General features: G+C 43.4%; 1 protein-coding gene across 2 annotated transcripts; it reads left to right on the forward strand.

Moving 5' to 3' along the window:
- Positions 1-8,501: 8,501 nt before the first annotated feature.
- PRKCQ (protein kinase C theta) lies at positions 8,502-53,564 on the forward strand. 2 transcript variants are annotated; one of them, XM_074144546.1, is made up of 17 exons: positions 8,502-8,896; positions 14,807-15,006; positions 16,822-16,882; positions 18,611-18,773; positions 19,248-19,279; positions 19,373-19,458; positions 20,506-20,635; positions 21,315-21,424; positions 23,367-23,490; positions 25,483-25,658; positions 28,110-28,283; positions 38,085-38,176; positions 40,586-40,648; positions 44,520-44,658; positions 48,916-49,104; positions 50,346-50,474; positions 51,782-53,564. In XM_074144546.1, the coding sequence occupies exons 1-17, from the start codon at positions 8,779-8,781 to the stop codon at positions 51,935-51,937; spliced, it is 2,142 nt and encodes a 713-aa protein (XP_074000647.1). In that variant the 5' UTR covers positions 8,502-8,778; the 3' UTR covers positions 51,938-53,564. The 2 variants fall into 2 exon arrangements, with proteins under 2 accessions (XP_074000647.1, XP_074000648.1); XM_074144547.1 differs by lacking the exon at positions 48,916-49,104 and having other exon boundaries at positions 8,779-8,896; positions 51,782-53,558.
- Positions 53,565-71,878: the final 18,314 nt, after the last annotated feature.

Below are 71,878 nucleotides of genomic sequence, written 5' to 3' on the forward strand. Positions count from 1 at the left end.
AAGGAAGGGGGACTCCAGTGTGTCAGGATCAATCGATGGACCCATATCTCTCTGGGAGAAGTTGCCATAGAGTGGTTCCTGGGGACTGTGGTCCCTTTCTGGGCAGAGGACCCCAGCAGTAGAAGCAGCACCAGCTGCTCATGTGCTCATGGACATCTCTTGCTAATCACACAGAGGAGAGGTGGTGGTGGTGGATGAGGAGCGAGCAGAGGGCATGGTAAACCAGGAGGATGTGGCATTAATTGAATAAGCTTCAGGGCATGGTAAACCAGGAGGATGTGGCATTAATTGAATAAGCTTCAGACCATGGTACTGATGTGAGCCTCTGAATTCAATCCTTTCAGGGAATACCATATGTGCTTGCTGAAGTTCTAGTAGCCACCAATCTGTCTCTTCATGGTACAGCTCCCACTTGCACAGCCCCTCTGGCTCCTCAGTCCTATGTCAGACAGCAGCTATGCTATCACCTCAGAAAGAGGGACTTTCTTGCTTTTGGGGGTGGTGAGGAAGGGGTGGTAGCTGATTACAACCTTTGTCATCTCTAGAGCAAAGCACTGCCTTGATTTCTTTGGTCAAGTCATTCCTTTTCTGATCAAAGTAAAAGGGATCTCATTTGTCTAAAACAAACAATCATCTGTTGCCTCTTGGCAAATGCTGCTACGCCTGTAACTCATACCCTTGTACAGAGGGGACACAGCTTTTAAGCTGGTCCCTGTTTGGGATTTTGTGAGTGCACCAGGACTAGCTGTACTGTTGCACCTGAATATCTGAGTGGGTAACTGAGATTTTCTCTGGCAAGTGGTGTGTGCAGGAGGGACAGGAATCTTCCTTGCACCTTGTGTTGCTTAGCTGAGCTAGGAGAGTGATGCTGAGGTGAACCCTTCATGTCTCCTGGGGATCGTGAGCCACAGTGCTACCGAGATAGCTAGTGTAGGGTGGACTGAACAGTTGTTTGCTTTATGCAAGGCTCTGCACTACCTCCTCAGCTCAGGGGACAGCATGAGCTAATTAGTAGGGTAAACAGTGTGAGTTTTGGGGAAAAGGGAGGCAGATATTGTCTGCATGATCATGACTTAGCACTTCACACAGTGTGAAGGTTTGCTTAAGCAGCCAGAAGGTGATGTAAAAAAAACAAACAAACAAACAAAAAAACAAACAAACGAACAAAAAACTAAAAAAACCCCCAGCCCCCCCCCAAAAATGGGTTCTCAGCACTTTGGGCTAAAATGAATTTTGACTATGTTTTGTATTTCATTCTTCCACCCACTCTGTGTCCTATATCCCCCCAGTCAGGGAGATAACTGAGGGCATAGCACAGAGAGAAGCTGGTTGACAAATGACCTCTCAGGGAGTTGGTGTGAGCTAAGTGGTAAATGGAGTGGAAAGATATGAAGAGGTAGAGATGGAAGGTCTTTCAGGAACCCACCTGAGGCTCTGATGCTGAGAACGGGACACCAAACTACAAGTGGGAAGAGGGCTTTCAGCCTAATTGGAGCCAGAGCTTCCTTATTTGAGTAGAAATGTGGTTTTAAAAAAGCTCTGGTCTGACTGAGGAAGAGGGAATGATATGTCACAGTTTATTTAAGGAGATGGCTGGAGTCCAGAGGCATTGGGAGTGGGAAAGACATAGATGTTGGTGTTGCAGTGGTGTTGGCAAGAGAGGGCACAGATGTGGCATCTGCAGAAGGGAGCCCTGAGATGGATGGAAACAAACAAACAAAAAAAAACCTCTGCTGGGGGTGATTTTGGTGAAGCCATGGCAGCAAAGACTGATGGAGCAGAGAATGAAGGCAGAAGCTACAGGTCTGCCAGCCTCTGCTGTGCAAAAGAAGTATTTCTGCTCTTAAGGTATTTTGCAGGATAAACATGAAACTGAAAGAGAAAGCTGTGTGGAGAAGGCTGAATTATCTGAAATATCTGTGGTGGTGTTCATTGTAAAGTGTGAGCTGGGCCTGTTACGGTGGTGGAGATTCCTGCCGACTTACTGGGAGGTCTGCAGGGCAGGGAGAAGGCAGCTGAGGGCTGTGGACCAGAGCTGGCTCATGCTGTTGGTGTGCCTGAAATGAAGTTATCGGGCAGTCAGAAAGCTATTTGCAGTTCCTATATGCTGTGCCTTATAGGAAATGTACAGTGCTGGAGAGGAGTGAGAGAAAACACTAATTCTCCTTCAATAGGGCAAGTTCTGGAGAAACACGGGATAATCCTAGACCAAAATTGGTTTCGTAAAATACGTCTCCAAAGTCCTTTGTTGTCACACAGAAGTAAGGTGTGGGTGTCCAGTTGGACTCCACTTACAATCCCAGGCTCCTCTGTGACAAATTCGTCCATGTTGTTGAGGAGTACATGGTAACACCGAGCACACAAGAAGCTTCTTTCCTGACAGATGGCTAGACAGACACGTCAAGGATGATGTAGACATGTCTGCTAGTAGCAGAGGGATGAGAAAAACGCTCTTTTCCTGCCCAACATTTCCGTGATTCTGAGACCAAATACCTTTAGAAGATTTCCAGATTAAATTTAGACATAAAATACCTCTACTGCTGAACAAAGTTAATCATAGGCATGAAACTGTGCCTCTAGAAGGAAGGATGTTAATATGTCCCATTATGGTCCTGCCCCTCTCCTTGGGACTTTTTTTTTTAAGGGAGAGAAAGTAAGAAATAGATGCAGATGCTGGCACTGGCAGGAAGGTCAGTGCATCAACGACCACCATGATACAAGGTGGTGAAGTATTTGAGGCACCTGTGCCTCAAATTTTAGAAAAAAAAAAACAACACCAAAACAAAAAATATAGCAAGAAGTTTTGAACCAGTGCCAAAATGGCACCTACAAAAACCCCTACAATCCCTGCCACCAGAGCATGCCCTGAAGTGCCACATCTACACGTTTCTTAAATACCTCCAGGTATGGTGACTCAACCACCTCCCTGGGCAGGCTGTTCCAGTGCCTGACCACTCTTTCAGTAAAGTCATTCTTCCTAATATCCAATCCAAACCTCCCCTGCCTCAACTTTTAAAGAGAATTGTCCATTCCCATGCCTGCCATTGGCCCCAGAAAAGTCTGCAATCTTCATTTCCACATGGCAGAAGAAACACTTTGCCTGGGTCCTGTGTGTCTGCAAGGATTGGGGAAAGGTTTGTGTGGAGAGCGTCACCTATGCTTTGAAATTAAATCATTCCGTGAAGTTTTGGGAGGCTCTTTAGTTGCCTGGAGTCTGGTATTATACCAATCCCATCAGAGACTGCTGATCTCTCTTTTCCTCGCCCTCTCCCTCCACCGCCTTTGTGAGATTGTGTGGATGGGTTGGCTGACTATGGAGAGAGGGGAAATTAAATAGCTGTGCAGACTCCCCTCCTTTTCCACCCCCTCCCCTGATCCACACCCTTGTAAAAGAAAAGTGTGAGGAATGTTGGATGGCACTCTAAGGGCTTCTGAACTTCCTCCTTTATGAGGAGGCTGGTTTGATCTCCGTTGAATCATTGAATGGTTTAGGTTGGAAGGGACCTTAAAGATCATCTAGTTCCAACCCCCCTGCCATGGGTAGGGACACCTCCCCACTGGACCAGTTTGCTCAAAGCCTCGTCCAACCTGGCCTTGAAATAACAAGTGGTACTGGCACCCAAAATGAAAGTCACTCAAGGGAGCTATTTAGGTCCCTGTTTCCTACTGTATGGTCTGTGGGATGTGAGGAGTAAGGGGACAGAGACAGGGACCCCAGCCTTCGCTGTTGACATTCACTGTCACTCTTGAAATCTACAAGAAGAGCCTGAGGTGTGTTGAACTATGCTCACGTGCAGGTCTTCACCAGCTATCTAAACAGATGTTTGCAGGGTCAGGACCTGCCTTTTTGGCTGGAAGATGCCTTTCAGGGGGTGAAGGAAAGCTCATACCCTTTAGCTATAACTCCTGGTTCCTTTCCCTCTTGGTGATGCTGATCCTCAGATTATGAACTCATTTTGCATGCAGTTTTGCCTTGAAAAGGGGAGAGAGCTGGAAATATTCCCTCTGCCCTCTAGAAAATGAGAGTTTGGTGCCATTAAGAAAGCAGCATCTCAAATCCAGAAGTACTTCCCCTCCCCTCTCAAGTTGGCCCTCATTCAGTAAGTTGCCATTGTGCGTGCATTTATTTTCATTCAGCGAAAGACAAAAGCATAAATCCCACTAAAGGCAGCTGTCCTCAACCCAGTTCTTCCGCTGACTAGGAGCAGGAGCTCATTTCTTCCCCTCTCCTTAACTGCAATTGATTAAGGATATTAAGGAGTTTATTACTTCCTAATATAACCTGGGAATGATTTCCATATGTTGCATTATTCTCCGGAGTGGGCAAAGCTCCCCTGTGCCTGCAAAGCGGGGTGCAGTATTGCTGAACCCCAATTACACTGTATTTGGTGCCTTACTGGAGAAGAGGTTGCAAGTGGCCCTTTAACAGGAAGATGCATTTCATCCTTAGTTTTCAGATACCTTACGGTATCCTTTCCACTGGGAAATTAAGCAGACATTCTCCATATCCAATGCAGCTGCTTCTAGTGTTAAATTAAACTGCTGCTATTACAGTGATCTGTTGCTGGAGCTGAGTTGTGTTGTTCCTTAATTGTTTATAGCTGTGGATGCGAGCCAAGTAGCAGTCCTGTACTGGCAAATGCTGGAGATAGGACCTGGAAAACAGATGTTTGGGCCAGAGCCAAAGTGGTTTCAGGAAAGACAGTGAGAGAGGAGCAGGAAACCAGTTATCGGTCTGATTTATTGGACAGGGTGAAGAAATTCACCCCTGGGCAGAGTGCTCACACGAGGCTGGTACAACAGTAAACTCTCTTTAGCTAGCTTTTAGCCAGACTTTGCAAGGCTTATATGGGCAGCTGTTGATTTGCTAGTGCTAACACTAGATGTGCCAAACCTACGTGCTTTGCAGCTGGGTAGAAAATTCTCTCCTGTTTGCTGGTGGCTGCAGAACATCTCACGCAATGGTTTATGTGAAGTCCCAGCATTAGTCTTTTCGATCTGATACAATGCAAGGGTTTTTTTGAAACGTAGTGGCTTGAGGAGTCTGATCAAAGCCAGATCTCTACAGGGGAGGTGCTCTGCATGAACAGATCATCCCCAGACATTCCCCTTTTCTCTCAAAGGAGAGAAGCAGTTTCATCGCATGCTAATGGAGGCGTCTAAAATGTGTTCCGCTCATGATCTGAGGGTGCCATTTTCTCTCTGTTCCTCTTTCAGGAGCCCAGATAACTGCTTCCCACGGAGATGCAGATGCTGTAGACATATAGGATTAGGTGAGATCTGCCCCACCCATGTTTTCACAGAAACACAGGCTGGTTGATCTTGGAAGGGACCTTTGGAGGTCATCTTGTCCAACTCTCCTGCTCAAACAGGGCCACCTAGAGCCAGTTGCCCAGGACCATATCCAGATGGCTTTTGAGTATCTCCAAGGACGGAGACTCCACAACCTCACTGGGAAACGTGTTCATGAAGTGCTTGATTGCACAGAGCCAAAATGAAGCATCACTCTGGAGGGAAGGGAGGGAGTGTCCAGCATTTAAGACTAAGAAAAGTTTTAAATGTCACTGTTTAGGGAGCAGACCCACAGATCTGAACATGTACCTTGTAGCACATCCAACCAGTGATTTTTGGAGCTGTGGTGTGAGTATTTAGCAGTACAAGATGTTTTCACAATTTTAACTATGTTGTTGCTACACTGATTCCATTGAAATGCAATGAATGCCAGGCTCAAATTTTAAGCCCTAATTGTGTTTCTTTAGTACTTGAGCCAATAGTGTTACTACATTTTAGTGCTGAGGTGTCATCAAAAAGTCTGTGGCTTCCTTTAGCCACACTTACATTCTTAGATGCCCAACATATTGACTAATAATTCTGATTAGCACCCTGAGTTTTTAAAGGTGATTTTTGAAAGTCCTGGCGAGGGACTGCTGAAGGGAAGAGCTCTCCCTGCTCTTCCTCCTGTTCCTGTCCATGGAACAATATGCTCTTAAAGCCAAGGGTGTGGGAACTGGGGATTTGGAAGAGGATACATGATCTTCTCTTGCCCAGCAGTCAACAGAAGTATTAGTGGAGTATGGTAGAGGCAGAGAGAATACATCTCTGATCACACACAAAGGCATGATGCAGATGTTTTGACTGCTGGCCTTAGGCTTTGGTTCTTGTTAGCTTTCCACACTGATGCTACATTGCACAGACAGAACATGAAACTACTTGGATTTCCGTTTTTGCTGCCAGAGGCCCTTTGATTTGTTTTCCGTTTTGCCTTTAGACTGAGAAGGCTTCTTATTTTTGAAACAAAGGAAACGACTAAACAGTTGGATCAAACAGAGGGGGGAAATATATATACATATATTTCTTCCTGTTAAAGAGATTTTTTTCCTCCTTAATTTGATCAGATTTCTTTGCTTCTGTCAGTCCAGGCAGATATTTTAGCCTTTTTGTGCCATGGACCACTCATAAACTATTCACTGTACTATTGTGCAGTGCCACAAATGCCTCTCCTTACAGAGCTGCCTGTGCTGGAATATATAAATGCAAGTGGCTTTCCAGAGCAAGTTCATCATGCACTTGGCTAATGTATTTCTGAAACACCCTCCAGAGAGGTGCTGCTCTCATCCAGAGGAGAACAGGATTGTCCTAATCTCCTACATGCATGTGCTTTGCTTTTCCCAGTAGCTTCTGGAGAATTGCAAAAGTACTTATGTTTTCCCAGTTGAGGGCAATGCCAAATGCAGAAGTCCTTGGACAGTCTTCAGAGGAGGTCTGATACCTGCTGGTGGGCCATGATCTGTCCATTGCCAGGGATACTCACACAGTAGATGTGAGTCACAGTGGTTTTTTCTCTCTGTCCTGTCCTGTCCTGTCCTGTCCTCCCCAGAAGATTTTCTTTTAAGTGCAGTATCCAAGAGGGTTTATGGGTCTTTGCTGTTTTCCTGGAAACTCAGCCCGGTGGTTAGCTACTCAAATGGGAAGGGGAGTCTTCCTATGCTGTCCATTGTATAGATTGGCCTTAAGTAGGCTAACAAATTTAGGGAAACCTCCTGGGAAGCCTCCCCTGCTGAAATCTCTATCAGAGAATAGCTGCTATTGGCTGCACGGACCATCTGTTTGCCAAAGCATCAGAAAACGTCACAGTGTGAACGCTCAGTATTTGTGAATATTGGTCCAGAATAGTCGGTGTTTCAGTCTCTGTGCTAACTGTAGCTGTTTGTCTTCATTTTATTAAACAGGAAGAAGGAAAAGATCTCACCATATCCAGGACACAAGCAAAACAACAACCTGCTGACACCTGGCCACGCACTAACAAAAAGTTATTCTGACATTTATGGTCGCCCCAGACTTTGGCACAGAAGGCTGATGGAAACTCATCACTCCACACTGCTGTGGAGGAGACACTCAAGCAAGGAGCTACGTCTTGGTTTCTCAAGTTCCCCTCTCTCCTTGATGGTCTTGCCTTCTGTCTCCTTGATCAGGGAGACCAAGTTTTAAAGTCAACCCAGCCAGAGGAGCAGTTATCCTCGTTCTTTCAGCTGAGAAAATCCTTTCCATGTTGTCCACAACTGTGATGAAAAAAGAAGCCCCTCCATCCAGAGACTGAACTTGTCTATCAGCAAAATACCATTTACAGGTAAGAAAATGCCATTCCCAGCAGTGAATCTGGATCTTCTTCTGTGTGAGTCTAGAGAAGCTGCCCTTGGGATAAAGCATTTTATTTGTAAAAAGGAGAAGAGACTTGGGCTGCATCCCACACCACAAGTCATTCAAATTTTTGCCATTTTAGTTAAACAATATATTATTGTCAATATACTTGACAGGTAACAGCTGGTGATAGGACTTGTGTCTTTTAACTTTGGTGGTCCAAGACATAGGCATCTGCAGCTGAATTCAAAGTGCCTCTTGCTGCCTGTTGTCTAAAGGGGGAGCCAGGAATGACAAGCTCAGAAGTTGACGCAAAAGGTGTGTGGTAAATCCCAGTCCTTGGGCCCAGATGGCACAATGATGGGCACCACCTACAGCAGTTAATAATTTCAAGTTTCACTAAATCTTCTCTCTGGAAGCTGTGAAAGAGCCTACAGAGAAGACCAACCCAAAGGCTTTGTTGTGTTTCCTGGCACCTTGATTTCATATGTTTCTATTTTCAGCTGCTTAAAATTATCCTGAGATCCCTTTTTTTTTTTTTGCTCCACTCTCTACACAGTGCGGTTCATATGAGCTGCATTTTCTCTTTATAGCTCCACTTATGAATATGGGTCAGCACCCAGGCAGTTGAATGCCCGAGATCATTTCCATGCTGTATATAAATAGTGCACAGTTATTTCACAGTTTCATGTTCAGCTTGCAGGCTTCCAGCAGCCTTATATTCCCGAAACCCTTTCTATTCTCACAGCGTTCGGGTTCTTGAAACGCGTGACTCAACATAAATTACAGCAGAGGGTATCCCAGCCAAGAAAGTCCCGATTTGGCTTCTGTGTATTGTTGTTCTCGTTCCTGACGGCTGGTGTCCAGTCACTAGTAGTCAAAGCTGTTGTTGCGGGTCTTTCCAGCTCTGCGATGAGTTCAACTACGTGGTTGAGTTACGCTACCTTATGCACGTTAAGCGGCGCTGGGTCAGTCCATCATCTTGCTAGACAGTGGAGGAAGCCAGAGAGTCTCCAGTTGGATGGATAACTAACGGCCGGCGTACCCCTGTCCGACGGAGATAAGAGGCTGGTTAAAACCAAGGGAATTTTTAGACTCTTCCCAAATATCGCCTGTCTTTTGTTTGACACAGGACTTGTCATGTCTCCCTTTCTGCGTATTGGTTTGTCCAACTATGACAGTGGCCCTTACCTGCCATCCCAGGGGGAGGTGATTAACCCTTACTGCGCGGTGATGGTTAAAGAAGCTGTGGAGTCAGGTAAGTGGGGAGGTGTTCAATACGCATGTGAGCTTTTATAAGACATCTGTGCGCCTTTCTGTGTCATTTCTGGTGTGTAGGAAGCACTCCGGTAAATCTTTATAAGGGTCTGTGAAGTGTTTCTTGTGTCTCAGCACAGTGCAAGTTTGGGTTTGGTATGGTCTGCACAACAACCTGGTTTTCAGGTAATGCCCGACAAATCTATGTCTTCAGTTTGAGGTTATTATCAGCTGAATTACAGGTCCCAGCATGTGACAGAGCAGATGAGCTGAGCTGTATTCGGTTTCACTTTTGTATGAGCAGTTGTTATTTTGTCAGTGGGACTCCAGATAGATAAAATCTGGGTGTTCTAGAAATATCCTGGGAGGGCTGTCTTTGTTTATCACATTTTTATTTTTTTTTGAGGAACTGACCGATCCAGCAACTTCCACTGTTTTTAAAAAAAAATAGCTCTCAAACAGCCCCAGTCTTTGCAGATAAAGTTAATTTCTCTGTGTAATTGCTGTAGTATGTAAATTGTTTGAAAGCGAAACCTACTGCTTAGCTGTTTTCTGTGTCTGGATATATGGATTGTTGCACACTTTTTCTGATTGAACAACACTGATGAGTCTTCATTGGGAAAACATTTCTTATATGTCTTATTTCTTATATGTCCCGGTGAGAGGATAAAAAGTTCTTCAGTTCTGCTTTTCAAGATTCATGAAGATCAAGACCTTCAGCGTTAGTGAATTCCTCATATTGGCTGTTATTTATCTTAAATCTTTGATAAATTCCTCACTTGACTGCTGTGATTCTTTTAAAAATCAATTCAACTCAAAAATCCCTTTTTATACCTTGAGAAACTCTGTTACTCTAACCTCTAGAGGATGTTAAAGTAGTTTAAAACCCCCAAATTTTAGAATTTTAAAACAATTAATTACTTCACTTTTTGTTTGCCTATTTATTTGTTTGGTTTTTTAGAAAGAGTCAGCATTTATCACATTGAACTTTGTTTTGGCTTAAATTACACTTTAAAAGATTCTGGAAGATGTGGTGACTGACAAATTCAAAAGGAAAGAAAATAGTACATGACAAGATATCCCTAAGATCTCACTTTTTACTGCAAATATGTCCTATTTCAGCTCTGCACAGGGCTTGGCTGTTTGCTTTAATGAAGCCTTTCAAAGCCATAACTCGAATTGAAGTCTCTTGTCAGTTCCAAAGTGAATAAAATACATTTGGTCAGCACAGACCTATATTTATTTGTCTTACACAGAGCTGAAAGCATTTTCTGGCATCTTACAAAGAAAAATGTACTAATTAAGGGATATAATTTTTGTGCTCCTCAGAGTTAATAATAATAATAATAATACCTCTACCAACACGAAATAAAAAAATGTGCTTGAGGGAACTTTTCTGCATAGTGGGATTGAGTATAGGAAAAATGACATACTTCTGCTGGAAGATTTCTGTTCCCTGGGGTGTAATTGCATTCGTCTAGCCATTTCTCAAAGCATGGTGGGGCAGACAGAGGGACTCCTCGTCATGTCAGTGATAGGAGCAGGAAACTCCCGAGACCGATTAATCTCAGGCTCCCTTCTTAGGGTAGTTTGAACCACCCTTGGGAGCTGTTAATCTGCTGCTTATAGAGGGTGTCTAAATGTGTAGATGGCTAACCTTAATTTAGGGTGACTAAGCCAAGGTGAGACCATGGTGGGTTCCATCTCCCCTATATTCTGCAAGGATATTGATATCTGAGCAAGTCAGCTACCTTGCATTACAGCCCAGAGGAACAAACAGGGGTTTCCATAGTGGAATTCATCTCATCTTGAGGAAGACATCCATAATAGGTCTGATGTATCACAGTGTAGAGAAGCCCAGGACTCTCCACTGACTCCGAGGGCACTTTAGACAGTCCTCTCAGAGCTACACGTCTGATGTTCAGTGAGATAAGCCCAACTCTAAATGTCAGAAATGCTCTGACATTGGTCATGCTCAAACATGACCATCCCGAGGAGCTATCATGCTCAAGCACACTCAGAGAAGGAAAAAGGCAATGAAGGTCTCGGGACATAGGACGAGGGGTAATGGCTTCAAACTGAAAGAGGGTAGATTGAGATGAGATCTCAGGAAGAAATTCTTTCCTGTGAGGGTGGTGAGACACTGGAACAGGTTGCCCAGAGAAATTGTGGATGCCCCATCCCTGGAAGTGTTCAAGGCCAGGCTGGATGGGGCTTTGAGCAACCTGGTATAGTGCAAGGAGGTTGGAATTAGATGATCTTTAAGGTCCTTTCTAACTTAAACCATTCTATGATTCTATGACAAACATTAGCTGAGTATATTTTAAATAGCTGCTTCCCTGCTTTGTGATTTTTTTGATCATGGTTTGCTTTCCTGCTCCCTGGTTTCACAAAGCACTTGCTACTCAATGGCAATGGGATTAAAAAAATAAAATTATGTTGATGTTCTGATATGCAAATTTTGGTTAAAGTGGCATGGCCAAGGAGCAGGAGTGAATCAGCTTCAAAACTGGTAAGAGATGGAAACAGTCCTGACTCCCGCTCCCTGACATGTGGCTTTTAAGATTTCTTCAGGGCAAATGGTTATTATATAGCAGTGAGTGCAGAATGCAGGGCAGGACATGCCTAAACCCAGAGCTGAATCCAGGATAGATCCAGTCCCAAATTCCTGCAGGCTCTGTGCTGGAACCAGTTTGGTAGATGACTCTGCTCCAACTTTTGCAGTGTCCTGTTATGGATTGGACATATACCATATTTAGCATTAGCAAAGTGAAGTGTGAGAGGGAGGGGGGGTTGTTTGGGGTTTTTTTGCAAACAGGGCTGTGGTAGGTGATAAATGTGTTTAGTTCCCAAAAAAAGAGAGTTTGACTCTGACTTTGGGTTCATGCCAAAGGCTGTCCCTTGTTGGCCAGTCGTGACGAATAAGTCATTGGGACAGAAGTCCCCAAGGGTCTGGGATGGGAGTAATGCACATCATCCGTGGACACAGAGGTGTCACAGCAGGGCCACCCTAAAGAATTTCAGAAGCTCAGGAAAGATCTTGGGCAGCCTTGTTGTTTTTTCTGTTTACTTATTTTGTGAAAGGGACCCTGGTGTTTTATGATGTAATCTTTAAAAAATAAAAAAAAAAAACCAAACCACACCTTCGTACAGGTAGAAGTGTCATAGCAATTTATTACTGGTGACAAAACATTTCAGAGTTCATAGGCACCCCTGAGGTATAAAAAAATCTGCCCTTTAAAAATGGCTTCAGCCATCACAACTCACCTGGCCCGGTGCCATTTCACCACCTGTCTTGGTGACATTTGCTTCGTGAAAGATCCTGCTCCGCATTTGAACTCAGCCAGCCACCAGGAAAAGTGCTCCCAGCTACAGTGGGAGCTGCTGCCCGGGAAAGACAGATGCTATTTTATTTTTCAGGAACCCAGGGTTAGATTAATCCCTGGCGGAATTCCACAGACGTCAGCGGGGATGCGCTGGGGGTGACTGCCTGATCCCGTATATTGGCCAGTTCGTTCACATTCCGGAGTTTGTTTATTTAAGCCGTATGTTTTGGAGCAAAACACAAGCCAAAGCACTTGTTTTGCAAGTGCTGTTTCACATCTGTGGAGTTTCACAGATGTAGCAAAGAAATGATGGTCCTTACTGGGATTTCTGCTTTCCGTGATGCTGGGAAGTTTATGTCTCATTTTTATGTCTGCTTTTGTTGAAAGAGTGCATTGAGTATATATTTGCAAGCTTGATGGGAATGAATGAAGCCTGCAAACAATGAGCTCAGTATATGATTGCCTAAATCCCTGTATGTGAAAAGTCAGTCCCACTTAACTGATAGACAGATTCGCCTTAGTTTGAGGTGCTCTGAACTTTGGGGAAACTGAATTTGAACTTAAGATTTAGCTCCACAACCCCTTGTCATACAGAGTGAGGGTGAGAAGTGATTTTACAGGGATGACCTCTGCTCAGTTAGAATAATAGAATCATAGAATTGTCTAGGTTGGAAGGGACCTTTAAGATCATCTAGTCCAACCATCAGCCTAACTCTGATAAAAAAACATCACTAAAGCATGTCACTAAGCACTATCTCAGCTCATCTTTTGAATACCTCCAGGGATGGTGCCTCAAGCACTTCCCTGGGCAGCCCATTCCAATGCTTAATAACCCTTTCAGCATAAAAATTTTTCCTAATATCCAATCTGAACCTCCCCTGTTGCAACTTGAGGCCATTTCCTCTTGTCGTATTGCCCGTGACTTAGTTCTGCGATGCAGACCAGCAGTGATGGTCAGAGGGGACCAGAGCTCGAATAGATTTTATGTGATTGACCCAAGTGCAAAACCACTTCCCACGAGCCAGGTGTTGGCTCGTGGAGTGAAATTTCAACAAGTTGAAATTGGTTGCAGGATCCTGCATGTCACTCCTCAGGAAGCTACTTTCTCAACCTAAATTTATCTAGTGAGCATAGTTTACATCAGTGGCTCTGACATTTTTTTCTCCTTTCATAGGAAACCAGTGTACATCATGATGAAGGGAGATTTTTGTTATATCTCACAGCCCTGATATTTTTTCTCTCCCCAATAAACATTCTCTCATTTCCTGAGATGAATATTACACAGTCAGGAATCACTGTTTCCTTTTTTCTCCTTCTCACCTGCCTGCAATAACTTTGAAGCTTGTTTACCAATTTTAATCCATCCTGGAGGTGTGGTACAAGCCTCAGAAATCCCTGAGTTCCTGCTTGTGTAAATCAAAGCCAAGCAGAGGACAGAAACCTGAATTAGTCCTCCTATCTAGGGCAAGATTTTCTCCAGCACGTGTCACATTCCAGGCTATCAGCTGCATGGGCTTTTCCAGCTGAGTGGGATGAGGGAAAGGCTGGGATTATTGGAAATAAGATCAGGGTCTTTAGGAGACAGGAGTCGCAGGTCTACTGCTCACACAACTGCTTTTTATTCTCTTATTCCTCCAGCTTCAGCATTTGATGGTTTGAAAAGTTGCAGAGGGTAACTGTGAAATAGAATTTACCTTGAGTAAGCATCCAAGCCTTTTACAGGGCTGTATGAAATAAAATGGGTTGTATGAAATAAAATAAAGCTGGATATAACACTTTTCAGAGAGAACTAACTAGAGATGACTCTCTGCAAGCTAATGGTAGGCCTCAGAGATACCCATTTTTTACCCATCACCACTTTAAGATGTGTCTGCTATGGAGGAAGAGGAATTAATGCATGAGGAAGAAGTGCAGGAAAAATTTATTAGGTTGAAATCTCTGCATTGCTGTGGATGTGGTTGCAGGTCTGCAAGACAGTTCATATATAAACATCCCTGATTTAGCTGAGATGGAGCAACTGGCTGGACGTGTCCTTCAGCTGAACCTTCATCACAAAGTGCCCCCAGTTTTTGGGGGGATTGAAGCAAACCTGTTTCATTTTGTGTTTCCCTGGGACACTTGATACATGTAGCTGCTTATCTGGGATGGGATTCACCTGATTAGATATGAGTATCTATGGTGTCAGAGTCTACATTTTAGATCTACTCAATAGAGTTAATGGAGTCAAGGGTGGAAATTATCTTCTCTAAGTCAGATGTCTGTATTTGGTCAAATGAACACACCCTAACTCCATTGATTTATATTGAGTATGTCCTCTTCACTGGCTCTGAATGGAGCCAATGTTCAGACAGCTAAGGTATGGACGTACACGTTGTAGATGCCTAAAGTGAGATAAATCCCATCCTAAGTTTCACTTCACATAGTAGCTTCCTAAGACACTCTTAACATGGTCCATTACACACCATGCCAGGAGAGAGACCTTAAAATGGGTAAATAACACAGATCTGTCTTAGGAACTGGAGAGTGGTGGCCTTAGTGCAGATGAGAAGCAAGTCCAATCAACCCAAACCACTTCTTGTTGACAGAAAATGGCCAAGTGTACGTGCAGAAGAAGCCCACCATGTACCCACCCTGGAACAGCACTTTTGATGCCCATATCAACAACGGCAGGGTCATGCATATTGTTGTCAAGGACAAAAGTGCCGAAATGGTTTCAGAGACCACGGTGGAACTCAAGGTGCTCGCGGAGAGGTGCAAAAAGAGCAATGGGAAGACAGAGATATGGGTGAGCATCGTTACCTCCTCTTGCAGGACGTGATGGGGAGCTGCTGTGGGGTAAGGGAATGCCTTGTGTCCATGCCAGGCTGTGACTGGAACCAGCAGGGCAGCAGGAATGGGCTCCCATCCAAAGAATAATGGTTTGAGTCTACTTGGGTATGACTTGAAGGAAAGACTTCCAACCAGAGTATGACACATTTATATTACCTGCTGCTGTTGTATTGAAACATATGCCTTCTGTTAGCAAGGATTCTGGTTCATGTGCCCATGTATTAATCTTCACTTAGGAAACCCATTGGGAATAAATGGTAATATGAGTGGCTAAATGTGAATTATTTTATCTGCTCTGGGGAAACAGCTTTAACAATTTAATCTGATATCAAGTACCTGATGCACAGCTGCCTGACTTAAGAATTATGCCAGAGGAACTCCTTTAAAATCACTGGAATTATAGTGGAGTAATTTTGAAGGAACAGCCTTCATAAGGATGCTAAATGTAAGGTTTTGTTCCCTGGTAGTCCAAGCAAGAAATTTCTTGATAATAGTCTTTAACACGTAGTATTCTGTAGCCATGTCATGAATAACAATAAAATGGAAAGACATTTGGAAAGAAACTGATCTCCTGGAATTTCTTTTTTGTTTTATTTCTCATGCCAGTTCTCAGGCTAAGCTGCTTGGGTTAAGCAGAGGGTAGAAAAATCAAAGAGGCCTTGGTCACTTAAGAGTCCCAAGAACAGGATTTGGTAGAGATTTGCATGTTTAACACACAACTGGGAAGGAATGGAGATACTTAGGGATGGAATTGAAAACCAAAAGGCTCTTCTCAGCATCACTCCAACCCCACGCTTCAAAGCCGTGGGAGGCAGCAGCCTGGTGAGGAGAAGAGGGGACACATAGGCTGGGGTGCTGCTTGTTTCCAGCAAGAATAACAGACCCAAGGTCAAATGGAGTTGGGAGATCCCATTCCTGTTGTGTCCCAGCCTGGTAGCATCTCCTGAGATCTTCTCTCCACTTACTGCCCGATACAAGTCATGACCCAAGTGTGGTCCCAGATATCCCATCCTGCAAGGGTCATGAGGGGAGAGAATAACATTTTTCTTGCTTTTGTGTGCATGGGAAATGCTTCACCTGGAAGGTGAAGGTAACCTTGGTCAGGCTGTGCTGGAGGTGGGTGAGGGAAGGCACAGTTGTGGTTCTAAGGCTGAAGAAATCCTTGAATGTAGGTCTCCTTATTTCTAGGCAAGTGGATCCAGATTTACAAAGGCACCTGTGGATAGGGATTCAGATAGGTGGGAATTTCCAGGGCCAGTGGGAAGGCCCAAAAAATACCTGAGTAAACTTGTAGTATCACTCACATTGACTGTAACGGAAGTGAGACTTGCAGAACAAAGCTTCTAAAAGATTTCAGCATCTTGTAAGTACCTATCAAGTTGGCTGGGTTTTTTTCAAGGTAGTCCCACTTTCTTGCAAGATCCACTGGGAATGACAAGTTGTCTCTATAGATAGTGCTTTTTAGACCTGGGGTCTAAAAACCTGTGTCCTGTGTACAGCTTCTGTGGTTACTCACATTTACCTCTTTTATCATGCTACTCCAAGAGTCTGCTAAGAGGTGATCTAGCCTCCTCTCTCTGTAGTTGCTCCAACCCTGCCTTGTCCCACATGGGTAGGAGCAACCCAAAAAATTAGTGTTCATTGGCATTCATCAATTCCCACTGGGGGAAGGAGATAGCTTGAGTCATCTGAAATGGTTGTTGCTTCTTTGAATGACTGTTTAATGATTGCATTGGTCTTTTTTTTCTTGTTTTTCACTTATCTTAATCAGCTAGAACTGAAACCTCAAGGCCGAATGCTGATGAATGCAAGATACTTCCTGGAAATAAGTGGCAAGTGATTTTGTTTGTTAATTGATAAATGTGATTTCTGGTTATGTAGGGCAGACATGGTGTCTTCACTGGAAGCAGTGCCTGTGTTATTACTGATTTATTCATAGGAACTGTCACAACGGTTGGAAATGAACGCTGCAGAAAAGCAATTTGTTTTGTATGGTGGGGATGAAGACTGGCTGTGCCTCTGTGGTTTGCAAGGCAGATTTTGGTAGATTTTCTCATTATGCTAAGATGGAATAGATACATAAGGAGCCAGCTCCCTCTGAAATCATTCCACTTGTATGTATGCATACAACATGTGCCATGCTGTGCGTTATAGGGCAGATGTAAAGGCTGGGATATAATTTACAGTTGATAACACCTAAGTAGACGTGTTAGTTGGGCTTTTAAGATCAAGAGCAATCTAGGCAAAAACAGGAAAAAAACCTAGAGAGTGATTCATCTGATGAAACGCAAATTTCTGCTGCAAGGTGAGCTGAGTCATTCACTGGGCTCCGTTGCCTGGTCCAGCTTGACCTCCAGGGACATGGCAGTGGTTTAGTCACCCTGGACAAGGGACACACTGTCATTTATGTGTCTTCACTGGGAACCAAATCCCACCCACAGAATTCAATGTCCATGTGAAATGCATTTTGCTTTGTTGAAGAAAATGGGTTGCCATCCAAATGCTCAATCTTAATCTCCTGTCTTTGATGCCCAAGTTCTTGCTGCCTTGTCACGGGCATGGGGTAAAGCTGTAAGGTGTAGAGATCTAGAAGGACCTTCCATTTATAGAAACACAGAAGTCCTGAGAGCAGCTAATAGCATGTCTGTATTGATATTTTCTTCATCCATTCCTACCTTTAATATAGAATAGGCTTCTCTTGCCACCTCGTATAAGATATCAGAGAGGCCAAAGTACAGAAAATGCAAGTTGTATTTGTATTATAAACAGCAAGATCAGCATCAGATCACACAGGGGGGCAGTTTCCACAGAATAACTGTATAACTGGCTGTGTAATGCATGAGTAAAACTAAACACAGACTGAGAGTGAGACTTTGTGTGCATATCTAGGTGTGTAGACACAAGCACATATATAAGTGCACACGTGTGTGTGTATGTGTAGTCAGGATTGGTTTGTTTGCTGTTCTAAAAAGTTTCAAGTGTGAACTGTGAATAATGGCATGGACACAGCAAACAGCAAAGCGATTGTTGGCATGGAAAAATAACAAGAAAAAGAAAATCTGAGGAACATACATACAGGCATGCTCACACACGTACACACGTACATGCACACATAAAGGATTCAATTAAATACCCATATATATATGTACACGTACACGTGTGTGTGTGTGCATATATACATTATTATTAATTTTTACATAATTACATCTTTTTAGGTCATGGTTCTTCAATGCCATACTAATTTAGAATTTTATGTTTAACTGTAAGTTATCTTTTCTTGGGAAATTTCTGGTCTACATTTCAAAAGCAGCATTATGAATATTCAAGGGAGCTCAGAGTCCCAAGTTTAAAGAAATTTTACTGTCCCTGTAGGAATGATAGATAAATAGCCCATCCAAACAAGCCTTATGTGTATTTCAGAAAACAGTATTTATTAAAAATATTCATTTCCGTGTGTGAGCCTTCAGATTCAGTCACTTAGTATTTTGGCAGCTGTGTTTTCTCAAGGTGCCAGATCAGGACAGGGTACCCTAATAAATTTTCTGTTTCCTTTCCACCAGATGCAAAGGACCTGGCTGACTGTGAGACTGAAGGCTTTTTTTCCTTGCACCAGCGCAGGGGAGCCATCAAACAGGCCAAAATCCATAATGTCAAGTGTCATGAGTTCACAGCCACCTTCTTTCCACAACCCACGTTCTGCTCCGTCTGCCATGAGTTTGTATGGTAAATGAAAACAGAACTACGCATTTTCCCCTTTTAACTCTAGGGACCAGTTCTGCTTCTTCAGTGAATGTCTATGCTCCTGCTGCTGGCAAAGGCAGCAGGACTGGACCTTTGGCATCTTACATGTAGAATTATTGCATTGCTTGTAATTCCAACTGTGAAAACTCCCTTTATTTTTTAGCTTATTTTTTTATAAATATTTTTGGGTTTGGCCAAACACACAGACATTTCTCATCAGCCCAGTTTGCTGTGTGGCTATTGTGAAATTCAGAATGTGAATATGTGCTGAAAAGGCTGTGAAAACCACAAAGAATTGCTCCACAGTTAGATTGAATGAAGATATTTAGATTAGAGAAGCTCTATAAAGACTGATAAAAAGTAAAGGTTATTCTATTTCTTTCATAAAGTTGCTCCCCTTTCTTCTGTGGAGGCTTTCAGAAAATTCAGAATTAACCATTTCTCTGTTTATTTCAGGGGTCTGAATAAACAAGGCTATCAATGCAGACGTAAGAAACTTTCTTTTTTGTTTCTGTCATTTTTTACGTGATCTTTTCTTAAGGCATTTTTTTATTAACACCATGACACACTTGTTCTTTCAGAATGTAATGCTGCCATTCATAAGAAGTGCATTGATAAAGTAATAGCCAAGTGTACAGGATCAGCAGTCAATAGCAGAGAAACAATGGTATGTATTATTTTTTGGCTGCTTTCAAAAAACTTGATTGTCATTCAGATCTCTCCTACATCGCTATAAAACAACTTCTGATGAAGCGAAAGGTGCTACTGAACTAAAAGCTGTGTGATCTATCTGTGCCCTTTGTTTTTTATGTTCCTGGTGGTTTCATTACCTCCTACTTGTGATTTACTCAAATGCAGCCACTGAATAATCAGTTGCTGAATCAGAACTGACATTTGTCTAATGTATGAAGTATAGCTCAGAAGGAAGTCATAGACATGAGGTGGAGATTTACTGGAGGAAATTCTTCACTAACGCATGTTAGGCAGGACATCACACTGAGTTTTCAAAGCAGTACCTTAACATCGCACTCTCTGTTATCTGAGATTTCCAAACAGTCAGTGGAAGATCTAGCAGCTCCGCTATTGCTTATTTTACTTTTCTTGTACGAGTTTATTATAAACTTTATTTTTGGTGGGCAGAAATGGAACTTAGTCCTTTATAGGACTATTCCCTTTTTCTTAATTGTGTCCCACAGGTACTTTTTGCTTCCAGTTCCACCCTCGCTCCTATTCTTCTTTTACAGTGTTTAGAGATGAGATTCATCTCACCTGTCTTCTGACATTTGCAGGGCAGAGGTATCCAACTTTGTCATCACCTTTGACTCCCTATATACTAAAAGAAGAAAAACAGGTTTTTCCAAAGAGTGATTCATGACAACAAATGTTGACATCTATTTCAGGATGGCACAAGTAATGATTTTCCATTGAGCATTCAGGCAGTCTGGATGTACAGCTGAGATGCAAGCAGCTATCAGGTCAGATAAATCAAACCCAGGGATTAAAATGCCCAGTTCCCACCGAATTGCACAGCTATTATGTATCAATATTTGGCTTTGTGTATCTGAATGATAGTTATAGGTATTTTTTTCTTGATGGTCATACCCAAAGATAAAAGGTCAGGAGACATCCCATCTACGATCCTGGGGGCTGTTGGTTTTCCATGCAGAGCTGAGGTGGAGAGGAGTGTATTGTCAATACGGCTTTTCTCTTGCAGTTCCATAAAGAGCGCTTCAAGATCGACATGCCTCACCGCTTCAAAGTCTACAACTACAAGAGCCCGACTTTCTGTGATCACTGTGGCACGCTTCTCTGGGGCCTTGCACGGCAAGGACTGAAGTGTGACGGTGAGTCCCTGATGTATGTGGCATGAGCTGAGCATGGGAGTGAGATGTTGTCTTTGTAGGAGGGCAATCTGAAGAGACAAATCTCATTTATCACACTTATCTACACGACCTGTATGAGATGGCGTCCAGGGTGGTGAAGGAGTGGTCAGGAGGACCATCCTTCATGGAGAATCATTCTTCAAGGAGGACAACAACTGTCGGTATACAGAAAGATATGTGGTTAAAGGGTCAGAGAGGCAAAGAACATCTCAGTGACACTGCTGGTCTTCCAAAATCACTCCTAGTATCAACTTGCATGCTCTATTTCCACTATCAGATGGACCCAAGACCCTTCACCATCTTCATAATCATATACCAATGGGGAGAGCCTATTCTGTGATTACAGTTTATCTCTGAGGTGATAGACTGTAGAGTTTTGGTAGCCTGTATGTGCAAAGGCTGATGGATGTGAAAATGCAACCTTTTGCCTAGAAGATATAAAAAAAACTTCATCTCCATAGAGAACCAGGAAACCACCTGAGTGCCATCTCATGAGATATAAGCGGTGCCCAGGCGTTGAGCAGTTTACGTGGCTGATCTCTGCTCTTGGCCAACAGCAGAACATGTTCCTGCCCAACCTGATACCCTTTACAGCCTACCTGTTCTTTGCTGTCTTGACATCTCTTGTTATTTCTTTCAGCATGTAGCATGAACGTCCATCACAAGTGCCAGACAAAAGTAGCAAACCTTTGTGGAGTTAACCAGAAACTAATGGCTGAAGCTCTGGCAATGATAGAGAGCACCCAGCAGGTAAATATTTTAAGCCTTGAGTGACCTGGAGAAAGGAGGATGAATCGTTCAATGTTTGTTTCAGTGCAAGGAATAAAAGCATTGAGTGGAGCACTATGGGTAACAAGTTCAAAGTAAAAACTAGGAGATGGGTCCTTCATGGAATAGGTAGTTAAACTCATCTCAGCACTTTGTGGAGGCCAAAGGTTTTCATGGGTTCAAGTGACAATCTCCAGTGTTCATAGAAGAGAAATCCATTCAGGAATAATAGAATGATTAATTCTGTTAATGGAAAAGCACTGCCTTTGAATCTCTGAAGCTGCATATGGAAATCTCTGAGCTGTATATCTCTGGAGATCGGGAGAATATTCTGAGGAGGTGACTTTGTGCTGCGCTCTTCTTATATCTTTACCTGGTGTCTGCTTGACTCCTGTTGCAGGTGGGACATGACCTGGATAGGCTCTTGCTCTGATTAGGTACAGTTGTAGTTGCATTATGTTCCTAATTGAGGTTGTGTAACAGAGTCCACGGAAGAGTGAGAGGAACTTGGTTTGAGTCCTTTTGTTGTCACTACCCTGCTCCATGCTCATGACTTAGCAATTTTTCCTATGACTCTGATCTGTTTGGAATGGAACTCCCCAGAGCATGGACTCTCATGAAGAGACCTGGGCCTTGGGGAGAGGATCTAGATACTACTGTCATATAAACAACGCTGTATGAACACAGAAAATTGAATTAAAAGAAGGAAAAAACAGCTTGTCACAAGCCCAAAACCATAAAAGAATTTAGATATTCTAGTTCAAAATCAGGATTGTTAGAATGCCTCTCAGCTCCTGTGTAAGCTCAGAGAAGGAAAAAATCTGTAGATACCTAGTCCTCCATATTTAGGTTACTCAAGTATTGCAAGGCAACACCTTCATTGGATACAGCAGGTGTTTTTTCCATCTATACCTTCCTGAGAGGCTATCTACCAGATTGTGGTCTGCATATTTCTCACCTTTATGTGACAGGTAGTGTTGCCAAACCTCCCAAGAGGAATTTTTTCCGCTCTTGCTTTTCTGATTCCTACCTGCTTTCTCCCTATAGTGCCTTGTACTGTATACTTGGAATCACCATTGAGAGGTGAAAAGGGCAACCAACCGCTAGATACTTTCCCCAAAATACTCTTCTAATCTCCAGAAATTTAGGCTTGGGGGACTTCTTGAGCCACAGGTGGAGTCTTAGTGTTTAGTAGCCCTCAGAGGATTTATCTTTCATGCTTTTCATAGAATCATAGAATCATAGAATGGTTAGAGTTGGAAGGGACCTTAAAGATCATCTAGTTCCAACCCCTCTGTCATGGGCAGGGACACCTCCCACTAGAGCAGGTTGCTCAAAGCCCCATCCAACCTGGCCTTAAACACTTCCAGGGATGGGGCATCCACAACTTCCCTGTTTTGTCTCATCACCTTTGAATCCAGACAAGCTCTTACCTTCTGCAACAACCTGGTGCAAGGAGTTCTTCAGAATCCAGACACTGTTCAGGGATGAGGCTGCAGAATGCTCCAGCCTCTAATATTTTTCCAGATTTCTCTTCAAAGAGGACTGTTGGGAAGGAAGCTGCTAATTAAAATGCCCTTTGTGGGGGTAGCTAGGGTCTCAGACCCCTGTGCAAAGTAGGGGATCTCTATATTGGCAGTGCAAAGACCTGTTAACACCCACACACATCTCGCAGAAGGCTGTGGGTTCCTCTAGGTTACCAAACCCCTAAACGCTAGGTACAGAGATGCTCTTCTCATAAGCAAAGACCTCATCTAGACCTTGGCTTCTGTGGCATTCACAATCAAGAATCATAGAATCATAGAACGGTTTGAGTTGGAAGGGACCTTAAAGATCATCTTGTTCCAGTCCCTAGAAGCCAGTGTCCATAAGCTCAGAACGTGACATTTGGCTCAAAATTAATTTGGTGTTTTCTGTAATCCAGGCTCGCTGTCAGCGCGACACTGAACAGATCTCCAGGGATGGACCTCTTGAAATTGGCTTCCCTGTTCCTGTGAAGGAGATAACACCACTTCAGGCATTGCCAGCATCTACAACAGGAAAAAAAGGTAGTTTCACTTAGTGTTATGGAACTTTGTTAATTTTTTGGTTTGTACATGGTTAGGAGGAGGTGACAAGGATGGGGAATTTATTAGCCATTGAATCTTTCATGCATCTTTTCAGCCTAGAGCAAGACATACCCTTTCTCATCCCAGGATATCACCAGCTCTTCCCAGACACATCACTTGGGCATGGCAGATACCCTAGGTCTCAACCTGGTTCCTTTCCTTTCTATAAACTTGCACTTCCCCCATGCCATTGCAACATCTGAGACACCAACCACCACTCATTCAGCTCTAAACTCTCTTTCTGACCTGCTACATGAGCACACCTCATACCTCCACTGGCAATAATGTATTTATTCCCTTCTTAGGACTCATAGACTATGAAATCTGGGAACTTCAAAGAGAAACCGAGCTCTAAACAGGAGATCTGATCACCATGGCCAGTTCTCTTTCTGATTTCATATTTTTGGGTGGAGACTGACATCCAGTACCTTTGAAAACTATTGACAGATCCCCACTTCATTCACTCAGGAGCTGATCTAGGTGTCACAGCCCTCAGTGTTATAAGAGAGGACATTTAGGAGGGTGTCGTGAATGAGAGATCAGGGAAGAGCATTGATTAACAGACCTTGGACAAAGCTACTGGGGGCTCAGTGGCCTTAAGCAAAAATTGCAGTCTCCTGGGGAGATCCCTTGTTGAACTGCTTTGTGCTTGAGTCACAGAACTCTGGATATTAGGACCAAAAATGTCAACATCTTCCATTAGACCCATGTAGCTCACGTAAAAGGCCATTTCAGGACCTCTCCAGCTTCGTGGTTCATGGTCTCCCTCCAAGAACTGTACCGTAACTGCAGCAGACTTATGATGGCACTGAAACAGTGCTTTTCTGCCTCCCACAAGCTCTGAAATGCATCTACCAGAAAGGGGAGGGAAAAAAGAAGAATACAAGTGAATCAATACTTAAAACTAGCAAGGACCGGGACAGTGGGTCCTCAGCTCCAACCCTAACCAAAGGTCAAGCTGAGAACCCAAGCCCCGCCATCATCCACTTTCTCACTGCAAATTAATACTGCTTTGTGTGGAGATAATATCCTGGAAATTGGACCAAGGGCAAAATGTGAGAAGGCACCGGTCAAAGCACACGTTATACCAGTGCTGTGAGTTTGATACTGTGCAGCACCAGGCTACTGAGCCTCAAAGGCTGGTTTTGGTACCATCTGACCTAAGGGGACAGCGCCCTTTGGCCCCCAAGGGGAAATAAATGGTTTCCCCATCTGAGATTATTTTCTTTCTTTTCTACAAGTAGAACTGGCTATGCTGATGTGAACCAGTAAAGCCCCAAATGGTTTCACATCTGGTTTACCTGTGGGTCTGTCTGTTGAGTAGTGGTTTTGCTGTTCAGCAATTTAGGACAGTACAGCAAATGTGCACTTGAGTGAATGGGATAAATCCAGCAAGGGACAGGATCTCTTGGAAGTTCGTGTACATCCAAGGGAATGGAGTATTGAAGAAACTCTGAGTAGTTCCACTCCAGGACAGCTGGAGTATTTGATAAGAGCTTCACATTCAGAGCAGGGACCCGGTATGAAAATGCTGTCCAATGTTTCACATGCTCGCTTTGCCAAGAGTCTTGAAAAGGCCTCAAAGAAGTGGGACTACATCATAACGGCAACCAGTAAGTAGGAATGAAGAGCACAGGTAGCCAGAAATGAAGGGTTTGGTCATGTTTTGCTGCCATAAAACAGAAAGACAGATGAAGGAGTTTGTAAAGTGGGAGTAATGCCACTGAAGAAGGTGGAGTTACACTGGAGTAGAATTTCCTCCGGAGAGAAAACAATGTGTGAGCAGAGAAAATCTACTTAGTAGATGTGGCCACCACATTTCTATTTATTTGAAATACCCTTTTAAAGCTCTAAACACAATACCAGTAAGTGTTCCAGAGATTTTCTGCTGATTTACAGGGGTTTATTTGAATGCTTTGATGTGTGTTGCAGAGCCACAGGGCATCTCCTGGGAGACCCCGGTGGAGGGCGTAATGAAAGGGGAGTCTCTAATAGAGGCAGACTTTGGACAACAGCCGCAGGAGCAGAAAGAGCACCAAGTACATCTAAAACTAACCATTGAAGATTTTGTCCTGCACAAGATGCTGGGGAAGGGCAGTTTTGGGAAGGTAAGCATCAGGGCATGAGATGCCACTGCATAGCTCTGCATATTGCTTATTATGGCACTAAATAGCATGTGGTTTGAAGGCCACTTCAGAAAAAAACATCTTCAAGCCCTCAAAAAATCCTTGCTCTGGCATGGCTTAGTCTTGAACCCGGTCTTCTCCTTGCCTAAGATGAAGATTCTCCTTGCCCTTCCCTTTGCCCCATGAGTTTGCTGTCTCATGAGCATCCATGACGAGAGGAAAGCAGCAGATTGACAGGGCCTGGGCATCCACAGAGAGCTGCTGGTGGGAAGGATCTCTGTGCTGTCCCCCTTCATGCAGCTACTCCTGAGCAAGCTCAGAGGGAGGTGGAAGCATTAGCTGAAAAGTTGAGTGTGGATCACTCCCAGCTGGGAACGCTAACTGCTCTTTCCCAGCTCCGATCTGTGCTGGAGCATAAAGCAAATTTTGCAGCAGCCAAGAATTTGTGCTTTTGAAACAAGAACCACCTGTTTTCAGTGGATTCATTAATCTTGATGAATTGTGGATTGTTCCTCCTTCTTGCAGATGTCCCCTGGAAGGGGATTCATGTTACTCAGTGCCAGTGCAGAGCTGCATGAAGCAATTTCAGAGGAACTCACCATTGTGTTTTCACAGCCAAGAAGGAGAATGACTATCATTATGTATCACGTTGCTCAGATCCCAAACCTTTCCAAGGTGGAAACTGTGCCTTAAAGAAAGGGCTGCTTTTTTGCCTGCTAAGTGAGCTGGAGCAATTGCTGCAGCCAATTCTTAAACTGGTGAAATATTTGCTGTGTTGGCTTTCCAACACTTGAAAACACTTGGCATGTCTACGCTTTGCCTGGGAAGCAGAGCTGAGACATCTGAGTTAGAGCTAAGCCAAAATACCCCAAACTCCACAGCCCAGACTAACCTGGACTCAGGAGCATAGATATCGTAAAAACATTTACATTGGAAGGAATAAACCTCTGGAGGTCATCTAATCCAAGCTGCTGCTCAGAACAGGTCTAATCAGATAAAGGTGCTCAGGGGCTTGTATAGTCAAGCCTTCAATACCTCCATGGAAACAGATTCTATATCTTGCTTCAGCTCTCTGGGTTAACATGGACTCTCCAAGCTTGCAAACATCTGCATCTCTCTGCAGTGCACCATGTGGGTGTGGAGAAGATGGGCTATTTCATGCCCTTCTGCAACAAACTTCGCCCACAAGTTTCCTGTGTAGGTGTTGCTCCTGGTGCCCTTATTTGCTTGGAGTGAGATTCACTTCCCCATAGAGGGGAAAGGGTGTGCAGATCTCAGTGCCTGAGGTGTCTCTCCAGCTCTGTGTGGCCCAGGAAGCTTGAGGACCAGACCCATGAGGAAGCCCCGTCTGCATGAGGTCTAGTGTTACCTACCTGCACCTTGGAAGTCACAGCACAAGTCCCAAATATACTGGGTTCCCCAGTTTCCCCAGGAGAGCAGTGCCCTGCACAAAAACGGGGGCAAAAAGGGTGCCTGCAGCATCAGCACTGTTAGCATTTCTGGTCATTCACTGCAGAGACAGAGGGAGGCTCTGGGCTCTACGCTCTGTTTAGTGCTACAAAGTGAAATGCAGCGGTAGCCAAAAGGGTAAATAAAACTTTTGTCAGGGCTAAAACATGGCTGAGCTTACTCAGTAAATAGTGTCTGGTAGAGAACTTCAAAGGCCTCTTTGATGAATCTTACGTATTTATTTAGTCTATGGGAAACAGTGTCAACAGGCTGTTAACACAGATATCAGGACCGGCACTGCCTTCCAGCGGAGAATCCTTTGCTCTGTGGTCTCTAGAAAACCCTTCTCTGCTGCTCCGTGTCTCATTTTCCCTGCCCATAAAAACAGATAGAGGTCCTGCCTCCTCTGGGATGTGTTTTGCTCTTCTCAGAGAAGAAGTTCTGCAGAAGCACGGCGGACCCAGCCTGTCTGCTCAGGCCTCCTGCTAACTGGGAGGAAGGGGAGAAAGTCACATCTGATATAGATCAGTCTCACTACTGGTAGACATCAGTTTACACCTGCTGAGGATCTGGTGCAGGCCATTTGCATTTCACATGTTGACAAAGCAATATTCTATGCTTTGTTATTTAAAGTCATAAAACAGGAAATGTATCTCGTAAGCATTTGCATAAAGATGGTTTCTGTTGTCAAAAGTGTTTGGGTCTCTGACATGTCCTGTCCTTGCGGGCATGTAGCCCCTGGTCTTGTAATCACCAGGACCCTTCTAATCCTTCCCCGGGGTTCAGCTTCGTAAAAATCTTCCGGGTGTGGGGAACAAACTCAAAGTCTGCAAAGTCTTAATGGCAGAATTGGGCCTTAAACATGAGCTTTTTTAAGGTCTACTCTAGTGAATTCCCTAGAGCTCAGCTCCCACCCTCATGTGGCTGTGCGGCCACCTCGGGGAGGAGATCATTGCTCTTGCTGAGCAGCTGTTTCCACCCTAGGTCTTCCTTGCAGAGCTGAAGAGCACAGACCAGTATTTCGCTGTGAAAGCCCTGAAGAAGGATGTGGTGCTGATGGATGATGACGTCGAGTGTACAATGGTGGAGAAGAGAGTACTCTCCTTAGCTTGGGAGCACCCATTCCTGACTCATGTCTTCTGTACGTTCCAGACCAAGGTAAGACAAGCATCTGTCACCTTCCTCCATGGGGTAAGGGTACTTTGCTGAGATATGGATACTTGGTGAAGTGCTTAAATGTACTAGATGTTAGGGAATAGCTGGTGCTAAAGGATGGGATCTTCAGGTTAACCCCTTGGGAAGTGGCTCCAGAAATTTCATCTACCTTCCCCACATTAACCTGGGGGTTGCATTTGAGGATTATGGCATCCCAGACTGATTGAGGTGACTATGCAGAGATCCACTATTAAAATCTGCGTCCTGGCTGCGTCCTGATGCATCCTCATCCTGGGCTGAGGATGTACAAAAGCCCCGGTGCGGAAGTGCCCAGACTGGTGTTATCTGAACCTCTTGGACCATGAAGTGGTATGCTGCAGCAACTAGCCTGGATCAGAGCTAACTCAAGAAATTCTGCTTATGGAGAATAAACATGTTGTCATTCACTTTAGGAATCTTCTTCCCCTCAGTTACTGTTAAATTGCATCAGACTCTTCCTAATTCATGCAGGACCACTGATGGTGAAGGCTGCAGTTCAGAGGGGCAGCACAAAGCATCTTCACCTGAAATCCCACTTAGGACTACAAACCAAAATTGAAGTGACATTTAAGTAATGTATATATCTTCATGGCCCTACATGGCAACAAACCACCAACTGATTAGCTTTCCAGAGCCTTTTCTACAGCCACAACCAATCATGTTAACACTAAAGCACTCACAAGGCATGAAAAAAAATGATGGAAGGAATTTTGAGAGATTGTCTTGTCTGTCCAACCTACCCAAATCACTCCTGAGAGATGGTTGCTGTCCCAGAGCTCAAATTCAGAAGAACATTATTCTTTTAAGGTTGCTCATTCAGGGTTTTGTTAGGATGCTCCTAGTCCTTGCTCAGTCCCAGGATATAGTGATACAAAATACGGCTCGGTGTGGGATTAGGACCTGCTCAGCAAGAGGCTTGCTGCTTCTACAGGGTCAGGAGAAACAAATATAACCTCTGAGATACATACCAGCCACCCGTGGGATGCTGCACCTGTTTAAAAACAGATTAAATTTATAACAGGGAATGTCTGGGAACTGCCATAAGCGATGTGACACTAAGCACAGGCATTCACATTTAACCCTTTCAGGACTGTTGGTGAGGACAACATGTCCTGGGAATGGAACCTTGTCTGGAGAAGAAAGAAATTAATTCCCTTTTTTGAGGGGCTAGATTTCAAAGGAAAATATAAATGACCCAACTCCAACGGCAAAGCAAATCAAGACTTAATTAAAAAGGCAAAGCATTCACAACAGTCACAGCTCTACAAGGGAGCTTATACTCCGGGGAGAGCTGCTTGTGCTGCCTGTAACTCCAGGTGCCCAAGGGGACGTTGGCTGATGCCAGCGGCTGACTCTTCAGTGGCTACAGCAGAACTGACTTGTCTGTGGTCCAGCCCTGGTCCAGCCCTGGTCTGGAAGCTGGAGGTCAGGTTGGGGATGGATACAGCAGTGGCAGCCTGGAGCTCTGGTTTCAGGCAGTGCATGCATGCAAGTGTCTGCATCCCTCATGAGATCACAACGCGAAGATGACAGACCAAATGGAGTCATGCCAGGAGCCAGATGGGATTTACTGGCCATTTAGGGTGGGACTGTGTTCCCAGCTGTGGCTGAGGCAAGGAAAACCTGCAGGATGGGAAAGCAATGGGCACCTGAAAAAAAGCATGGGTGCCAGGCTCAAAAACCCAAATGATCTTTTCCTACATCGTCTTATGGGCAGAATCAGAGAATTGCCCTCTTGACGTACAGAAGGCATCTCCATCCCTCTCATCCCAAGTCAACACTGCCACTTTAAAGTTATTTGATCTCTCCATTTTGCCCTCAAGTGCACAGACGCAGAAGCTGGAACGGAGCTGCCCAGGCCAAAGCCGCTCTGGGCTGTGATTGATTTCTAGCTTATGGTTTTCTCCTCTGACCTTTGCAAGCCAAGCAGCAATCGCTCAACGCGTGAAAGTCATTCAGAGCAGGAGAGCTGTGACAAGCCACGGATAGTCTTTCATGGCTGAAAGGACAGCATGGTTCAGTTGTAATATCTTTTAGAGCAATTGTTTTAGAAGCCAGGGCACTGCTGTGTAGTCCTTCTCTGGACTTCAATATTGAAAACTTGAATTTTCAATTGAAAAATTGATTTTTATTTTTTTTTTAAGGCATCACTGGATACATAAGTAGTTTCAAACAGAAATGCATGTGTCAATGCCTTTCTGAATCTCTAATCCTTCGGCTTGCAAAGTTTCTGAGTTGCTTCAGGTACCGAATGCAACTGCAAAGGACAGTAAAAACAGGAATATTCCTACCCTGAAACAAGAACCTCAGTAGTTCCCATGTCTCCAGAGGGGGAAAAAAAAAAGTCATATAATCTGTTGACAGTTCTCTGAGCTCTGGGATGAGTTTCTTCTTGGCCTCAACCCAGGTAATCAGTGAATGCTGAAATACGTAAAGCTTGACAGCCTTTCAGACAGGTTTTTGTAGGCACCAGGCACCTAATGCTCCTTTTTATTCCTGTGGAGGCTCAATGATCAGTGCTTTCCAAACACAGAATACTTCTTATGTTTTGCTACGTGAGAATAAATTCAAACGCATGGTGGGTTTTTTTCCCCCAATCTGCTTTTAACTTGGCTGTTTTATTTTACGTCAGTAATTTTTGTATCCAGATATTCAGCAGAGGTAATTATATGGTGTGAATTTTAACAAGAAGCTCAGAGACCTACTCTGTTTTATTAGATTTAAAAGGACACTGTTATGTTAAAGAGGAGGAAAAACATGTTTATAATTCTGTGAAGTCCCAAAATTAGTAATGCCAAAACAGTGAAAAGCATTCCAGTGCTTATGTTTTATTCTTCTTTTTGCATTTCACTGATCTTCTCTGATAAAAATAGGCTTTCCCTTTTTGAAAGTCACTTTTGTTTCTAACCGCTTCTTTACTTTGTTGACCAAGTTTTTATTCGCACACTTTACATTTGCATACTTTACTTTTCAACTTAAGTCTTGAGGCACTTTGGCTTGTAGCACAAAATAGCAACACAGAAGACTATCTCAACCCAAAGGAGAAGTAATCTTTGCTGCAATTTAAAAGCAAATGTTACAGAAACATTTCATTTCTACTCCAGTAATGTATTATATCTTTTCAAAGTCCTGGTGGTGAGCCATTTTCACATGCTATGTTATTTTAATGTGCTTTATACTGACTTTAAAATCTCTTACATTGGCAGAAAGGAGAAAAGGATTGTAAATAAGGAGTGTGATCCTAATTTAAAAATTCTTGGGCTCTGAAGTGTTTTCCATATTTTCAGGAGATTTCTTGTTAAATTTTCTCCTTGGAGGAAATTGCAATTCCTGCAAAGTTTTCCAAGGGCAATTTCACTTTTCTTCTGTCTTTGTCTTGCCATTAGAGGGACAGGGCAGAATTATTTGACCTGAATCGCAGTGTGTGGGTTGGCGCATGTGAGTTTCACACCTGTCCAATGTTCAGCTCTGTTGCCTGGCTGTGCCAGTGACCCTCTGAGCAGCCCTGGATCAGGCCCACATGCCCTTTCCAGGCAATGCAGGGTCCTCTCTGACCAGAGCATGGCTGCAGGATGCTGATGCACTGCACGAGAAGTCATCCTGCAGGGAAGTGAGGTTATAAGCCTTGACTTCCAGCACCACTGAACCGCAACAAAATAGTGGACAGACTAAAGTAAAAGCACAGCAAAATTCTTCGTCACAAGATGAGGTGTCCTGTGAGGTCAGAGCAGATATCTTTGTAGCCAGCATCCTGTTTTTGTCATTGACCAGGAAGGAAGTCTAAGGAAGAGAGTTCAGGGCACTGCGGTCATTTTTCCCTTGTACAAGCCATCCCATACCTTGGTGTTCAGCTATTTGGGAGACACGATCTTGAATTATAGAATCATAGAATGGTTAGAGTTGGAAGGGACCTCAAAGATCATCTAGTTCCAACCCACCCACCATGAGCAGGGACACCTTCCACTAGACCAGGTTGCTCAAAACCCCATCCAACCTGGCCTATTTTTGGGGGGAAAAGTCAGCTTGAAAATATCAGATTCAAAGCCAGTTGGCAAAAAAAAAAACTTGAGCCATCTGATGGGAAAGCTGGGGGAGAATTGGGAAGTTTAGGGAGACTTTGAGGATTTTGTCTCTTGCAACCCACAGGCTGGAAAACTGGCAAGGTCTCATTCAGTCCTGGACCAAATTTCGACATGATTCACTAGAAACAGCAGCGTCTCAGCAGAGCTTTGGGATTGCAGCAAGGTTCTGCCAGAGAAGGTGTGAACAGCTGTAATTATAACATCAGAAATATGAAGTCTTTACAAGACACTTCTAGGTGGTGTCAGTCCATGTGGTGTGAACAGGTGGAGTGTATTGGCAAGGAAAAGAGGGGCCCAGCTCACAAGCATGGGGTTTTTTTAAGTGATAGATGATCGACATGTTAAATACACATATTCTAATTGCCTTCGTGTTGTCCAGCTCTGAGGAAAATTGGACCAAAATACATTCAGCTTTGCCTGAGATTTTTAAAAGTCTGCAATGTATCTGCTCAGCTCTTTGTCCTGAAAAAAGCTGACTTTTTCAAACATTACTTTTTTCCCCCCTATTTTTCAGCTGAAGAAATATTTAAGTTTCAAAGATTTGACTACTTTCTGTTTAGGTTTTGGTCTGGTGATTTTTTTAATCTCCAAATTTTCATGGAAGTTTTCATCCAGCCTTGAGAAAATGAATCTCTGTCTGAGATCCCACCCACTGATAGGGAAATCCACTTTCTCTTGCACAACAGGACTGACAGTAACTCAGTTTGCCTCTCTGACTGATGTACTCTGTCTGCTGTGAGCAGTGAAGAAGGGTCCTGGGATTCCAGAACTCAAATGAAAGGAGCTATTGCCAGCCATGTCTGCCTCTTTATGTATACACATATATATACGTGTATAATTCTTTCACAGAAAGAGTGGTTGGGCATTGGAATAGGCTGCCCAGGGAGGTGGTTGAGTCACCATCCCTGGATGTGTTTAAGAGACGTTTAGATGTGGTGTTGGGGGATATGGTATAGGGGAGAACTTTGTAGTGTAGGGTAGGTGGTTGGACTTGATGATCCCAAGGGTCTCTTCCAACCCAGACGATTCTATGATTCTATGTTTCTATGAAATATATTCATAGGCTTTGTACCAAGTAGATGGGCACACAAAGCTACGCATCCCAAATGAGCAGTGTAACATTCAGTCAAAAATGCTGACAGTGCAAAGATTAGAACAAAAAAAAATAAATCATGAGATCGGGGACCAGACTGAATTATTTGACAGCTGTAAGAAATGCTGCCATCTCCAGAAGATAGACCAGAGAACTAAATTGAACCTGGGATTGCTTTAATCTGCAACAAATTGGCTTTGCTCGTCCCCAGATGGTGCAAATAGCAATGTTAATACCTCCTATGGTCACCTACTATCAAGGAGTGACCCTGTGTTAGCTGTTCCTCATGGCAGTGGAAACGGGGAGGGGAGAATGTGTTGCTTTCTTTCCCACTGGGTGGGATGCTCTGATGGGACTGCAACACTCAGCGGGTGATGTAGTGGAGAAGGGCTGAGGCCTTTGGCTCCCATCTATCCCTTGAAAGATGATGATGAGCATGGATGAGCACCCCGACTGGGCTGGGCTCCGCTGCATGAAAATGTGAGGCAAGAATCGGCTGCAGGAATTGCACGGTGTCAAACCTTTCTCTTGGCAAGGGCCAACCTAATTCAGTGAGGACACAGTGGGGTTAGGTCCATATCCGTTGAGGAGCCTTTTGCTCGAGTAACTGCTCTAAACAAGGGTAAAGCCACGCTATCCTGCAGCATTAATTGTTCTGGTACTCATCCTCCTGGTAGGCCTGGGAAGAATTTTTTCTCTGCTGTAAATGGTGTTAAATTGTGTATTTGTATGTATGCAAGTGCTTTCAAATGTAAAGAAAACAAAACCTGAAAAACTCTGCAGAAAAGTGTTCTGGAGGGCTTCCAGCTGGTTTGAGGTTTTTAAGAGCCTGTTATAATATGTATCTTCAAAAGATCAATTTAAATGCTGCCTGCTTTATACTCATTGTTTATAAAGTTGAAAGCATCTCTGATAGTGACTATTCATTCTCACAGCGGTTGCCCGCAGAACAGAAGCAGGTTGGTTTAACTCCATCCCTGCCACGTCCTGGAGAGGCAGAGAGAACAGGTGGCTCCACAGAGAGGAGCTCAGCTCAGCACAGGCACGGAGGGACTGGTGGGACAAGAAATGGAGTTCTCGCAGTAATAAAGTCTTTCGCCACCTGGCAGGATTGAGTCAACTGGGGAACTGTGTTGTTTTGTGTGTGTCTAGCTGTGTGTTGTACAACTGCATAGTTCTGCCTCCCGTAGAAGCATCATTTTGTCCTCCTGCAGACAGATTTGTTGTGTTCCCTCTGTTACAACGGAGAAGGCCCCTGGAAGATGATCTAGAACTAGGGAATGGCTGACAAACAGATGTCCTCAAGACAACTAGTGCAAACTATCTTGGGGCAGTGTCCATCACGGAATGCAGGAAATGCCTTTATGGTCCTTGAGCTCTGTGGTTGTAAAAGGTGTCCCCAAACTCTGCCATAAGACCAGAGCACTGGAACAGGCTTCCCAGAGAGGTTGTGGAATCTCCTTCTCTGGGGATATTAGAAATCCACCTGGATGCATTCCTATCCAACCTGCTATAGGTGAACCTGCTTTGACAGGGGGAGTTGGACTAGATGATCTCCAAAGGTCTCTTCCAACCCCTGGTGTTCTGAAGTTCTGTGTGATTCTGTTCTCTTGTGTGAGTCTGGAACGATGACCAGAAGTTTGACTTGAGCATTTGCTACCCAAGGATGCTCTCACGGTGAAGGTGATGTGCTCTTCCCAAGCCTCCTTCAGAGATGTGTAAGTCTCAGCACTCAGGAACAACGTTCCTGTTTGTTTGCTTAGCATCCCTGAGCTAGGACCATCGCAGGGGATAAGGATAAAGTCTTGTCATCCCAGCTGCCACATCTTGAGAAATACCCACTTAATGCACTCGCCTGCTCCAGGTGCTGGCAGACTTCAGGGCCTGGCAGTAGCAGACAGGAGCCACCAGATAACTCTCCAAGGACAAGAGGAAATGTAGGCTGGAGCCTATCTGCAAACCTGTCCTCTGTGCCGTTCTGACCCTTTAACCTCGAGCACACTGTTGAATTTTCGGTGGTTTCAAGCATGGATTTTTGCCACTTCCCATTTTTAATGTGTTCTTTTGGTCTGTAATCTCAGGCTTAAGGAAGCTGTCTCCAATAATTTGTTGCAGCTTGCACTGCTTGATTATGTCTTGCTACTCGTAATGATGTTCTTAGGGCTGATCTCAAGCAATTTTTCTCAGTGGGCCATTCCAGACAACTGACCTTTGTAAGAAGCAAGGGGAACTTTGAAGTCTTAGAGCAGAAAAGTCAGAGTGATGCCATTTTTCTTTTCAATAGTGTTTATGTACCACTCTATAGAACCTGGTAGACCATGATCTTACATATTAATCATGCTTAAGTCAAGTTTGTAGCCTTGAGCTTCATAGCTTTAGACAGTTGAGCAACAGAGTTCATATAATGATCTTTGGATGCCAGTCAGTCTGAGAAGTTTTCCACCCTTTCTTTCCTCAAGACCAGGCTGGATGGGGCTTTGAGCAACCTGGTCTAGTGGGAGGTGTCCCTGGCCATGGCAGGAGAGTTGGAACTCTATGCCTTTTAAGGTCCCTTCCAACCCAAGCCATTCTATGATTCTATATGACAGAAGGATGCTGCCAAAGCCCCCAGTTTCAAGTTAGACTCCCCAGATCAATTAAATAGATGCATCAGATGGTTGCTCAAACCCAAGAGCAAGCAGAGCATGACTGCTTGTTCTGCTGAATAAACATGGACTTCCAAGTTACGCTTAAAGATATGCGATAAGGTGTAGCCAAACTCAGTGGACTTTCCAGGGAAATGCAGGGGTTTTCTCCTTCCCAATCCACTGAAGCTGAATCTGGCCCATTTGAAGACCCATGAGGTTTCTTCTGTCCCAGTGTGATACATGTGGCTACTGGTCTGTTGTTGGCTAAACCTCATCACTTCCCTGTGTACCTTTACAAAGAGCGTCTGTTCAAGTGTTTTCCTGAATGGGCTCCTGAGCTCACATTGCTTCCAAGATTTATGCATTTCTGTACTAAATTGCCCATCTCCATTTGGCCTTCTTACTTGCTTAAACTGAATTATGTGCACAGACCCCTACAGATGCAAGACCTTCAAACTGAAAACCTGCACCCATTTGGTTTATTGACAAAAATTTGTATTCGTTCCCCGGAAGGCCAGATCTGGCCCTGTGCTTGTCAAATGACAGGTGGGGTTTCCAGCCAGACATCCATTTAAATTAAACTGTAATTAAAAGGATCTGGCTAAAGAAATTGCACAAATTAGAGCAGACAGCTGTTATTCGAAAGGAAAAAAAACTTGTTTTTTTTAAATAGCCAGCTCTTGGCTTGCTGCCAGAGATGCTAACATTAGATCTTATGGCTAAAAATCCTCCTTTAACTGTTAAAAATATAAGTGAAAATATTCTATTTCCCCCCTAAAAAAAAAAAAAAAATCAGCAATAAGCAACAAAGGGAAGATATTAATAAATTTTAATGTAGCATTGAGATGAGTAACTTCAGATGTGTATGGAACAGAGAGGCTTTTGAGGAGAAAAAAAATACTACTTCCATTTTATTTTATCCATGCATTTATGCACAAAAGCTGAGATTCCTGAAACAGAATTTTAAACTGGGAGCATAACTTATTGCCCAGATACTCTTCTTCCAGAAAAAGGCACTCCTGCTTTATAGGTGCAATTCAGCGTGGAAGGGATTGGTCTGAATCAGCCTCTGGCTTCTGTGGGGCCCTGATGGTGAAGTGATGGCTCGTGAAGCAGCAAGGGTACATCAAGGATTGGAAAGGAAACCTTGGTGATTGGTTCTGCTCTTTATTCAGTACAGAGATTCCCCCCATCCTTCCTCGGTACCAGGAGCAGAGTTTTCCACTGCCCTGGACAAATGACTGATGGTTGCATGCAAGTGGGGACAAGGATTGGATCTTTTTTCCAGGCTTCTCTGACATGCAAGCACTCAGTGAGCATCCAGAAATATGATTAATTCATGAATCTTCCCACTAGCAAGTTACATCTTGCCTTGTTTAATAGAGCAGCTTTCAGGCTTAAAATGAAGCATGTGCTTAAAAGAGATTGCTGCATCTGGCCACTGTCTCTGGTAATTTGAAGAGGTCAGACCCATGTGCCTCCACCAAAGATGTGCAGGAATGCAGGTAACACCAGCTTGAGATTACTCCACTCAATGGATAATGCACTGGGCTGGGAACCAGAGGAGACCTGAGATTTACTTCTGCCTCTTCCGCTAGTCCCCCAGGAAGCTTGTCCATCTGTCGTTCTGTTATACAGGTGCTGTAGAGTTACTCATCCCCTTCTAGTGAGCCTTGAGGTCTGCTGGTAAAAATCAATGGCACCAGCTGGTTATTAAGTGGATTTGCAATGTTTGCTACTGCTGTTTATACAAATCAGAGCCGAGAGGGTGCGTAAGGGCTTACAGAACAAAGAGGAGAAATGAGGAATCTGAAAAAGAAACTGCTTTCTTTCCAAAAGTCTCGCTGTAATCTTTTCCTTCCTCATTTCGAGTGCTTTCTGGGTGGGTTTGGTTTGGGGTTTTTTTTCACTTTTGTCTCGCCCTTCCCCAACCCTAATTGTCATCTTGTCTCATTCTCTACAGGAAAACCTGTTTTTTGTGATGGAATACCTCAATGGAGGAGACCTCATGTTCCATATCCAGAGCTGTCATAAGTTCGACCTTCCCAGAGCAACGTAAGGTGTTATTATTACCTTTTGGCTTGCAGGTTGCACACATGGTTGAAGCAAAAGCATCAGCTGCAGACATCAGGGGTCCTAATTTTATTCCCAGCTCTGCTACTGTCCTGTAGAGGAAACCTTGGCCAAACCATTTGACTTCTCTGCAGCTTACCCAGCTGCAAAATGGGGACAGTGCTTGTGCTGGAAGCAGAATCACTCTCTGTCCCAGCTCTCTCTGAACTGAACAAAACAGGCAGGTCATCGCTCCGACTCAACGGTAGACTTGGAGCAAGGCACTTCCTCTCTCTGTCCTATTTCCCCTCCTACAGAAGGCTTTTTAGAGCCCATCCACACGTCTGATTTCAGTCAGACGTGACCGTGCTTTGCATTCTTGGTCAACTAGAGAAGCTATTTCTGGCTGGAAGTGTTACAGATGCTGCTACACCCTGGTCAGCATTGCATCTGCCTGCAGGCTTTTCTTTTAGCCTGCAAATGGGGGACCTCCTTCTAGGCTGTGACCTGGCTCCTGTATTTTGCACTAACCTCAGCACAGTCCCATAAACATTTGTTCAGAGCCGAGAGTTGAGCCAGATAGAAGCTGTCCCTTAGGTTGCCCTGTTTGCTGGATCAGTCCCTTTCCCAGGACTGCAGACCCTCAAACAAAGAGGGGCTCCAGAAGGACCATTCAATCCACCTCAGATCCAAGAGCCCCAAAGGTGCCTAAGACCTTAATTACCTGGCCCATGGATGACAGTCATTTTAAAGCAACCTTCTATGAATTACAGCAGCCCTGGGGTTGCTCTTTGTTGTACTCATTGAGTTCTTGCTCAGCCCATAATTGGAGGTCCCAATAATTTGGGAAATTTAAGTGACCTGGTCTAGTGGGAGGTGTCCCTGCCCATGGCAGGGGGTTGGAACTAGATGATCTTTAAGGTCCCATCCAACCCAAACCATTCTATATTTCTATGATTCTAATAATGGTATTGTGGACCCAACCTCCACCCCAGATTTACCACCATCAAAGAAATCCCACAGATGCATTTTCAGCCCTCTGTGGAACAAAATATCTTGTTCTTTACAACACTGGGTGGCCTGTAACCAAGCTGCAGGACCTGCTTGAGCTGAGGTTCCTCATCAAGTGATCAGAGGTGGAGCTGGTTTTTGTTAGAAGTAATGGGATTTTCCCTTTTCCCCTTTAAGGTTCAAGGGTGTGGGGGGAAAGAGATAAAACCTATCAAAAGTGAAAAAGGTAAAGTTAAACAAAAAATTAATACACGAACAGAGAATTAAAAATTTATTTAGCTTTGATTAAAGTAAATAGAAGAATTAGAAGAAATGAAAGGTGCTTTTAATCCTTTTGCAAGCAAAAGGTATTTTAAAAGTCAATATTGAAACCACTATAGGAATTAATTTCTATTTAATAATTAAAAGAAACCCCAAACTCTCATTTAAATCAGTGTTTAATTTGATGATTTTTTCAAAAGCATTTGAATGTTCAGAATTAAGGGCCAAGGCCTTGAAGACTGAAGGAACAGAGCTGTACGATACTTATATTCCCTTCTGGGAGAGCACTTTCATTGTGTGATGGTGCTTCAGCCTTATGCTGCCTCTTTGCAGCAGGATGTGGTGTTGTCCCTTAGGCAGAGCTGTGTTGAGAACAAAGATCTCAAACTCTAAAAGACTCCAGAGAAAGGCCACCGAGCTGCTAGCTAGTTCACATCTTGTGTAACAGTTCAAAAGAAAGTCATAAATCTGAGCAGTGAAGAGGTCTGTTTGACAAGCCCAGGAGACTGGCTTTGGTCCCCAAACCCAGATGCCCACCTGCCTGTCTCATTGCTGGGACCACTCTACCGTTTGTGCAGCAGCTACGGAACATGGCAAATTATAGCTGCTCTTTTGCAGTAATTTGCAGTCTGGTGCGTCACTGTAAATCATTGATTTACTTTAAATATCTAAATAAGGGATAGATACCACCCAGTCTGCCTTCTTTGTGACAGGGACCATATCTTGAGGCAGGTAGGCAGTAGGAGCTGGGTGGTGGTTTTTTGCTCCACAGCTGATCTGGAGATATCCTTAGGCACTGATGGACATGTCCTCAGAGTCAGTTGTGTATAAAAAATGGCAGCCAGCCATGCGGTGTGGCTTCTAAATCCCTGAAGATGAGTAGGCTTCAAATCCCTACCGTTTCACAAAGTGGTTTCAGTGGGAACTGGGCTGCTGGCCATGTGGCATACTTTTGGGAATCTCCCTTTATGCATCGCTTACCTGTAAAACCCAATTACCCCAAGCCTTCTGGAGACACTCCAAGCCTTCTGGGAGCTTAATGAAATTTTGGCTCCTGTGGAGACAGTTTCCATCGTTTTGGTCTAGTTGAAGGCGCCTGTTGGGAGGCACCCATTCTAACTTGTGCCTTCTATCACTCAGGTTTTATGCTGCTGAAATCATATGCGGACTCCAGTTCCTCCATTCCAAGGGCATAATATACAGGTAATTTTACTCATTCCTGCTTTCCCTGCAAGCCCTAATGGTAACTGAGAGACTGGTCCTTGGATGTACTTACTGGTATTGCATTTCTATGCAGATTTCCTTTTTAAAGTCTGGCTGTTTTATTTTGAAGAGATAGTGTAGAAAAGGCAATTTTGAGACGTTTTTGAGAATCCAGTCCTATTTCGGTTAACATTAAAACAAGCCCTATGATTCATTTACACCGAGTCATTTCTATAGCACCCAGCATAGGCACCCAGTTTAAGCTTACTATGTATGAAGGTATATAAGGTAAAGCTAGCCATGAAAAATTTGGTATATCTGCTGTGCTGGTTACCCTGGGACAGTGGTGACAAGCTCAGCTCAAATAACAACAGCAGGGAGACAGTGATGTACCTTAATTTTTAGGTTATTAAGAGGTTTGCTGTGCACAGTTCCGAGGGGAGATGGGATTCATCGAAGGGTGGGTGTCAAGAGGATGAGGCCAACCTCTTTTCAGTGGTGCCCAGTGACAGGACAAGGGGCAAGAGCAACAAACTGGAACACAGGAAACTCTGTCTGAACCCAAGTAAAAGCTTCTTTACACTGAGGGTGCCAAAGCCCTGGAGCAGGCTTCCAAGAGAGGTTGTGGAGTTTCCTTCTCTGGAGATATTCAAAACCCATCTGGATGTGTTGCTGTCCAATATGCTCTGGGTGACCCTGTTTTGGGTGATCTCCAGAGGTCCCTTCCAACCCCTAACATCCTGTGATTCTGTGATTCATCTCACCTACCATCATGAGTCTGAGCTAGCCACCCAAGATCTTGTAGCAAGTAGACAGGCATGAGCTTTTTTATGTTGATCAAGCCTGTGTGTATGAGTGTGTATGAAAAGTGCCAATTTCTACAGTGGGCTCCACAGGGAGCTGATGGGGACTAGGTGGGACACTGCAGGCAGCTGCACTCAGACAGAAGAGTCCTGTCCCAAAGTTACTGGTATGAATTTAGTCCACAATGCATCCATCTATCAAATCCCAGGGAGGAGAAGTCCTCTACTACAAAATTCCCCATTTCAACTTCTGCTTGCCTTCTCTAGGACCTTCAAAGTTATGCACGGATGCTTTGATCTAATGCACAAGTGATGTGCTTCAGACCTATATGAAAGGACAGAGACAAGCTGGGAGCAAGAAGGGCTGCAGAAATCAGGCCACAGTCCGCTTTCCCATGGCTGAAAGGAGGAACTGAATTTCTGGGGAACTTTAGTCCAGCTCCTCTTCATGGCAAAAGTTAGTTACTACATTGCAGCCTTCTGTAAAAGCAGGAAGCAAATAGCTTGTCACAAACAAATGAGAAAGCTCACTAAAGCAGCAATGTTTGCTGAAACCAAAATGAGCTGATTTCAATGTTTGTCATGTAGTGTGAACATTAGAACAAATGCTAAAAGTGAACGGCTTGTTTACAATCCACTCTCCCATTAAAACTCAAGCCTTGGTTCATATAAACTCGCCTTATTATTCATTATTAGTACTCATGTGGGAGCCGTTTATAGTCTTTATTGACCAATGATGGTGTTTGCGTAAACATGAGATCAATATCAACGGCATTAAGTTAAGATGATCTCTGGGCTCTCAGCAAGTTTCTGGCTCTAATTATTGTTCTGGATGACTGAAAGGAAACATTTTCTGAAGTGCCCAAACCACTTAGCCATGTCTGTCATTTTTACTAAGACTTCTCCGAAAGTTGATTGAAAATATCTTCAGGACATTATGAGTTTGTGGCAGGAATGTTAATGCTGATATTTTGTGTATAATTCATATTTTTATTTGGAATTGCTATACCATTGGTTTGTCAGGGTTTGGGACCTGTTTCCTTATGAAAGGAGAGAGGCGTTTAGAGTCTGGAGCCTTGGGAAACATAGGCAAGTGGGATAGCTAGACACTGGGTAGCATGGTGATAGGAAGAAATAGCTCATTCCCAGGAATCAGTGCGGCATTGCTTTGGGTATCAAGCTTTGAGAGAGCAGATTTAACCAGTCCTACTCCTTTTTCCTTTTTTCATTGAAGACAATGACAATGAGGTCAGTTGAGAACGCACAGCCGTCAGTATCTCAGACAGAGCTAACTAAGCACTTAGGGAAATGAATAGGAATCATTTTTGAAACTACATCACTTGCGATGTCGTAAGAATAATGAATCCAGCTGTTCTGTCTCATGCAGCCACGTTTGGAAATGTTGGCTTAAATTTTAATGAATGAGCCGAGGTGTTTTTGGCAGAAGCTCCAATTGCTGGAGCCAATGAGTTTGAGACTCATCAAAATAATGAAAGTGAACTGTAGGTGATGGGTTTTTTGTTTTGCTTCGATCTACCAGATGAATAAAAGCAGTGCTGGCAGCCAGAGATTGATCTCAATGGTGTAACTAAAATAAGTCATTCCAGCTGGAAATTGTGACAACATGAGTGTCTGCCACTTGGAAGGCAAATGTCTCAGTTGTCTCTACATTTCTTTTTGATTGATGACTCCCACTTTTTCTTGGGCCATATTCTAGCAGCAACGAACCATTGCCCCATGACCACAATTTAGTGTGGAGACACTATGAGGTCTCCCACCCTGATTGGGACCTGGCCAAAGCAAGACAAGGAGCTTTGCACAGACGGAGGCTGAACAGTCATCTTCCCTGCAATTGCAGACGATCATCTCATCATGCATTAGAAATTACCTTCTTGTAGGGAGTCAAAACCATTTCTGAAAAAAACACGTTGTAAAACAGTTCTCAGCAGGAGGGTAGCTCTGTAACAGCCTCATGGTTACACTTTTGCCTGAGATGTGGAAAATGTGTATAGGCTGTGAAGCAGCAGAGGCTGGAAAAGACCAGTTGTATCCTCAGCTGTGGCTACAAGCAAATGTTGAGTCTGGGTGCTTTGGGAGCCTTAAAAAGGAGCAGTGATTGATAGCACAGGATAGGCAGTGCAGGAATGTGGCTGCTCTGAAACCACGTAACCCAAATTCTACCTGCAACCCAGGTGAAATGCAACATCACTGATACAAACATCTCCCTGAGTCATTATTTCAATGAAAAGCAAAACTTTTAGATAAGATATAAAGACAGAAGTCATGCCAGCCTTCCTTTCTTTCTTTCTGCCTTTCTCTTTCTCTCCTTTCAGAGGTTGTTCCCAGGTGACGACCCCTTTGTTCTCTGTCAATGGCCATGATTTATCAGCTCACTTGCTTTTATTTCCTTCTCTGTGCATTTCTTTTTTTTTTCTTTTCCTTTTCTCTCTGGGCCTTTTGCTTCCCACAGTAGGTCAGAGCCTGAAACCTCTGACAACAGCTTGGTCTTTGTAAATCCCTGGGGCTCAGACAGTGCAGCCCAAGAGTGAAAGGTGGTGGGTGTTCTGCTGATGTGTCGCGTTATTCTGACCCTCTGCAAGCCATGCAGGGTTTGTGGGTCCTTACCTCTTTCAACATTTGTAGAGCCTGCATTGGGAGGCAGATCTGGCAGCAGCTTCAGAGAGAATACTGAGATTCCCAGGGAAGGAGAAAGTGAGCATTTGCTGGTCCCTTCTTGCTCGCCTTCTCCAAGCTGTGTTGGGACAGAAGCACCAGCTGGTACAAAGCCCTTTTTTAGCTTCACTATTCTGCATCCTCAAAGGAGGTAGCTTTTAGAAGATTGGGTAGCCGTGGGTAAAGTCTTCTCCAGCAAATGAATCAGTGCTGGGACAGAAGGAATGAAGAAGAGAGATACTAAAGTCTAAGAGAGCAGCTCCTCGTTAGGCCCGTAGCCTTTCTTTGTAGGCACTGCATAGGTGCAGATAGCAAGTTTATAAGTGTGACCTGCTAAAATAATTTGTGTGTCTCTGTAACACTTAAAGGAGGGGTTTCCTTCTCTTCCTCCACAGAGACTTGAAGCTAGACAATGTTCTCTTGGACAATGAGGGGCACATCAAAATTGCTGACTTTGGGATGTGCAAGGAGAACATGTTTGGAGATGCGAAGACAAGCACTTTCTGTGGGACTCCTGACTATATTGCTCCTGAGGTAGGTGTGGGGTCCAGGGAGATCAACAAGCTGCTGTGGGACATAGAACATGTCTTAAGACCTGACTGTTAGTCAGTGGTGGAGGGTGCAAAGAGTAATAACCGGCTTTGAGAAATTCCAGGCTAGAAACTGGATTTCAGTATGACTCAGAGTCTGTGTTGCTGTCTGGCATTGCGTATTTTTGTGGCTTATTTATTTTTTGTGCAAATGGGCCTGGGAAGCAAGTGGTGCTTGGCTTAACCAAGAAACAGAATGCTTAGTGGAAATCCCATTTGGGCCATGGCAGAAGAAGCTCCAAGAGGTAGGTCCTCCAATTCAGGGACAGAAACAGCAAGGGGGAATAGGGAGTATGTTCCCTAGCTAGCTAACAGTAGGCTTCCAGGGCTGTACAGGCTCCTTGATAGCTGGTAGGGAGCTGTGGCCACTTCTGAGGGATGATGTTCATCACAACCTAAGAGACAAACCAGAGAAAGATAAGACAAAATGCCCACCTGGAGCTGATTCTTCCTCCTCATTGATAAATCACCTTTTAGATAGAGAAGAGAGGCTGGGTCCACAATAAAGCAGAGATTGGGGTTCACCTTCCCTCTGGGGTATGCTCTGATGCTTGAATAGGGATGGCACCCAAAAGTTTCGACTTCTCTCTTACTCAGACAGATTCCTAGCTGGCTGCAAACACAGCCTGCATCACGAGCATCCTCCCAGAGCTGTATAAGGCACTATATGCTCTGAAAAGGCTCTGCCATCAGAGGCATAACCTGAAAACTGAGCACAGGCTTGAAGGTCTGTCTAGACCTAAAAAACTACCAATAGGTGCCTGTAAAAGGGATGGAGATGCTGGGAGACATAAACATGAGAATGGTCATACATCCCGATTTTTCTCCTCTAAATGCTAGCAGTTGGAGGAGAGATGTTGCTGTCTGGAGGACAACTGGGACCCAACCTGCTGAATCTGGGCTCTGATTCTCTGCTTTGGCTGTGCACAGTGCCAGAGCACCTCATGTCACTGCATGAATCCATCCCTGGAGGACATGCCTCCACAAGTTGCCTCCTGGTGAAGGGGGCTCTAAAACTAGAGATGATGGAGTTGTATAGGGGGAGGCTGTGCTTGAGCTAACAAGGTCAAGGCAGAGCTTGTACCTTGTTTTAAGGTCCCGCTCTGTCCCCTTGACTAAGAAAGGCTGGGCCTTGCATGGAGAGTCTCCAAGCTCCATGAAAAAACATACCAACAGTTCCTCTTCTCCTTCTGCAGTTGGTATCTACTGATACCTGATGGAGAAAAGCTGACCCTGGCCTCCATGTGCCCATGCAATAAAACTGGGTGGTCACAGACACCAGACTCCAGCTTGCCCATAACAAGATCCTTTGCCCTTCCCCGTATTTCTTTCCATTTTTCCCAGACACAAACTTGCGGTTTTTTTGGGTTTGTTTTGGTTTTTTTTTTTCCCCTAGTAAATTTAGATACTTTGGACTAGATCCCTCCAGAAAAGAGAAGGCTCCTTTAACCTGGTGACTTCACACAATGATAGATCTTACTGTGGAGAGGCTTTGACTAATTAGGTGGCAAATTGGGGCCAAAGAAAACATTTTTCAGCTCAGAGAAGAACCTACAAGTCAACCATGCATCATGTCCGACATCACTCTGAAATCCATTTATTTGGCTTTCAAGATCCCATTTCCTCATTTTAGTGTTTTCATGATGGATATTGGTAGTTTCCAAATAGCTTTTAAAGCTTTTGGGTTTTACCCCTCCACTGTAATTCATTGATCTTTTACTGTGCACCAAGGGTTCGATTCTGGTCTCAGTTACACCACTGCTGACAGAAGGGCTGGTCTCTTCAAATCAGTTGGATTTGTATTGCATAAGAGCAGGTGTAAGTGTGCTCTGCAATCAACTGTAATTGTCTTTTATTCCACTTCAATATGCTTTTATTTTAACCAAAAAGCTATTTTCTGATCCTGAAAAAAAACCCAAAATGAGAGCCAAGTGATAATCCATTAATTGTGATTTTACTTCATAGAAAAGAGAAAGACTAAAATAGCTCAGAGTTTTATTTCTGCACCATCATTTATTGTAGAGATTCAATGAGTGCATATAAAACATTTTACCTCTAAATTGAAAGCACTGCTAGAGTTTATGGATCATCTCTCCCGCCAGAGGCAGGAGCACTGGACTTTTTGTCAGTATTTCAAGGCAGCTGCTAGCACTGTAATTTGTTACAGACCCAGCACCTTGGCTACAGCTGTGCAAATAAGGGGGCTTGGGATCAGTAGAGTAGCAATTTTTTAATTTCAGAAAATATTTGACAAAAAAAAAGACTTAGCCTGAAATGAAATTTCTGAGTTTATTTACTTTTTTTCCAGAGAATTGTAAAGCTAATACATCTTTTCTTTAGCTGCCATGAAACATTTAATTTCAGTTTCCAGACATTTTATACTTTAAAAGGTAAAGCCTTATAAAACTAATGTATCTTCTCAGAAGGAAAGGTTGGGATGATATTGTTTATAAGTGATCCAGAAGAAATATATTAGGAAGTCTTGCTGATTCCTTTTTTTTTTTTGGCTCTGAGTGAAACACATTGTATATATTGCATCTTACATTCAAATAGCTTTTTTGTCCTTTTTGAGTCTCCTCTTTTGGCCTGTTTGGAGACAGATGTCTTAGTCATGAGCACTCTAAATCAGCTTGAGTTTAGACTTCTGATATTAAGGTCCTGCATTGCCAGATGCCACAGGTACATTAGAGGGGGATACTTCTCACCTAATATGAGAGAATTAATCGAAGAATGAAACATTAAATGGCACTTTATAATGCTGTAGAAGGATGAGCATCCCAGACCAGTCATCCTTTCCTATCTAAGTCAGTTAAATCAATGTTTTCCCCCCATTGACTATAGTGAGACTCTGGATAACTAAATTAATGAGACACATAACTTTCAGGCAATAAGATGAATCTGGGCCCATGTGGCAATTTATAATCAATGAAGACAAGGTATGAAAACAGTCAAGAAATTACTCACCCACCTCTACTGTACCTCTGAGCCAGCAGTAAAGATCACCTCTCTAAATCATAATTTTTCAACTATCAGCAGTTTCATATGTACTGATCTGGATAGTTGTTCTCATTGGTATTAAACCATCTCCAGGGCTTGTCACTGATACCTACACCATATCTATAGTATAGGGTATCACATTGCAACCAAGCTTTGGGCTCAAGAGTAAATATTGTGCCTTAAAATGAACTATTCCCCTCTCCAGCTCTAAAATCTTGATAAGGATCCTAGACCTCATAGTCATCACATCTACCTTTAGACATCTGCAATGTAAATATCTATATATAAGCAAGTTGTCCAGGCTCCTTGATAACCAAAGGAGACAAATAGGGGGTTGTATTTTACAGCTGGTAGATATTCAGCTGAATGTCTAAAATTGGACTAATTCTCTTCCTTGACTACAAAAAGAGCTAACTATAACTTGTTCAGCTCTAAGTATCTGTAACAGATATTTAAAGGCGGATGAGATTAATTTTGCTTCCTCAGAGGGAAATTTTGAGAACTTGGTGATGTCTGGCCAAGTTTTTAGGGGAAGAAAAGGGCACATCCCTTCTTAGGGGATGTCGTCACTCCAGCCATCCTCTCTGGCCCCTACACATTGGATGTAGCCTTCATTTTATAGTTGACACAGAAAGGCACAAACCAATGGACTGACCAAACTCCCATTCCTCTATCTATAACTCAGTTGGTCTCAAGAGGATAGATCAGCAACCGCTTTCTCATGTTTTTCCTGGGACAGCTGTTGCTGGGAGAGATTCACACCATTTCTATGGACTGACAGTCCTAAAGTTCCCTTACACCGCCACACTTGTAGTTTTAAAATACAGCTTGTGTGAGGTAAATCAGTCCTAAGATGCTAATGCTTAACCATTTGTCTTCTTGGACTTCATGAGCCTGATTTGAACCTTTGGGATAACTTGGAGAGCAGGCAAAAGATGTCTTGCCTCCCTTTTTATGTTTGAGATCTCTCTGGTAGCCAAGGATTTGTTCAAGTAACTGAAGGGTTACATGCAACCTGTCAGCTGTGGTGTGAAGGGCTGTTTTGTCACCCAGGTGTGGCTGTGACTTGGAGGTCTTGGCAAGCACCTCTGCTATCCCATTCAGCGCAAAGCAGCAGTTGAAAGGTCAGGGTCTGGCCACCCTTCTGAAGTTGAAATACGTCAGACATTTTGCATCTGTCTTTGTCACTCCTCCCTTTGGGCAGATATTGCTGGGGCAGAAGTACAACACCTCTGTTGACTGGTGGTCCTTTGGTGTCCTCCTGTATGAGATGCTTATTGGGCAGTCTCCTTTCCATGGCCAAGATGAAGAGGAGCTTTTCCAGTCTATCCGTATGGATAACCCGTTCTACCCTCGCTGGCTTGACAAGGATGCAAAGGACATTTTGGTGAAGGTAAGAATTACCATCCGGCAAACAAAAGTCCTTTTGTGAGAACTGTCATCTTTGATTTGTGCATCTTCAGCTGCTGTTCAGAGAAACAAATTTAGTGTTGTAGGACCGGAAAGAGTCACCTTCTTCTCTGTGGACCTCAAAGCACACCTGACCTAAGTCATAAGGCCATCTTTGTGTCTTCTTTCTCCTGAGCTTTGATGATGACTCCTCACATATGGAAAGTAGGATCACAGGGTATCACATACCAGCAGAGATCAGTTTCTTTGCAGAGCAATCCTTTAGGTGCAAGGCATGTTAAATCCTGGGAAAGATACTCTGCCAGGCTTCAAACTAAGGGTTACAAGTGACTTCCTTGGAAATTCTGGGTGTGAAGCAGTTCTTGTGCCTCTGAAATATGAGGACATCTGGGGTAGATTGCTTTGGTGTTCAGCTTGATTTTTATGAGAGAATTTTTTACATGTTTGCACTGAGCTGAAGAGCAGGTTGACAAAGCCTGAGCTGTGTCCTGAAGTGGCAAAGCCCACTGAAACTAGTAGCACCATGTCATCTGCATTTTTGGCCCTTTTAATCTCCTATGTAGGAATGTCCATGGGCAGGGACACCTTCCACTGGACCAGGTTGCTCAAAGCCCCATCCAACCTGGTCTAATTAATGGAGAAAAACAGGCACCTTAGGTGCAAATCATCCGACCAACTTTACAGGGCAGGCAGGTTGGAACTAGATGAACTTTAAGGTCCCCCTTCCAACCTAAACCATTCTCTGATTCTATGAATTATAAAGGATCAGATACAGACACTCCAGTTGTCCAAAGGTATAGGAGATTAATGCAACTCCGCATAGGCTAGGCTAGTTTTTTCACAAATTATGCTTATATTTCAACAGTAAAAAAATTCCTGATAACAAGAAGTTGTCCAAACAAAAGCTTGCAAGTGTGATGCAGATATTTCACCTGTGTAGTTGCATATTTGCAAACTCAGACATGTATATTGTTGCCCCTGTAGCAAACTTGTCCTCTCTCTGCTGCAAAGGAAAAATATGGTCAAGGTCTCTCAGTTTTGGCCTATTAGGCTAAGAATCCGAACTGGTTCCCTAATGAGAAATTTTGTAAGTTAGAATAGTCTTCACACTCTCACCAACCGTGGTTGAGTTTGAAGTCTGAGACCCTATCTGGTAGTTCTGTCCTAATGAATATACTGTTATTGGTAAAAGACTAAGGTATTTATGTTCCTTCAACATTCTAGCTTTTTGTGAGAGAACCTGAGAGGAGACTGGGAGCAAGAGGGAACATCCGCCAGCATGCCTTTTTCCGGGAAATAAACTGGGAGGCTTTAGAAGAAAGAAGGATGGAGCCTCCTTTCAAACCAAGAGTGGTAATGATGCATCTTCTTTCATTTCCCCTCATCTCATGTCTTTCTTTTCTTGAGTCATTCATTCCCTAAATATTTAAACCCTCCAGCTAGCATTAAAACAAAGCCAGGACCCATAGTAATGTTGTAAACACATTTATTTAGGGGCACTGTCCAAAATCTTCAGCCATGGGTCTTTAATATCAGAGACCTCAAAGCCTGTTTATATTCATGGAGTCAGCATTTTAAAAGTGGATAAATGTCTGCTTCACACTGGAACAAACCATTTTAGGCACCAAGTTAAGGCTTTCAAAATACCCTCAAACTTTTATGGTTATCTTCTGAAGTTGCTCTGCACATGCAACTTCTCTATCTAAAAGTAGATGGAGGACTTTGGTGTTGGGCAGTCAGAATGGAAAGTGTTTACTCTTACTTACATGTCCAAATGCAGGTTAAATTGTTCACAGGCTGTCTGGTATCAGATACAAGCAGCTGGAACCATATACAGTTTGGATCTGCCACAGCCTCCAGTCATTGGAAAGACAATTGTGGACTATGCACCTCTATTGGCTGGGATGCCTTGCTTGGTCATCATGACTACTCCTTTGGTGGCTATAAACGCAGGTCTGGCATGCCCACACCTGAGAAACCACAAATTACTCGTTATTTTCTCAGTTACCATAGCAGGGGTCTGGATGACACTTAAAACACCTTAACCACATAAGTGCAACCCATTCTGTGATTATCTTTCACTGCACTGTGGAAGGTAAAGAAGGAAAAGCAGTTCAAGTAACCATGTGGTTGGCTAAGTCAGGACTGTTAATAACAGTCCTATTAAACTATTAAAGTCCTATTAATAACAATAATATAATTTAATTTGACAAGTGCATCATACTTTCATTTTACAGTCTTCAAAAGTGTCATTTACTTGATGGGTCCAGTCCCCTGTATTACAAAGCTGTAACATCCCCGCCTGGCAGAACTCATGGATCACAGGCTCAGTGCCTCCTGTGTAATATTTATTTCCATTACTACTTCAATAAGATGGTAATAAGCAAGTGTTTCATGCTTGTTGCTGGATATTAAGAGCTCAGACAGAAGTTCGCTGCAGTTTGACAGGTTACTGTGCATCGTTTGGGCTGGATTAACTTAATCATTGTGCAAAAAGCCAAGAGCAGATGCATTGGGGGTTCCCTGGCTGAACTGAGCTTGCTCCCAACTGGTTGAGCTGAGCCCATAGGAAGCAGCCCAATAGGGCCAATACCATTGTAATGAGGATCTAAGTATTAGTGGTTTGACATCGAATTTTTTTTTTTTTCTTTTTCTTGAAGAAATCTCCGAGTGACTGTAGCAACTTCGACAAGGAATTCCTAAATGAAAAACCTAGACTGTCCTGTGCCGACAGAGCACTGATTAACAGCATGGACCAAAACATGTTCAGCAACTTTTCTTTCGTGAACCCTAAAATGGAGAAAATATTTTCCTGAGGTCTGCCTTACTGAAGGAATTCTCTGTAATTGTTTGAGTAACACTTTGTCAACTGAAGACTGTGCATGGTTGTTTTTATCAAGAACCCACCAGAAAAACAAGTCAGTGAAAGTTTGTATCATGCCTCTGGTTCCTCTGTAAGAAAAAAAGCAAGTATATTTCAGCTTCTGGTGATGTCAGTGCCCATTTCTGCAATGATCAACTAGGCCTGCCTTCTTCTGAAGGACAAGTGGTTTGCTCAAGGCCTGAGGGCATCTGGGAAGACTTCAGGCTGGATGCTTTGGTAACCTCTGCTTGTACGTGTGCAGAAATGTACATGTGTGCTCAGGAGTTTTGAAGAAGCAATTTAACTCCCTACACACTTTAAAAATAATGTTCACAGGTGTTAGAATTCAATTTTGGAATTGGGACAAAGAAACTTTGCAGATGCCCATTCCAGCATTTGTACATCTCAATCAGAGGCCCCGGAACTAAGGACTCAACTCCGAAGGAGGATCGTTGCCGTGGCAGAAAACCAGTGGTTTATACTTCGTACTTGAAGGATGGGAAGCTGCAGACCAGCAGAAAGCCTCGAGAAGCCCTCTTCTAAAGCTTTAACCAACCTCGCACACGCCAGGCTCAGAGCAAAATCTGGACTGAGCTTTCTGGAGTTTTATCCTAAAACTGCATGAGAAAGATGGAAGAGTTTTCCTCCAGCCATTGTTTAAGCATCATAAAACTAGTCTTCCAGTCTCAGCATTGGTATGTTTTACTTGAAGGTAATCAGTCCTTGCAAAGGCCGATATACTTTATATTGCTCTAAATGATGTTCCAGCTCTTTGGCATGCATGGTGGACGTAGGTCAACGAGCTGCACCCAACAGTCACAGGGCAGGACAGCACATCGGGTGAGGTCTCCTTCACCTCGTGACATTTTGCTGTGTGTTCTGTCCCTTTGCAACCTGTGGAAATGTAGATGGGTTTAAAAAAAATATTTTTTCTTCAATCCTTTCGTCGTGGGAGCCTTTTAAATAAAGATGCACTGCTTTCTGAGTTTGGAGAGATGTACAGCCACCCGGTTACTGCTTGTCACTGAGATACCAGTTAAATACTGGCTCAAAATCAAGTCAAACCCCAAACAGAGGATTCTGGAATAGCTTAGACTTAAGCAGTCACCCAAGTTGGTGGTAAGCTCTAATTGAAGTGTATACATGTGGAGCATCATTGCATCAACCCCTCTAGTCCATGGAGAATAGACGCTCTAGAAGGTGAGTCATCCCAAAATGAGGTTCCCTGCAGAGGTGCTTTTCTGGCTCTGGTGGACCTAGTTGTCAACTTGGACCTTCCAACAGGACGAATGCAGCCTTGCAGGCAGCACTGGGGTATCGTTGGCCATGGCTGCAGACACCAAATCCTGCAGGACCAAGAGCAGAAGTGCCTAACGTCGATGTGAAAAGCAGAGCATCCTGAAAAGGGTTTCAGTCCAGTGACTCTCATTGAAAACCTTGTTTGTGCTGTATGAAATGCAGGGGGCATCTGTGCTCACAGTTTGTGCAGCTGGTCGTCATGTTTAATTAGAATGATTAGCATGAATTTTTTAAATGCCAGTGCTGTTTGTACAGTTTAATAAAATGTTGTGTACAATGGGAAAGCGGGTGTTGAAGTGATTAAATAGGGACAAAGAACAGAGGTGCTTAGAAAAAGCCATTAAAATGGCTCTGCGCTTCCTGGGGCATGTTCCCCAGAGGAATTTCAACCCATAAATACACAGGATCAGCAAACATTAGCACAACTGTAACTACTCCACAGATCAGTATCTTAAAAAAAAAGGATTTGGTGCTGTGCAAAGGTATCCAAGGAGAGAGTAAAATGTTCCTTTTCACTACCAGAAGTCGACACAGCTGTAAATGGGGTCTGGTATCTCAAAGGGATCACAGACCCAGATGTGCAGAGGTCGTTACTATTAGAAGGCAATTCAAGTCACCTTCCTTTGACACCTGAATGAGGCTGGATCACCCAAGTCCTGCGAGGGCTTGACTCTCTCCACATGCTATGGATGGAGCCTGGGTGGCCTCATTCAGACTAGAGACAGCACTTCTAATCATTTGAAGATTGGTAGTATCTTGCTCTAAATGACTGTTAGGGATGATTTCTTTGCAACGGCATGGTGGTTTGTGCTTGACACCAGTGCAGGGACACCCCAAGAATGTAGACTAGGGAAGTCGGGTGCTGAATCACCTCTTGCGGTTAAGTAACTGAAGAGCAACAGGGTTTAACAACTCTCTGACCAGAGGCAGGGCTCTCTGCACTCCATCTGTGGCCCCATATAGCTAAAGCAGCCAAACAGAAGAGTAAATGCTAGAGCAGAGATGGCATTAGGCTTACTTTAGGGCTTTTGATGCAAACCACAAGAAGAAGTGCCTGCTTCTCACTGCAAGGTGTCTTCAGCTTAAAAACCAAAGAAACCCATTAAGGATGGGGGCAGGGAACCAGGGAGAGGTGGGTACGAGCCACCACGAACGTGCGTGCCGTGTGTCTCACCGGTGCCACAGCCTGAAAACCCTCCCAGCTGTGCCTGTGGTGTGTGAAGAGTGACGTGGTAAGCGGCAAGCGTTTTCCTGTGGTGGCAACGATTGAGAGATAGGAGTCGGTGAGGGCTGAAAGCCAAACACCCGCACAGAAATGAGCACAAGCACAGTTCCTCACAGAGATGCTCCTTTGCCTTGGCTAAACCTGGTACCTCCGTACCCATCTTGTCTTTTCTTCTTTCTTTTTTTTTCTTCCTTTTCTTTCCCCTCCTCCACAAAATGTTCATTTTATGACATAGTAGATGGGCTGGAACTTGCCAGGTTTGGTTATTCATTCGCTGGTGGCCCAATCCTGTTCTGGAGCCCCATGGGATTGCAGCACTGCTGTAGGAGCATGGCATCTGCAAACATCAGGGTCTGACCTCCAGCACCACCTGATTCAGCTCAAGTTTTGGGAGTCTGCACCACCCAACTGCTCCTTCCCCAGGCTTGCTGCTTTGCTTGAGAGATGCACAAATTCCTACTTCTTGGCATTCACCAAACCAAACCTCAGGCTGAAAATGGGTCAGGTTGTGTGGCATTCACCAGTGAGTGACAGCCCTGATTTCAGCCCTCCTGCAAAGACCTCCCAGAGGAAGTTGGTTGGTCTCACAGCTCCTCAGCATGCAGTCCAGGGGTATGGTTGCCTCTCCCAACGGGAAGACCAAGCTCCATCCTGCACCCCACCATCCTCTTTGTTGCCCATTCAGAAAGGAAAGGCAATTTTGCCCAGTGATTACCAGGCACATCTTGCGGTGGAGAGGTATCACCAGAAGTCCCTGTCTGCCAGTACAGCTTCAAATAATGGGTACTGCAGGTAGGTGTGCTCCTCCCTCTACTATTATATTTGTACCTTAGACACTTAAAACCCAAGGGCGGAATCACAGCTGTGACATAAACTGCTCTCTCACTCCAAGAAATGCCAGCTCAGCCTGGCGTATCACCTACAGCAGCTATCATAATCTATGCATGCCCCAAAGCATGCCTTGCGGTGTTCTGAAGCCAGCAGAGGTCTCAGCGCAGACCACAGGAAGCTTTTCTACCTTTCTTACTAAGAATTGTTGTCTTTGCTGTATCACAGCAGCCAAGACAGCACATGCAGAGCTGGTGAAATACAGGAATTAATGTATTTCTGGCTCATCTGTAACTGGCACTGGTGACTGTACCTGACATGATGGGGTCCATTCTACTGTTTGGTAAAAGGCATGATGGAGTCCTTTATCCTCTATATTACCTTCATGTTTATATACACAGGGATATGAAATTGAAAAATGAAGGGAAAGTGAAACAAAGAAAAAACATCTTCCCTTTTCCCATACTAAAGCAGCAATAACCAGAGAGGCACAAAGCGTAGTATTTATCGTCTTTTGAGAACTGTCTTGGTGTTCAATCTCCAGAAGGACATCCAGTTTAATTTTGAATCTGAGGATCTGGTGAGTCAAAAAGTCAAAGCAGAGCTCTGCCAAAAATCCTTGTCTACCTGCATGAAAATGGTACAGAAGCTCACTGCAACCCCCCAACATCTTTTGAGATGGTCAGCAAGGCCTAGATGATCTGTCAGTGGGGTTAAATGGAAGCAAAACTGAACTAACAATATTCAACACAACCTTCCAGAGACACATGTCTTGGGGGAAGACAATCCTGTGGTTAAGGGGTTACTGAGTCTTTGTAGACCTAGATTTATTTCCAAGTTCTGCTATACATATCTCCTGTGGCCTGGTGCAAGCTATCTTTCTACACTTTGACTTTTCTTCCTCTGAATGGACATAGTTCATACCGTGTTGCTCTAAGTTGTTCGAACAGAGGCTCACAGGATGGAATTCAAGCTCAATTAAACAGAGTTGTCTAAAAGTATGTAAAGTTCATAAAAATTTAACTACCTGTATCCAAAGTAATCATATGTGTTTTCTCTATTATCAGTGGAAAGAGTATAAGGGTGATTCATCCCATCCTAAGACAGATAACTGGAGTTGTCCTCTGAACTTTCTTTCCCTCCACTTCCTAGAAAAGTAGGCAAGTGCTGCCCTGTGTGTGTTTGTGCATCACCTTGTGAATCACTTTGGACTCAATGGGGCCTTACACTCAGGTAGATATAGTAGTGTCGTTGTATAAATAAGGAGAATATAAAAATGCCTCAGCTGGCTGTGAATGAGGCTTGGCCCTCCCGAGACTGGAGCTGAATGACTATGCTGTGAGTGTCATGGTACTCAGGTCTCTGTTGTGGCACCTCAGTTTGGTAACTAGAGCTAGGAACAGGCAAGGGGTTGATCCACCTCACTGTCCACCTAGATAATCTAGACGTCATCACTTTGTCTATAAGACTGTTACGGACTGTGTTGAAAGCTTTGCTAAACTCAAGATAAACAGCATCAACTGCTCTTACTTCTTTCACCAAGCTAATAATTTAATTGCAGAAGGTTTTTATGCAAGTTGGTCAGGTGTCATAACCCCTTCATAAATCCATGCTAGCTACTCCTAATCATCTTCTTATCCATAACAAGTTTGGAAATGGCTTCCCAGAGGATTTTCTCCATCAGCTTCTCAGGGATGGAGGTGAGGCTTAAGAGTCTGTAGACCCCTTAGACTCCTTCTTGCCCTCCTTGAATATAGGAGTGACATTTGCTTTCTTCTATTCTGCACTCCAGTTGAAGACCAGGCTCATGATATAGGTCTTAATCACTTTGAAACCAAAAAGTTTCTACATGTCTGTCTATGTGGCTGGATGTAGCCCAGTTGTAGTCTTCTAGTAGTTGTAGTCTTCTTCACGGTGAGGGTGACAGAGCCCTGGAACAGGCTGCCCAGGGAGGTTGTGGAGTCCCCTTCTTTGGAGATTTTCAAGACCCGCCTGGATGCAGGCCTGAGTAGCATTCTCTAAGCAATCCTGCTTCAGCAGGGGAGCTGGACTAGATGATCTATACGGTCCCTTCCAACTCTAAAAAAAATTCAGTGAAATTCAGTAGTCTGCCTGCAGCTTAGCTTAGAAAGTCCCAGCTACTAAGCCACAGACTTTTCCTACAGTCCATTGCTGTAAAGAAGCTGAAGCCCTTTTAGGAGTATTTGAAAAGGTCCTGGGACAGCCACTGGTGGGTTGAGATCTAGCAAGACTGCCTATATGTGCCTTGCCTGAACGGAGCCTGGGTCCATGCTAACATGGTGGGTGTGCTTGGGCTCCCCAGCTTCAGTGCAGGTCAACCTGCAACCACACCCAAGGGTGGTGGGTAGTGAGCAATGCACTGGTCTTTAAAGCCATCCAGGACCCCAGTGTAACTGATATGTAGCACTCAGGAGTACGGTCAGTCACTTAACCTGAGATTTCTCATCAAAGCAATGATGTTGCCTCCAAAGCTCAAGTGGGTTGAAAGCTTGGCTAAATAACTTGAGTATCATAGGAGATGCTCAGTTAAGACGAACCTACAGGAATGCTTAAGGACAGAGGCTCTTTCTCATTCTACATTTTCACATGTTAAATTAAAAAAACCCTTAATCTCCGTTCTAAGAGGCAACTGGATTCTGTCTGTCTGGGACCCATCTATCACACAACCCATGGTGCTCCACTGCCTAAACAAAAACCTGCCAGTATACAGCAGCTGAAGGCATAAATCATTATTTTAATAATCACCTAGAGGAACACATGCTGTTTGAGGGGAGAGAAAATAAAAATTAAGCATCACATTTAATTTATGATGTGGCCCTTTATTTTAAAGGAACATAAACAGAAAATATTCAGACATCAAAGGAAGAATCTCAGCTTTCACTTCTAAATTCTTCTTTATTATTGTTGTTAGCCTCCCAGTAGCAAAGGAAATGAGTTCTCCAGTAATCATTTCTATTTAATTTTCAGCTCCTTTCTGTTGATAGCATTGTGTATAACCTTTTTTCTAACACTTATTTTAAATTGTGTCCTTTGATATTCCATTCAGCTGGTGAGGAAAGAAAAATCAGTTCTAAAAAAGCCATTTTATCTCTGCTCTACATGAGCTCAGCAGGGTAATGTGATATCTCCGAGAACATATTTATTTTAAAGCACTGGTGTTTTCCACCAGGGTGAAATTCTTCAAGTTATAACTGCTCATTCCCTCCCTCCTTTCCCAAAAATGTCATGGGGTCAAAGTAGTGGAGAAAAAGGGACAAAATAGCAACGCTCATTCAAAAGAATCAATAATCAACCCAGCAAATCAACTCAGTTCTGGTCATACTAGGCATAATGAAAAGAGTAAAAAAACCCTGACAAAATGGGGAAAACGGATCACACTGTTATCATAAGGATAATAAATCCCAGACCATAGTAGCATTTTCGAGATAGTGAGGTAGGAGTAAGCAGTGACACAAAGTGACCTTTCTTGGAAAAGATGATGTTAAAACTTAATAATGCATTTTAGTTCTTCAGGAGATTGGGTGACACTGGAATTCAGGTGGAAAGAGGAACTTTATCTCTTTCTTTGTGCTGGGCTGTCTCCACACCAAATCATATACTTGCTTCTCTTTCTTTCGGTGGACTGAAAAGAAAGGAATAGAAAGTCTCAAAGGGCCACAGCAGATTGTGCTGAAAACAACCATCTTTGGGCCAAAAGCAGGGCTTTAACTTGCTAATATGAGCCATTGCCTTAAGATTTCAATTAAATACCTTGGCTGAAAAGCAGCAACAATTCCACAGACTTATGTGGACTAAGCACTAAAGGGAGGGAGCTGTATCAACTGAAGCCACTATTTTTAGCAGAAGCAACCACCTTGAAGCACTTCCCATGTTCCAAATGGAGGGCCTTCAATGGACCTCTTGGGAACTACAGTGTGATTCTTTATCAGCACAAGACCATATGGGAGAGTAAGATCTCCCAAAGTCTGAAAAAAATCTGGGTCTAGACATAGCTGAGAAGGTGACTAGGAAGTTTCAAGATACAGACTGGGACTGCAAAGGACCATGGCAAGAGAAAAGATGCATTTGTTCTTGCTATAAAGAAATAACAGTCTGATCTCTATGGTGTAGCTCTCTGAAATATCCATTTCTTCCTTGCCATCAGTGCTCAACCAAACACTGACCCTGAATAGTGATGAAATTATGATCAAGCTCCTCAGTTTTGGAAGAAATAACTAAGCATTCAGATGGAGGCATCTTTCTACCATGTCTTACCACAAGTATAACTCTTAGTGTCCCTAGTGTGACTCCCAGTTTGCACCAGGGAATCAGATCCAAACATCTGTCTGTTCCTTTGATTAGAGATTTTGGGTTAATCTTGTGCTTTTTCAATAGAGACTGTTGCTACAGAGCAACCTTGGTTGTACGCTAAAACAGAGTGGTGGAAGAGCAGTATGGAAAATGGTTTTATTTGAGCGTGGCTCTGCAGGCAATGCTTAATATAGTGAAGATCCCTTTTCTTTGGGGTCTGTAGACCTAAGTTTAACGTTAGGTCCTTGGAATCCATTTTCCATGGTAGCACAAGCCATACTTCTCTCATCTGACTTTAGTTATTGGTATGTTAGAGTCTAGACTAGCAAGTTAGGTAGGTTCCCCCTGCAGTCAGTGGAGGCACATGCAGAGGGAGGTTTATCCCATCCCAAATTGGGGATCAATGAAGAAGTTGAATGAAACACTTTCCAGATGCCTGTAGGACTAACAGATGCTAAAAACCTTTCAAACACCAAGACTCAAACAATACTGTCTGTGTCTCTGACACACTTGTGTCCAGGTAACATGGATATAAGTGCCATAGAAATCAGATCTGTGATTTATATATGTACTAGACTGTATACTATAGTTGTTTATACCTGGACAAGTACAACCTCAGCTCCCTCCATAGTCACTAAGGACTAATTATTACTGTCAGAGAAAGTTGTAGCACAAGTCAATTCATCTTTAAGTAGATACCTGCTTAAGTAGATACCTGCATCTTTAAGTAGATACCCTAAACTTCATCAGCTGTTTTGACGAGGTCTCCATTGACTGTCACAGGACCAGGAGAGCTGTCTCCCATATGGGCACCCAAAGTCAAGACCCTAGAGCCCCTTCCAATACCTAAGGGGGGGCCTACAGGAGAGATGGGGAGGGACTCTTGGTCAGGGAGTAGAGTGATAGAATGAGGGGAAATGGTTTTAAACTGAAAGAGGGGACATTTAGATTAGATTAGATTAGATTAGGAAGAAATTCTTTACTCTGAGGTTGTTGAGACATTGGCCCAGGTTGCCCAGAGAAGCTGTGGATGCCCCATGATTTGGATCCACAATTCCTGAATACCTGGTACACGTTACACATGGAGATTTAGTTTATATCAGCGTCTCTCAGGCTCTTTTTCTCTCATTCACTCACTGTGTTTAAATTATTCCTTTCTTTTTACTCAGTCAGCGGAGAATTGAAATTTGCTGATGTCAAGATCTCTGAACAGATGGGAGAGCAGTATTGATTATGCAGTTGAGAGTAGGACATAAATAGTTTGTTAAAAGTAAATAATAATGGTTTAAATGCTGTGTACAAACCTTTATAAAACCTAGTGAAGCAAATCGAATAATCCTTCCCAGAAATCTATCCGAGTTTTTAACAAGGTGATGAAATTCAAAAGCTTTTTTCACTTACTTATGTTAGCGCTGATACAGGAGCTGATTGAATTAACAGTCTGGAACTGCTAGAGATGAGCCTGCCTTCAGCATCCCAGCCAAATGAGATGTTTGCAGCTGATGTGTGAAAGGGAAAAGAGAATTGGTGAGGGAGAGAGAGCAGGAGGGCAGGAGCTGCAGAGTGCAAGCCAGTTTTGTACAGAGAGGGAAATTTATTTTTCATCATAAATTCAGAGTCTGGGCCCAAACTCACTCTGTTGTGTGTGACGTTCAAATTGGGGTCTAAGGCAGGGCATGGTATAAAGCCACGGATGAAATGTATCCTTACTGATTTTGGTTCAGGTTTGATATGTACAAAGTCCTTCTGAACTGAAAGCATTGTAAAGTCCATGCTCAAAACCACCTGTCCTTCCATCCACTAACCACACAGACCCGGCTACTCTGAACGGTCTTGATAAGCAGAAAGATAGATTAAAATTTTAAGGTAAGGCAACAAAGAGGAGATCTGAAGAAAGAAAAATTATTTGGAGCTTGGGCTGCTATTACCACTGGTGTAAATGCAGTGCTTTCCTGATTTACGTTTGTGCCAATCGGTCAGAAGCAGGACAAGGTCTGCAGCAGAGACTGAGTCAGCCTGTGAGGAGTGTTGAGAATCATAACTATAGCTCAAGCTGGCGAACAACTTATTTTTACAAAAGAAGGGTTTTGCAAACTATTCATCTGGGGCAAGACAGAGTTTTCCTGGGGATCAATTCCCGGTTGTTTTCGCATTAACCTGTTTTTGCTCTACGTCAACCCACAACCAAGAGTCGGTTCAGCAGCACAGCCACGTTCGCAGACATTCAAGCAGGCAAACAAGGACACACTCACATTGATGGCAGGACTGACCCTTTCCCCTGAAATGCTGGAGATGCCTCCTCCAGAAGAACATTGCTTCCCTCAAGTGTGCATCACAGCTGCTGCAGAAGGAAATACACTGGGATCATACTGCCTTCATCTCCCAGAGACAACTGCCTGACCGGAGCAGGGATTCAAAGCCTACAGGGCTCCCCTAATTGGTGAACAATCTGAGCCATTTATCCTCAGCCCTGCTTTTCACGATGTAGGGTTGGGCACTATGGAGTAGCTCCCTGCTCTCTTCCCACCCTGATGTAATAAGCAGGGAGGAAACTCCCTCCTTTGCACCCATGGCATTTTGAAAGTTTTCAATAACTGGTTTCAGAGAAGCTGAAATACTATAAACAGGTTCTGTTGAGATGTTTTCAGCTGAAATTTCTTATATATTCAGGGTGCTTTGGAAAAATCCCTGTTGCAAGAAAAAGTAAGAGATCCCAAAGACTGTCTTTTCAAGCAGATTTACCTTTCCAGTGCAGAGGTAAATATCTGACCCCAGGACTTTCAGCAGAAGCCACAACCTAGAAATCTGAGATATTTCTCAGTCTGGAATACAGATCAGGGCAGTGAAGCAAAAATTCCTACACACTCTCATAAGCAAAAACAAAAAAAACAACTCCAAAAAACCCTAAAAATTTTGAAATAACTTTGCATGCAATGAATATTTAACTTTTGGAACTCATTGCTGAAGGATAGTATGGAGTTTAACAGTACACCAAATTTTTTAGTCATTTTTAGTGAAACACTTGTGTGAAAAAGAAAATAATGAGAAAACTCAGCTGGATCAGACTGATACATGGTGCACAAACATCTCTCTGACCATGGTGAGAAGTCCTTGTATGGGGAAGAAGTCTAACAACATAAGGACCTTCCACTTTTTTCCTCCCTTTTAGTTCCACACACAAAGTAAGGAAGGTATAGAATGATCAACAGAAAAGATGGTTTTGTGACAATGGCAATACAGGAGGGATTTGGATAAAGTTCCATTTCCCAGATTTGCCAGAGATTTCCAGGGTGATCTTAGCAAAGGGCAAATATTACCTCTACACATTTCCTTTCCTATAAAAGAGAGGATAAGTGTTCTTTTAAAAGGAGGTGTGGTAAGTATAGAGCCAGCATACTTTGGAGATGTTCTGCCAATATATGGGGAGGAAGACCACAGGCATTAGATGAAAAGACCAATTAAAGAAAAATTCTTTAAGCCATGTTACTTCTGATTCACATAAAAAAAAAAAAAAAAGAAGGAAATTCCCACAAAGAAGAATTTTCATTTTGAGCAGAAGGATGCTGTGTAACAACATTAAGGCATCACATCAACATTAAAGGGAATTGCTGCTATAAACAAATTATTTGATAAATTGAGAATCTTTTGTTTGTTTGTTTGCCTTAATTATTCACAAACAGGTGGTAGTTTTACTAATTTGTACTTTATTCAAAATAGTTGGTGTGAACATATTTTTGTCTCTCTGATAGCAGGACAGTAGTGTTCTTATTACTCCTTCCTGGCTATTTGTGCCACATGTTGGATATTAAATCACCCACCAGCGATGAGGAGTGTGCCACTGCAGCATCAGCTGTCTCTTAAAAAAAAAAAAATTTAAAAAAGGAGAAAAAAAAAAAACTTCTCTTTTTTTTTCGTTGGCAAATTATCTGCAAAAAGCTCAGCATTGTTTGAATAATAAAAAAGATTTTACAGATGGCCACAAAAGTGTTTGCAGCAAGAGTATTCTCATGAATATTTATTCTCACCAATTCTCCTGACAACTTAACTTTCGGCAGACACTCTTACAAGCAAACACTCAAACAGCCTCAGAAAAGCAAATAAAAAGGTTTTGCACATAAACACAAGAACGCTCACAGATTATTTATTTTGCATCACTATCTAGAAATCTCACCCAGAAGAAAAGCCCTCTTGTGTTCAACTCTTTAGATGCACGGATGAAAAATTACCTCCTTCCTGAAAAGAGCTTGGTCTAATGCACAAAAATATGACATGATACTGTCCTCATTTTACAGATGGGGAACTGATGTTGACCACAATGGAGAGGCTTGCCCTAAGTTAGATAGCAAATGGCAGAATCACACAATTAACCTCCACTCTCTCTGAATTCCCATCCTTCTGCAAGGTTCAGATCTAGATACTTTTTTACCCAGCAGTGATTTAGGGACTTTTTAGTGTATGGATTTTTGGCCTTACACACTTTCATAACGCCAAGTAACATGCTACCCTATACAGGGTATCCTGTATATCTACTTTATAGTTATATAGGATATATATCAATATATATATACATATATCATTGTATATAGGTATACATGCATACCAATATCAATACACTTCATATCCTAGTAGAGGCAAGAATTGAAATTACTCACTTCAATGAGCATGGACTATTTTGCCTCAGCCTAATTCCACGTTCATTACATGATTTTTGAAACAAAGGCAAAGTCTTTTTGTGAGTTGTCATAGTAAATAGTATTTTAATGGCATAGCACATTGGGTGCAGGTCACAGAGACTGGAGGTATGGAAGGCTGACGTATTCAGTTGAGATACTTCTATCCACATGGTTCTTTTGCGTAAATTGAATCATTGCAGATTATGTCCAGTTGAAAGGAAACAGTATATTCTGTGGTGTTTAAAGATGTCACACTAGTTGCAGAGCTTTTGGAAACCAGTGAGTCAGCAGGAGGAACACAATGCTGGTTCCAGCTATTGGGCAGTTATTTAAAACAAAGCAAACAGAAACAAAAAAAGCCACTTGTGAATTCAACAGATGCAGTGAATTCCCTGCTTTGCGAAGGCTAAAGTGTTTGCACAGAGGAAAGGGGCACTTTTATTAACATAAAGGTCACTGCAGTTCAATTTTTTGTTCAAATGAATTATTCAGTATTTTCTATTAGTCTCATTAGATGTGGATGTCTGTAAACAAATTCTGGAGATGCAGAGAAAATCAAAGACTAGCAAAAAGCATGTGCAGTGATGGAAAAGCAACAGGACAGACACCTTATGGATGCACAAAAATGCACAGCCAGATTTTAACCCAACCAAGGAAATGTACACGAGGGCTCAAACTGCCATCTGAATTATTGTGAACCATGTTCCTTCTCACGGGTCTCTTGCCTTTCCTGTGCATGGCTGACATCTTGCAGTTGTGTTTCCAGCAGTGCTTAAACAATGGAAGAGCCTGTGACCCACAAAACGCCATCACTGAATCATTTAGATACCCAGGCCCCCAGGTAAAAACAGGATCAAAGTCACCCAAGTCAGAATTAGCTTAAAGCTCCTCAGCCTATGTGACTAGTGTTTCTCAGTGGTGTTTCAAAGCCTTGGAGATGCTATCCAGTCAGAAAGACTAGTTTCATGGAATTAGGTAGAATTTAGGTACCAAACTGTAACACATTGCCTTGTTTTTTCAGGATATTGAGATGCTTAACTTCCTTTAAGTGGAAGCTGGAAACACGAAGACATTTTAGATATGTCAAATATTGCCCTAAGCTCTCTGGCACAGATCTATAGAGTTTCCCTATATCTGTACATCGAGCAAAACTTGAGAGTCTTGGATTGACTTTCTAGACATAATTGGAACTTAAGAAATAGTGTTTTTCACTTTTCCTCGTATGGTAAACTAATGTCCATGTCCAGCATCTGGTCATTGGAGCTCTGGAGCCAGCTAAAAAGTCGAAATACTGGGGAGGGGGGAAAAAAAACCACCACAGCATCTCCTGTTCAAGAACTGTTTGTGCACAGACTTTTAATTGTCGCCAACTCATTCGTCAGTCACATTTATTTGAGGAGTGCTTTGTACAGCCATCTCATCATTTATCTTTGCAGCCTAATCTTTTGCAATAGCTGCCCTCATTTGCACTTTATTAACTGGGTTGGGTGATGGTCTCACTGTAAATCTTGCCTTCATCTACTGGTTATGGGTCCATAACACACTTCACTTCTAGGCATCCCTATCTGGCCAACAGCTTGAACTAACTCTTCTGGTTAAAGGGAACACTCCAATTACAGAGTAACTGTGTACTATATCTTGATATAATGAACTCCCAGTGTTCAGCTATTAAAAGCTTGGTTTCATTTACAGCCCTGCCTGAGCACAGAGGTAAACTTAAATCCAAGACTCACGTCCATTCTAAGCTTCCCCATCCTGTTCTGGTAGGTGGTGGTTTGAGACTTGGTACAGGTGTAGTTTTGTCTATGGATTTTGTCTCTCCTAAAGTTGTTCTCCTCAGATTGAGAACAGAATGAAATAAAAAAAAAAGTATTAAACAAGCTAAAACTGCAGAGAATTGTGCATTGAACTTGTAAACAGAGGAAGGTTCCTGCAGCTTTCAAGTCTGGTCTTGCACATAACTTCTTACAAACTTTCTAGTTCTTGTGTGCCAGAGAAATGTCCTCTCTTCTCGGAGCTCCTCTTCCTTGTAACTACAACTACTTATTCACATGGCAATGGCACCAGCCTTTTTTTTTAATATATATATAGTACAGAGATACTTTTTCTCTGAAACAGAAAAACACAAAACACATTGCAAGTAGATTACCCTTGTGTACAGCTGGGTCAGATTCAAAAAGAACAGACAAGTTCAAAACCAAACGATGGCATGAAAGAAGGCTCTCCAAGACAGAGTTGACTCATAATCAATCTATTTCCAGCACAACGTCAAAGAAATCTTCAAGGACGCTAATTTAATCTCAGCCATATTTGGTGCTACTGTACTGGCTCTAAATAGCCCAGGAAGGTCTTTTGTTATTTAGTTTCTTAGTATGGACACAGCCATACAGACGTGATGAAATGTGCCCACTCATGACAAAGGCAGTAAGAGCTCAGCTATTGGAAATTTTGTTTTGCAGCAACCAGCTGAACAGTTAGCAAATATGGGTTGGCAAGTCATAACCGCATTTGTATTGCTACGTTACTCCATTTCTCTGCTTTTGGCCAACAAGAGCCTCAAAGGTTCACAGAATACTGAAGAGGGAAGGGGAGAGCTTTTCTGAAAGAAGCTGGTCCTTACCAAATTGCTCTAATGTGGAGGACAGCACTACCTACACAGAGAACGTGTAACCAATAATCTTCTCAAATGGTTTCTTTACCTGCTTTTGTGTTCTTGGAGTCTGTAGATGGGGATTTTTCTTCAAATTTGAATCCCAGCTGGTGGTCAGTTATTGCCTAACTCCCGTGAATCATTTGTAGTTCTTCCACAAGCAACACTTCCCAACTGTCACAAACTCAGGCTGACCGTAGGTGTAGATCACATGAATTACGATCTGATGCCATTTGGTTGGAAATAGTTCTTCTGACTTCGTGACGTTCCACTAAAGCTTTTAGCAAAGGTTTTTGCTGAGAAAACAAGGAAGTTAATGGGATATTTTGTTGCTCTGGGTGACAAAGCCTGCTGATTTGTAATTGCTGGCTGGCCATCCTTGTGAGACTGTGAGCCCAGCTGAGGTAGGTTACAGCATTTTTTATTGTGCCCACCTGGGTGACTGTTACACTTAGAGCATACTTCCAGCATGCTGCATTTTGTGCTTGCAAATGTGAAACCTGCTTTTCTAATGAGTTGCTTTAATTACCTGTTTGAGTGGAATTTTCTGCCAGCAAACTCATTTGCTAAAATATGCATGGAAGGTAAACTCAAAAGAATATCAATTGTGAGTGTGTCTGCAAATTAGAGTGAATATTCACAGTGCTTATTTGACAGTAATTGCTATATAGTAAATCTGGGGTATTTTTATGCCTGGAACCATGATTCCTGAGTACTAAAGGCGTCTGAGTTATATACATCCACTACACTTGTACAGATGCTGAATCCAGTTGAGGTTGGGCATGACAGAAAGTTATTTTCATCTGACACCCATTTGTTGGTTTAAATAAAAATGATCTGGCAACCATAGCTCATTTCCTGCTGCTGAGAGGCCATACCAATAATTGCCAACCCTAACATCATTCCCTGCAGAGAAGCCTGAAGCTGGATCAGTGAGGGTGATGGCACCTCAGTCCCATAGTGTGGGGACACCTTACTGCTCTCTACAACTACCTGAAAGGAGGTTGTAGGGAGGCGGTGGTTGGTCTCTTCTCCCAAGTCACAGGCGACAGGACTAGAGGAAACGGCCTCAAGTTGCGCCAGGGGAGGTTCAGGTTGGATATTAAGAAGTATTTTTAGACTGAAAGGGTTATTAAGCATTGGAATGGGCTGCCCAGGGAAGTGGTTGAGGCACCATCCCTGGAGATGTTCAAAAGACGGGTCGACATGGTGCTGGGGGACATGGTTTAGTGATGGTTTTTTTGTCAGAGTTAGGTTGATGGTTGGACTAGATGATCTTGAAGGTCCCTTCCAACCTAGATGATTCTATGATCCTATGAATCACGCCTCCTCCCAGGTCCCCTCTGAGCTCAGGGGGAGTGAGAGCTGCCACCCCTGCCCAGGCCAGGACAACAGGGTGCTCACATCCCGCTGAACTATTACAAGATGGTGCTCTCTAATACAGAGAGCGCCACAATTGACTTTTTTATCCCCTTCGGCTCCTTTGCTGCTTGTGCGAGAGGTGTCTGACTGGGCAATGCTATGATTTATTTATATTACCGCCCTATCTAATAGCACCACACACTCTCAAACCATAAAACACTGCTTCTCCCTCCTTTTCCCTGGCTGATAATATCACAGGTGAGCATGACACCAGGGGTCACAGCATGGGAAAAGGCTGTTGTCTCTGTCCTGCAAACTTAAAATGACTAGGAAAGCCCAATTTCAGCAGAAGCCAGTGGTAAGACTCATGATAAATGAGGGACACTGGGAAGGTTGGAAGCAAAACCTTCAAAGTTTTGCTATACTGCCCTAAGAGGGGTCCCAGCTCCTGTCAGCATTAGGTGGTCAGATGCATCCTTGTCTTCCAGCAGCCCATCTCCTTTCTGTTCATCCTCCCCATTTCACATAGCCTTACTCTCCACATCTTTCAAAAACCCCTTTATCCTTCTCCTTGAGGCCCCTGTAGCATCAAACGCCTTCATCAATGGAAATCACAGAATGGTTTGGGTTGGAAGGGACCTTAAAGATGATTTAGTTCCAACCCCCCTGCCATGGGCAGGGACACCTCCCACTAGATCAGGCTGCTCAAAGCCCCGTCCAGCCTGGCCTTGAACATCTCCAGGGACAGGGCCTCCACAACTTCTCTGGGCAACCTGTTCCAGTGTCTCACCACCCTCACAGGAAACAGTTTCTTCCTAATATCTAATCTAAATCTTCCCTCTCCCAGTATGAAGCCATTATCCCTCATCCTATCACTACATGCCCTCGTAAAAAGTCCCTCTTCAGCTTTTAAATTGTCTCCTCGCCACAGAGTCATAGATTGTCCTGGATGTATCTGTTCACCCCCAGCTTCTACTCCTGAATTCCCTCATTAAGCCCAAACCCATCCAGTATCAGCTGTTGTTAACTCTGTCCTGGAAATCTGGTGGCAGCTTTTCAGCAAAGCTGGCTAGAAAAACCTCAGCTGAAGCAAAAACCATCAGAGAGACTTACTTTTTTTTTAAAGAGGTGTAATTGTAACCTTCCCTGTCCCTAGGTTAGAGATAATTGAGGGTCATTCCAACCCAGTGCCCAAAACATTCTTCTGGGAATGAAAGAGGAGGCTTTTACAAATGCTCTCCAGCTGCATTATCTTCTCCCACACTGGCATGGCCTGGTGGGCAACACGACTGGTAATGGCAGTGCAAAACCTCCTTCCTACTCATCAGAGGGGGAAGTTTTGCCCTGTCGCTTGCTGGGTGAGCTCTGCAGAGACAAGCACCGTCTCCCAGCACCATCCTGCCTGGTTGCAATAAGCAAAACTGCCTGCAGATGAAATCAGATTGCACCAGAAAAGGTTGACTAGGAAAATGGAGCAATTTATCACAGGTTTCTCATAGGATAAGATTTCTGGACAGGTTAGAAAGTCTGAAATTATGCAAAGAAATGAGGATGGATACAAGGTCAGTCCCAAAACAGGACTGCTATTTTTTGCATTTTCCCTGTTCCTGTATCAAACTCTCCTGTCCTGTTTTCCATCTGGATTAAAAAACTTCCCATATTTCCAGTGCTCTGGGGTTAAAATCATCCACACTAATAATCTAAGTATGTCAGGGGATGCTCCTGTGTACTGGGAACACATTGCAAGTTATGGCTTGTCTCTGTGCTACAGCCACCAAAGCAAGGCTGTGAGCAAACTGCCAGCTGGGAATAGTCCCTGGATGGGACTAATTGCCAAATGTGGGAATGGTTTGGGGGTCACTCTTAGTAGAAATAGGCCAAATTTGTGCCAGGGAATGTTCCAACATTTCACAAATGTGAACAGTGGCCGACAGTGTTCCCAGCACGCTTGACCAGTTTTTATCTACATAGCTACACACGGAGTGTATACCTATACTGGTGTAGGGGGACCTGGTCCTCAGTGGGAATTCCTAGTTATGCCTCAAAACAGATCACATAACAAATAAAATAATAATACGTGGTCAATCTTATCACTGTTTCAAAACCACGGTCTCTAATCTTGCAGTTTTCACAAACAGCAGTTATGACATACATATTTTGTAACCAGCAGCAAATTTGTCACTGCTTCAAATCTGGCCTAATGTCACCTGGTTTCTCTTGCAAATGTCTAGTACAGCTCTAGGTCCAAACCCAGGCACCAGCGTGGTAGAAATTATGTAGAATGATACGTACAAAAATTGCAAGGAGCACCTTTTTCATACACGTATTTTCACTGGGCAAGATTTAATCTGGCAGTGTCCCACTTTTCTGGCCAGCTGGTACATCCCTGGCTTTCTCATGGAGGTACTTTTCCAATTCAGAATATACTGTGAGGCCACAGGATGGGGAAACGGAGCTCCAGCATTAGGCTGAGCCTGGGAAGGTGCCTATGAGCAGGGGTCCCTAAAGGCTCAGGGCCTTGTAGTAAGCCTTGCCCTGCTGGTGTAGAGCGGTACCATGGTCCCGTTGCTTCACACCAGCAGATGGCGTGTTACATAGACGTACCCAAAAAAGCTTTGCACATCTGCTCTCCTGAGGATTTTTTCCAGGCACCCAGAAAATGATGCATTCTTTCTCCATGACTAAGGTGAATCCATCTTCTCTACCACCATTTTTCCTAAGTCCTTTTCTCCGACAGCCTGGTGATCAAAACACTTAGGTGATATTGAAAACCTCTTTGACCAGATAGGCGAAATCTCACACCTCAAGGAGGTACTTGGTCTCTGTTCCCTCCTTGTGTTCTTCTGTTTTCCTGCACATTTCAGTCCCTCCCTTTCTCTGTCACCCTCCGTCATCATACAGAGTTCACTACAAATGTGACTTGGTGCATCAAAACTGATGCGCCTTGGTGCTGCTCTGCAAATGATAGAGATTTGATCCTACCTATGGGGAACCTGGAGGCAGGAGATACACAGAGGTTACAAACTTGGAGCAAGAGACTTGGGAGATCTATTCAAATATGCAAATGTGAAATAATAAGAGTCATTAACTAACCTCATTGTACCATATCCATGGCCTGGGGTACAAACTTTTTCATACAGTCTCTTTTAAAACACGGTGAAACTGTCTCTGATGATTGTTCCAAGAGCTGTTTCCGGGAGTGAATTGCTGGTTGGATTTAATAACGTGGGACGATTAAGTCCAGCTATAACCCATCAGACTAGATGATGCAAAGTTTCTATGCATTGAAACTTTACAGGGTGGGGAAAATTCTCATATGCCTGATTTTAAATGTGGTTCTAGTGACTTGCCAGAGCATACGTGATAGGAATGAGCACAAAACTGAAGCACCTCTCAGGATATGAGTGGCACACAGCTTTAATCAATTCCAACACGCAAACAAAAGAAAAGTGCTGGCTGGAGCCCCTGGGTACGATGGAGGCTTGGAGCTTGGCCTAGACTTTATGCCTCTGCGTTGTGTCCATCCAGGGTTTGGCAATAGTTACT

The sequence above is a fragment of the Numenius arquata genome, chromosome 2 (genome assembly GCF_964106895.1).
Source record: "Numenius arquata chromosome 2, bNumArq3.hap1.1, whole genome shotgun sequence".
NCBI lineage: Eukaryota > Metazoa > Chordata > Aves > Charadriiformes > Scolopacidae > Numenius > Numenius arquata.

Coding starts and splice junctions, on each gene's coding strand:
- PRKCQ (XM_074144546.1), top strand. CDS start 8,779: ATGTCTCCCTTTCTGCGTATTGGTTTGTCCAACTATGACAGTGGCCCT. Junction 18,774..19,247: donor GTCTGCCATGAGTTTGTATG/GTAAATGAAAAC, acceptor TGTTTATTTCAG/GGGTCTGAATAAACAAGGCT. Junction 20,636..21,314: donor GCAAGGACTGAAGTGTGACG/GTGAGTCCCTGA, acceptor TATTTCTTTCAG/CATGTAGCATGAACGTCCAT.